This window comes from Eulemur rufifrons, chromosome 5 (genome assembly GCF_041146395.1).
Source record: "Eulemur rufifrons isolate Redbay chromosome 5, OSU_ERuf_1, whole genome shotgun sequence".
In the NCBI taxonomy this organism is placed as follows: domain Eukaryota; kingdom Metazoa; phylum Chordata; class Mammalia; order Primates; family Lemuridae; genus Eulemur; species Eulemur rufifrons.
This window is the reverse complement of record NC_090987.1, coordinates 34,093,541-34,154,488: the sequence shown is the minus strand read 5'-3', so window position 1 is coordinate 34,154,488 and position 60,948 is coordinate 34,093,541. Positions and strand designations below refer to the sequence as shown.

The following is a 60,948-nucleotide window of genomic DNA, read 5'->3' as shown; positions in this document are numbered from 1 at the left end:
AATTGGTCTCCCAGTGGCAGCTCTACAACTCCTCCAACGCAGCCTTTATTTATTTATTTATTTATTTTTTGAGACAGAGTCTCACTCTGTTGCCCAGGCTAGAGTACCATGGCTTCAGCGTAGCTCATAGCAACCTCAAACTCCTGGGCTTAAGCAATCTTCCTGCCTCAGCCTCCCGAGTAGCTGGGACTACAGGCATGTGCCACCATGCACAGCTAATTTTTTCTATATATATTTTTAGCTGTCCATATAACTTCTTTCTATTTTTAGTAGAGATGGGGTCTCGCTCTTGCTCAGGCTGGTCTCAAACTCCTGAGCTCAAACGATCCGCCTGCCTCCACCTCCCAGAGTGCTAGGATTACAGATGTGAGCCACTGTACCCTGCCCAATGCAGCCTTTATAATACTGATTTTCAAACAGTGTGTTTGGGAACTCTAGTGGTTCTTGTTTGTTTGCTTGTTTTGTTTTGCTTTTTTTTCCATGGGATTGAGAGTCCTTCTATTTCAACTAGAATGCCTCCTTCTGCCTTGCTTAGGGTGCTATACCTGATTTTTCCGTGTGCTTGTGAATTTCCCATGTGCACACAGTCTTTGATATGTGCTTCTGTTATTCCACCTGACCAAAGTGTTGTAATTATTTGATTTATAAATCTGTGTCTTCTAGAGTGCATTATTAATAATCTTTTCTTCTCCATATGCTCAAATAATTGCAGAATTCTGAAATGGATACGTGTTTGGACAATTGGTAGATGATATTGTTAGTAGCAGAGAAAGAGACAGCAGAAAATTTCTAGTTTGTGAGGTGGTTAAATAAATTGCTTTTGAGAATACTGAATTTGAGATTTCTGTGGGCAATCAAACTGGAAATAGTAAGCAATATGGGTATAGAATTCAAAGAGACATCCAGTCTGCACATATAATAATCAGGTTATTGATTATTATCAGTATACAGGGTAACTGCAAATGAAAGCAATTCATCTTTATTTATGGGGTATAATGTGATATTATAATACATGTATACATTGTGGAATGACTAAATCATGCAAATTAAAATATCCATCACCTCACATATTTATAATTTCTTTGTGGTGTTAACCCATTAATTATTTTGTCTTTTTGTTTGTTTATTGTATATATTTAAGGTGTGCAACATCATGTTTTGATACACATCTACACAGAAAAATGGTCACTATGGCCAAGTAAATTAACTTACTCATCACTTTCCATAGTTTTCTTTTTTTTATTTCAAAATACAAGTGTTTCTGTTACATGGATATACAGTATAATGCTAAAGTCAGGGCTTTCAGTGTGCCTGTCACCTGGACAGTGTTCATTGTACCTGATAGGTAAGATTTTATCCCTCACGCCCTCCCATTTCCCCCCCTTATCAGTTTCCAATGTCCTTTACAGCTGTTTGTGCCCACATGTGCCCAATGCTTAGTTCTCACTTATTAGTGAGAACAGGTGGTGTTTGTTTTTCCACTCCTGAGATACTTCACTCAAGATAATGGATTCTAGTTCCATTAAAGTTGCTGTAAAAAGACATTATTTCATTCCTGGTTATGGTTAAGTAGTACTCCATGGTGTATACATATATGCCAAATTTTCTTTATCCATTCATGAATTGATGGGCATTTAGTTTGATTCCATATCTTTGCAATGGTGAATTATGCTGCAATAATCATAATTATCTTTTCTTCTGTGTGTGGTAAGAGCATCTAAAATTTACTCTCTTTGCAAATTTTCTGTGTATAATACTGTATTATTAACTATGGTCACCGTGCTGTGCATCAGATCTCTAGACTTATTCATCCTAACTACAAATTTGTATCCTTTTGCCTGCTTCTCCCCAATTCCTCCTTCTCCCTGCCCCTGGTAACCATTGTTCTATTCCCTGTTTCTATGTGTTTGAATTTTTTTTAGATTCTACCTATAGGCGGGATCATGTGGTATTTTTCTTTCTGGGTCTGACTTACTTCACTTAGCATAATGTTCTCCAGATTCATACATGTGGCAAATGGCAGTATTTCTTCCTCTCTGAAGGCTGAATGATACTCCATTTTATGTGTATATGTGGGTGTATATATACCATATATTTGTGTATATATATGCCACAATCTCTTTATCCATTCATCCATCGATGGCTACTCATGTTGTTTCTACATCTTAGCTATTCTGAATTATGCTGCCATGAATGTGGGAGTGCAGATATCTCCAATAAAGTGCTGATTTAATTTCCTTTGTGTATATTTCCAGCATAGAAATTGCTGGGTTGCATAGTAGTTCTATTTTTAATTTCTTGAGGAACATCACATCGTTTTCCATAATGGCTATACCCAGCTACATTCTCAGGGAGAACTTTGAGAATGGAAGGAAGACTGTGTTGTATCTTCCTTCTTCCCGTAGAAATTTATCAGCTGAAGATCAAAATTTAGCCTGTAGAAGGATGTGAATATGTGAAATATTTAACACAAATTTATAAGAAGTATATTTTCTTTCATAATTAAGAGGCTATAAACATTTTCTTCCATTTTATTATGGATATGAGAAGATCATACAAAAGAAATGTTCAGATGGTAACTATTGGTTAGACTTGCTTTTAAATCCTGGCTCTTTGAAAACCTAGCAGTCTGATCTTGTTTAAGTCAGTTAATGTCTCTCAGCCTCAGTTTCCTTAATAGTAGTAGAAATAATAACACCTAAATTTGGAAATATGTTATTAATATTTTAAAAGAGATAACATTTGTGAAAGCATTCTATAAAGCTTGTACATGGTAGGTGCTCAGTAAATGACTTCAATAAGTATTTGTTGAGTTCCCTCCATGTGGCAGGCATTGTTCTAGGACAAAGATCCCTGCTGTCACAGAGCTGATACTCTAATGGGGAAAGGGAGAGGAAAAGATAAACAATGAACATAATAAAGAAGGAAATATCATATCCCAAATGGCAAGATACCCCATTTTACATTGAAAATCCAAGTGGACGTAGTCACAAACTTCAATACCCTCAGGGACCAGGAAAGTAATCAAATTCACATCAAGTTGGTTGAATAGAGCAGCCCTTTTTTATTATTCTACTTCTGAGAAAGATAGTAGCACTGAGAATACGTCTCTTTTTTCCCCCTTGAATCTACCTTCAGAAAACCATTGTACAAGTGTCACGATGCAATGACAACTGACAGCCTTCCTATCTGAGACATGAATGGCCAGCTGCAGATGGAATTGTCTAAAGGGAAAGCCTCTTGTCACCTCCAGACAATTGGTGGCCTTCAGGAACATGAACTCAATGTTACGAGACTTTCCAATTTTTCAGGAGAAGTCACAAATTTACATTTGGGGTGAAATGTCTTGATTTTTAATGTAGCAATTTAGTCATAATTTTTTTAACTGTAAAAGCTCCTCCACCTAAAAAAAAAAATAGGGTCTATATCTGGCCTGGTAATCAGGTTTTAATCTCTGAAAAAACCTGAGGTTTTATTTATGTGACTTTTTGAATAAGGTTTTGCTCTGCTATATTTACGAAAACTTAGCAATTGAAAATGCGTGTTTCTCCACTCTAAGTATGCAATCCCTTATAGGGAATAAATACCTTTCTACAAAGCGTATTGACCTGGACAGGGTTACATTGGTTAAGAATAGTTACATATTTGCCCACAGATACCTGACATCATTATTAAACATCTTCCATAATTACAATACCCTGATTTTGTTCAGCTGGTGTACTCAGATGAAAAACCATATTCCTCACCTTCCTTTGCAGATAGGGATGGACAAGTGACTAATTTTCCCAAAGGTAGACAGCAGGCAGAAGTTATTGAGGAGAACTTCTGAAAAAGCTCTCTAAAAACAAGGGCTTCCCCTTTCTCTCTCTCTCTCTGCTTTAGACACAGATCTGATGGCTAGAGTTGTGTTAGCCATCTTGTAACTATGAAGCAATTTGTACAAAAGATCATTGAGCAGAAAAAGAGAAGATTCCTGGGATTAGAGGCCATTATCCTAAGTGAAGTAACATAGGAATGGAAAATCAAATACCACGCATTCTCGCTGTTAAGCGAGAGCTGAGCTATGGGTGTGCATGGTCATACAGACTAGAATAATGGACATTAGTGTCCAAAACGGGGGACAGGGAGGAGAGGAGGAATAAAAAATTACGTATTGGGTACAATGTACACTATCTGGGTGATGGGTATGCTAAAAGCCCAGGCTACACCACTATACAATATATCTTTGTAACAAAACCTGACTTATACCCCCTAAATCTATTGAAATTAAAAAAAAGAGGGAGGAGCCTCAATTGAGTCCAGGGCTCTGAACTTGTTTTACATTAGAGAAAAATAAGATTTTATCATGTTTAAGCCACTGTTATTTCTGCCTAATGCAAGCCCTGCTGATTCATACAGCAGAATTCCAACTGAGTCAATTAGAATATGGCATCACCACTTGTCATACAGCAAAACCATAAAATTGTCTGCTTTGTCACATGCTGAAACCTCCATAATTTTGTGTGTGTTGCTAACCCATTCTGTATGTGTAATGTTTACCCATTCTGAAATCTATCCAAGTAGGCAAAAAAAAAAAAAAAAAAGTTTCAGATTGTGACAGAAATTCATTGGATTAATTAATAAGAAAAAAAATTTATTTGATTTTATTTACCTTTATATTGATTAGCTGATAAATGAGAACATGCCTCAGGTTATTAGAATGCAACCAAGTACTGAATCTCTCAAACTTCAAAAACACATCTAAAAGATCACACTTCCTAGGCACACAGGACAAATGTGGTTTACTCAATTTTAAAATATGGGTATTTAGAGAAGATTTTTCTAAAATATTTTAATTTAATACAACAATTAAATATTAAATGCCATGTATATAAACAAACAAAAGACTGTCAAGCACAGGTATGAAGAAGAATACATTGATGAATGCAACATCATATCATCCCTACATTAAATAACATCATAGTTTGGTTGATATCACCAACAAATAAAATGCTTTTTAGAGTTGAAGGATTGAAGTAAACAAGAGTCAATGACTTGATAAAGATCACATAGCAAGTTAGTAGAACAATCAGGTCTCCTCATTCCTAGAACAGTGGCTTCTTACAAAGTTGGACTCTGACTTTGGAGAAAATGGAAGAGAGCATTTTCAAGTTACCCATTATTATACCATTTTTAATTTCTATGGAAATTAAAATTGCTTTGAGGCTGCTCAAAGAACCCTGGAATATCTTCAAGGATCACCATATTTGAACTCTTAACATAAAGAAAATGAGTTCCCAAGGTAGATTAACTTCACTGAATTGTGACTTGGGTAAAACAATTATTTCCATTCAATCTCTGTTTTCTTCCTATACCAGATTAGATTCAGCTACATGTAACAGGAAACCAAAAATTTTATGGTTTAAACACACAAAGGTTAATTCACTCCTGTGAACAAGTTTAGAGGCAAGAAGTTCAGGGCAGACTGGAGGCCCCACGAAGTTACCAGGGATCCAGGCTCTGTCAATCTTTATGCTCCAGCATTTTCAGCACATGGCTTCCAAGCTGCAGCTCACAAAATGGCTGCCTGAGCACCAAGCATCACATTGATGTCCTAAATATCATGAAATAAAATTGGGAGTAGTAGAAAAGAAAAAAAAAAATACATCTTTCTGCTTAATCAGCATCCTTAGAGACACCTACCCAGAAGTCTCACGCATAGCATTCTCACTTGCTTCTTACTGGCCAAAATTTAGAACACATTTAGTTCAAGATGGTGTGAAATAATGATCTTGTAGCTAGGCATACAGACACTTTAAATGAAATCAGAGCTCCACCTCTAAGAGCGAACAAGGTTAGGGGATAGTTGGTAGAGCTAGAGGGGTCTCTGCCACAAGTTCCATAAAATACCAAGGGACATTGGCTTGTCAGTGGCAAGTGTCCTCTTAATGTTTAATTACAAATATATTTAATATTAAAACATTGATATTAAATGTATATTTAATACTTATTACTAATAAATGTATATTTAATAATTATTATTTTAAACAGTAATTCATATTAATGGTAATATTGCATTAAAATATTAAAATTAAAAGAACTCTAGGCTGGGCGCAGTCGCTCACGCCTGTAATCCTAGCACTCTGGGAGGCCGAGGCGGGTGGATCGCTTGAGCTCAGGAGTTCGAGACAAGCCTGAGCAAGAGTGAGACTCCGTCTCTACTAAAAATAGAAAGAAATTATCTAGCCAACTAAAATATATATAGAGAAAAAATTAGCTGGGCATGATGGCATATTCCTGTAGTCCCAGCTACTCAGGAGGCTGAGGCAGGAGGATTGCTTGAGCCCAGGAGTTTGAGGTTGCCGTGAGCTAGGCTGACGCCATGGCACTCTAGCCCGGGCAACAGAGTGAGACTCTGTAAAAAAAAAAGAAAACCCACAACCCTCTAAAATTTTGTCTTAATTTTCTTTTATATGAGTTCTGAGTCTAAAACAAACAAAAAAAACCAATAATGACAGAATATGGTTACAAACAAGTGATTCTGATAGCTTCTTAGCCACACCTATGGTATTTGAAGTCAACTATACCCACAAAAATAAAACTTTTAAAACATGCATGGTGATAAACTGACTCAGTAAGAAAAGGCTACATCTAGACACTTATTTGCCAAAATGATCTCAGGATATTTGCTTAAACTATCAGGTATATTCAAGTTGTCTTTCAAACATAATTTGGTATGTTTCTTGGATAGGCCTGACCAAAACTAATGTTATTTTATCAAAATGTGATTTTTCACAATTATCAGTTAGCAAGGTAAATTTAGTAAGTAGAGTGGCAATGAAAATGTCATTTATCTAAATTTGGTTACATTATATGTCATTGTTTACCCTCCAATATATGGTACTGCTAGGTACAGAGTTCATAGAGAGTCAATTTTCCAGGTCCCTAAAAATATTATAGAGTCAGGGATTGGTGCATTGTGGGTGGTGAGAGGCATAATTGAATTTGGGTCACCAGCTGGGCCGGGACAAAATTTCTTACCATATGGTGGCCATAGATGCGCTGCCTAAAGCTTCTTGTGTTGCTCACTCTACTTGACTAATTGTGTTGTTCACCGATGAGTTTTTGCTACCTTTCCTCTTGCCTGATCATTCATGTAATGCTAATCCAAGTTTCCTGTGCATACAGATCTTCTGGGGGGTGGGTCTCATTAAAACGTAGATTCTGATCGAATAAGTCTGAGGTGGAGCCCGAGCATCCACTGTCTTCACAAGCTCTCAGGTGATGCCAATGCTGCTGGCCTTCAGACAGCACTGAACATCAGAGAGCTAGTGCTGGGGTGGAGAATATAATAAGGACAGACATTCTCAAACTTGACAGTACATCAGAAACACCGGAAAGGCTTGTTTAAACAGCTCCATCACTGGCTCTCACCCTCAGAGTTTCTTATTCCATGGAACTGGGCTAGAGACCCAAGAATTTGCATTGCTGGCAAGTTTCTAGGTGACAAGATCCTGCTAGCGCAGGAATTACATGTGGAGAACCAGGGATTTAGAATATTGTACGGCTCTCGATGAGGTGAGAAATATGGCAGGTGTAGACAGAAGCACATTCCTCTTGCAGAATACCTACTATGGACGGAATGCCTTATGAACCTGGATTTTAAGGGAGTCTTTGAATTACGTAAATGTCATCTACCACTTAATTCCTAATTTTCTACAGGTTTTAGGAGAGGCAAAACTAAGTAAGTAAATCCTTCATTTCCACTTCGACTTAGAGGGTTCCTTTTAGTTTTTCTGGTAGAAAATAACACTACATGAAATTTCAGGCATGCATTCTAAGAAAAACCTCACACATCTCAAATAGAGCCTTGAAATTTCTTTTTAGTATTAATAATTCCATGTTATATCATTTAAGTCCCTAAACATGGGCAAATAAAACTCCACAGTTAAGAGATTAATTATTGCACAGTGAAAAAAAATTTTGAAATCCTATGTATTCTCAGGCAAAATGTAGACCAGAAGAAGGCCACACTTGTTTTTAGTTGTTTCTTTTTCCTCTAAAAATAATAAACAACTTCTAACTCTGTAGGTTAGTTTATCAAAGAATATTTTATTTTCATCAATCAAACTTGAAGATGTGAAGATTTTAAAATAACTCATTTATCTTCATAAAATGTATATTATAAATGTATCTTACACATTTGTTTGCATAATGCTTCTTATAGGCTTAAATTAGTCTGTTTAGATATTTTAAAATGGTTATTTTACTGTTGGTAGTAAGGATTTAAGGTAATATAAGTGTAGTTTTTATTTTTTTATGCAAACACTATCCTTTTGAAGAGTTTTTTAAAAATATGCTCACTTAATTTTATTGGGCTCTGCAAAATATGCAAGAGTCTATCACATGTTCTTAGTAATGCTTTCTCCTAGTATACTATTTTGTTTTTCCATACACAGTAGACAAATGCAGTGTCTGGCCAAATACAATGTTCCTTCAGATTTATTAGAAAAGGAGATAAAAGAGATTAGAAAAATGTAGCAGTATACACTGTTTCATTACCCTAATTGTATTTAGGATTTGCAACTCTTACAGGATTTTTATAACTAATATACTGTAAAAGAGGAGTTAGCTTTTCTGTGAAAATAAAATCCTCAACTCTAAAACATCTATTTTGAGCACTTTCCAAATAACATATCACATGACATTTTCTACAAGTTAAAATATGCATAGATATCAAATTTTATGAAATGCTTTTAATAAACTCAGGGAGAATTAGAAGTTCAGTAAAGTTATGAAGTGTTTAATGAAGCTCAGTTATAAAATTACATAGGTTTTCATCTATCTTGGTGTTCCCATAAAATTATTTTCACATGAAATACTAATATTTGAGATTTGAATTAAGAAAAGGTAAATTGAATTGTATATTTTTCTCACTATAAATTTAATTATAGAAAAATAATTCATAACTATTAACTTACTGACAATTAACTTAAATCCACAAAATATCCTTTATTAACAAACTAAATTTGTAAACAGTAGAGTTTCATAAATTTCATCAATCATACAATTAACATTTAATTGGGGTATAAATAGAGAATGACTTTAAATTGTCTAAATAAAATACAGTCAAAGTTTCTCTGTGAGATAAATTTGATACTTTAAAAACATTTTAAATAGCCCAAATTGCTTAACACAAATTCATTTCCCACACTTTCTAATAATTCTTCTAACACTTTGAGTGTCTTTTCTTGCTGATTGAGAAATCTACCTTTGGACATTAATTGTACTTTTATGTTCAGATATCAATTTTCTCTTCCATACCTAAACAAGTATAAGAGAAATATGAAGACAGACAAACACATATACATTAAAGTTTGGCTAATGATTTTTAATTGTTCCAGGAACACTCTGTACCTACATTCAAGAATATAACTTATGATATTTTAATATATTTCCAAATTTATAATGTTACATTTTAAAAATTTTAGAACTAGGATCATTGCCAGAGTAGCATGTACATCAGACGACAGAAACTGCATTATCCCCCCCAAATTATTTTATAATAGCTATACAAATCATACATTATGGACATCTTATAAAATAAAATCTGACTTATTAAAACTTTTTTCTTTTGTTCCAATATCCCACTTCATATCAAGAAGCACCTTTAATTAGAAAACATAACTGAGAATAAGACATCACAAAATTTAAAAGAAAGCACTCATTGTTTCCAAGTTAACTAGTTAATAGATTTTTTGAAAAAACAATTTTTATCTAGATGAAAAATTTCCATGTGACATATACTATTGTTCATATATTTATAGACTTTGCCACAAATGACTATTAAAATACTATTTAATTACATAGTTTCTTTTTAGAGTAGTAAAATATAATATCCTACTAAAACATTATACCTTCTAATAATTTATTCATCATTCAACAAATGTTTGGTCAGTGTTGGTTTAATAGGCTGTAATTTTATTCACATATACATTCCCGTCACTATTTCTGATTTCCCACTTTCTCAAAGTAATTGCAAATGTAGACTGAGTACTAAGTTCCAATATGGATGGTAACTCATTTTTTAGCATATTCAAAGTGCTAATCTCTATGTGTCAGGGTTGCAGCCTAACGCCTTCAGGGCTAGTTGTCCAAATGCTTGGAGATGCCAGGCAACGGCCGCAGAGAGAGTGGGCCTCTGTCAAACTGGAGAATGAATGTTCTCAGCAAGGTGTTTATATTTCAAAAACAATAGTACATCATGTTAAGCAAACAAAACATATCTGTGAGCCAAAGTCAGCCCATGGGCCTCAGGGTTGCAATTCTTTCATGGAAATACTCTCATATAATCTCTGCAGCTCAAGTTGCTGTGAGCTTGTTCTGGTCCTTGTCTTTCCAATAATCCTAGAAGCTGTAGAAACCTGATAACACACTCACATGGGTGAGAGCCAAGGACCAAGCTCTGAAGGCTCCTGAGAGAAAACAGTGGTGGGGGCCCTCCTTAGAGGAGTGAAAAGTGTAGTGAGAAATGAGCTTATTCACCAAAACCAAAGACTGCACCTAAGAATACTTAAAAATCCTTTTTAAGCCCACTCTGGTAGAGAGGATGCAATTCTCTGGCACCAAAGAAAATGTTTCTGAGAGCATAATTCTCCCCACAGTTTTGAAGAAAATATTTAATTTGTACATCTGAAATGCAAATTCATCTTTCATTAGCCTCCACAATACCCATCTCCCACATGCTTTTCCATAGCACAAAAAAAATTAGCTTTCAGTTAGAAGGTGCGAGAAAGCATACAGCACAGTCCTGGAAAGGGCAATGTACACATACATATGAAAGACAACAAACAAAACCTTTATTTCTAGAGAACATGGAAGTTATATCAGACAAGGAGAATTTAGGGGAGCCTCATAGTACCCTCATCTATACCTGCAATCAACAAAAACATTAGCAGATGCTGCTGTCATTGTACACGCCATAAACTTCTACGTATGCACTTGTAGATGTTACTCTATCAAAAGCCACATTTATTTCTTTACGCATGTCTTTGCCAATGTCCTAAATTTGGGTTCCAGATGATCTAGAAACTCCAGCCCCTCTTCCTCCTGCCGATCGCTGCAACAGCCCACCGAGCCGGCCGCGGACCCTTTGCCTTCGTAGTTATAGGAACGAACGTAGTCTTCAGAGTGTTTATGCTCCTCATCTTGTCCACACAGATACACCTTCTGTAGCAAAAGAGAGCACATTTTATTATTTTTTTAAAAACACCTAAACATATTAGCATAAAAATGATGTCTTTGATTTACCTTTTACTGTTTAATTTTTAACCAGAGTGTGTCCTCTAATGGATTCCTACATATAAAAAATGCACATGATTGGTCTGTATTATAGTCATTCTTAAAGTATAGCAAATAAACAAATGCTCCTAATGAATACATTTATGAAAATTAAGGCTACACATATAGCACAAAACTAACTTGTGGTTTCCCATTTGACCAGAAGGTATGTAGAGTTGAAATTTACTTCTGTAGCTTCCTCACATATTTGAGGAAAACCTCAAATATGACTCAAATCAGACTGTGATTCTTATATTTATTCATTATTGTATATTAATAACTATAATAGCATAATATATTAAACTGGTTAATATCAACCTATACTGATTCATCTGAACATAAAACAAAACTAGTAACTAAAATAAAAAATAAAAGCTTAACAATTGCTATCTAGTTAATTTTGGTAGCCAGGACTTCATAACCACACAGAGAACTCAAGTACACCAAAAAAATGTTTATAAGTTATGATCCATTCGTTCCTTTATACTAAATATTTCACTCCAGATGGTTTTCCTGATACTTTTTAGGGAAGAAGCTATCAGTCTTTTAACTTTTCTAAATACATCCACATATGCCACTCCTAGATAAAGTTTTGTAAACCATATTTTAAAAGTAAACTTTAAAAGCTCATTTTCCTCTTTGAATTTAGACCTGACATCCATATCTATGATAATTCAACGTTAAAAATATGATGAGTTCTAGGTGTATGAAGAGTAAAACTTTTGGGAAATCCTGATTTATAACTAGCATTTAACTTTCATGTAATGTGAGCTTGAAGACGGTGAACTTACTTCGCCAAGCCGAGGCTGAGTGAAACTCTGCCAGTCCGTGTATGTGAATCTGCCGGTGTCCGTTACTCCCTGCCCTGCTCCCTTGACGGACTCCAGGGTCTGATGTCCACCTCCTTTGACCATCTCAAAACTTTGCTGTGTTTTGATTCCCTGGCCACCAAGAGTCCCGACAGACATGCTTGTATCACAAATGTTAGACGTCTGCACGGGGAGTCTAATATTTGCTTCCTAAAAGTGAAGCGAGAATTACAAAATGAATAAATAAAATTGAAACTAACAATTTGCTTTCACTTTTTTTCCCCACCCTAGGCAAATCACTTATCTGCTGTGCCTCTCAGTTCTCTATATATAAAATCAGAATAATAGTATCATAGGTGTTATGGGTTCAATTGTGTCCCCTAAAAACTCCTATGTTGAAGTCCTGACCCCTAGGACCACAGAATGTGACCTTATTTGGAATTAGGGTCATTGTAGATGTAATTGGTTAAGATGAGGTCATACTGGATTGGGGGGGGTCTCTAATCTAATATAATCACTGTCCCTATAAAAAGGGAAATTTGGACACAGACGTGCACACAGGGAGAATGCATGTGATGGTCTGATTTATGCTGCCATAAGCCAAGGCACTGCCACAAGCTAGGAGAGAGTTCCGGAACAGATCCTACCCTAATTCCTTTAGAGGAAACATGGTTATGACTGCCCTAGCCCTACAATAGAATTGTGATGTTTAAATTATTTAAAACATCAGGGCTATTGGAAACTGTACTTAGCATAGTAAGTGCTCAGTAAACATTAGCTGTCATTATTATTGCTATGATTATGGAATAATTGAACTGTCATCATTGGTTCACCATACAATTGAAAGGGAAGTGAAATCTGACTTACCATCACTTCTTCTCCAGGTCCTTCAGTGTTTGATACAATTAAATTTTGCTGGGCTACATCTTCTGGAAAACATTTCTTTACTGTTCTCTTAGCAGTAACACAGAAACATGTAAACAGAATGCCTAAAAAATAAAAAAGGTTGAAGTAAATACAGCAGTATTTTTATGCTGATGTATATTACATTATTTTTAATGATATTTTTTAAGTTTCTTTGTAAAACTTTTTAAAATTTATTTCAAAAATTGAGAGGTCTTTGGGTCATGCAATTTAAAATAGAATGGTAAAAAAATGTATATAAACTATCTCTGTCTTAAAGAGATAAATAATAGCTCTAGCTCCACATCCAGAATTAACTTATATGTGTTTTTATTTCTTCTACATTGAAATGGTAACTTCATTTGACTGAAATTTAGGATAGCATTATTGGTATTTAAAATCATATGATATACATTTAAAGGGCTTAGAACAACAAACATTAGGCATAAATTCATGCAAGAAAGGCAATTACACAAAATTCATGTCTGGTTTTGAAAGTCTCCATTAAGTAATATAGTGCTAAGAGGAATATCCCGTTTAACCTGAAACTCAAATCAATGAATTAGGACACAGTAAAGATTATGGGAAAAGTTTATAAATGCAAATGTGATCTTTGCAATCAAGAAGTCTGAGAAAAGTTGAGAGAGAGAGAGAGAGGATGGGGGGATGGAAGGGGGAAGGAGGGAGAGAGAAAGAAAAGAAAAAGAAACAGTGAAAAAGGAAGGAAGGAACAAAGGAAGGAAGGAGACAGGCTTAAGTGTGGACAATAATGCCATTACTCTTGCAACTCCAAGTAACAGTTTGCAGAACGAAAAATCTTAGCATCCTTTGCATGGATTACTTTTCTTGGGTGGCTCATATGGCCATTTTCCACTCAGGGGAGCTTTTTTTACATTGTATGCTAAATCACTTTATTAATAATATGAAACACAAATATCTGAGCAAATTTTACAACAACCTATTTTCACTAATTCTTTTTATATTTATATATTCCATAAATAAACTTGGCTGGTTAAAAAACTATAGTATTTTATATAGGACGGAATCTTAATTTTATCTGACCTCTTCAATTTACATATGGAAAAATGAGTTCAAATAAGAGGAAATGATTTACCTAATGTCTGACAGCTAATTATTGAAGAACTCAGGCAACCACCTCGGAAACTTACTTTAATTTCCTGTTACTGATAAGTTTCTTCTATGATTCAAGACCCCAAATCATAAAGTAAATCCAAAATTTGTAAAAGCACACATTTGCCAAAGGCTATAAATATCACTGATTATAAATAACTGTCATTTAAAAATATTAGATAAAACTTCATCTAACACAGTCTAGATAATTATATTTAATATACTTACATAACAACAATGCAGAACCCAACACCATGGCAAGAATAGCCCATCTTCCTAGTATTACATTGGATAGTTTCACATCTCTCTCCCTTTTAGCAGTCATTCTACACTCAGATGGAGTCGTACAGTCACACACTCTCACTATTAACTCATGTTTTGCAGCTAAACCATGTCTGTCTTTTATTTGGATAGGCACATGATAATAGTCATAATCAAGATTTTGCCGTTGATGAAGAATGGCAGTTTTACCTAAGAGGAAAAAAGAGAGAATATATATTGATAGGACCTTTCAATAGCAATATTATTCCTACTTGGTATTCTTCTGGAAAAAATTAATTTAGAATACTCTAATGGTTCATATTTCTTTCTTAAAAATGATTTTGATTTCTCAGAAAACCTAGAAAAATAATTGATAATGTTTTATGCTCATATTAGATGTTACTCAAGGGTTAACTTAAAATGGACATACGTTTTCTTAAAAGATATTCAGAATAAGAGTCTAAGGTTTACATAACTATATTACTTTTTTTAAAAGCAAGTGATTATCTTTTTCTTAGGGTCAATAAAATAATTTCCTAAAATGAATATGTATTTATTATGATAAACTAAAGTGAAAGTTAAGATCATCACCCATCTTGAGTCCCTACTGATGACAAGATTTAGCATAATTACATACCATCCTTTTCTTGTAGAGTCCATAGTTTCCTGGCAGAATTATCCAGAAGGAATTGAAAAGGTGGGCCATTTTCAGGCCCATCTGGATCTACAGGTTCCAGAACAGCAAAATTCTTATCCTGCTGACAAATGGTCACTTCTTTTTCAATTTGTGGCGGGTGATCATTACTATCTTCCAAATGAACTACTAATGTTCCAGTGCAAGATCGGCCAACTAAGATAAATTACAAATAGGTTATTTCTTCACTTAAAAATGTGTTTATATTCAACAATTTATATAATACACAGTTGCCACCTGCTTTCTACTAGCTGTCTGAACTTGAATTTGCATATTGCATACATGCTTCCTGGATCTCAGACACCATTACTACAAAACAGTGACATGCCATTCTTCCTTGAAGATAGGGGGCGGGATCAGATGAGCTCTTCAGGTGCTTTCCAAAACAAAAAGGTATGAGATTATTGGGAATGTCACTACAGAATAACTTGTTGAAAATAAAATTGGTTTTTTCATCTTTCTTTATGAAGAGCATATATCACCCTTAGAATACAAAGCCTTTACATTTGGCCATCAACCACCCTCTCAGCTTCTCCTTTTCCTCATGTACTTTTTGCTCAAACCTTACAAAACTTCTCATTAAACCCACTAGGTGCACTCCTGCCCATCTGCGTTGGTTTATTGTGTTGCTGCTGCCAGGAATACTTTCCTCCTCTTCTTTGTCAGATAAACTCCTATTATCTTCAAGAATCCACTCAAATACCACCTCCTCATGAAACTTGTGACTTTTACAGACAACGGTAGCATGTTCTGCTGTTTCCTCAGAACGTTTTGCTCATACCTTGGCTCACACACTGAACTATGAACACAATAGTAACATAGTAACACAGTAAGTATTCCTCTTGACAGCCTAGTGATCTGCCAAGTGTTTCTTGGCTGACTACAAATTAATATTAACACCTTGAACATAATACAGTTACTATTTGTATACTTGAAAAAATTTAATTGACTAGGCTAGAAAAAAAGTTTGCACCGCCACCTTAATGCAATTAATATGTTGTTGTTTTTTTTTTTTAAGAGACAGGGTCTTGCTCTGTTACCCAGGCTGGAGTGCAGTGGCATGATCTTAGCCCACTGTAACCTTGAACTCCTGGACTCAAGGGATTCTCCTGGGTAACTGGGACTGCAAGTACACGCCATCATGCCTGGTTAATTTATTTATTATTTTTTATTTTTTTATTTTTTAAAAATGGGGTCTCACTTTGTTGCCTGGCTGGTCTTGAACTCCTGACCCCAAGAGATCCTCCTGTCTCAGCCTCCCAAAGCACTGGGATTACAAGCATGAGCCACCACGCCCAGCAATATGTTCTTGACAATAAGAACTGTCTCTTATTCATGTGTTCATTGCCACTATTATTGGCCTAAGGTTTCACAAGTAACTCTCAATAAATATTTTTAATTAAAATAGTGCCCATTGTTTGTGTTTAAGAGATAATAAAGTTTAGAAACATGTTCAAATTCTACCATTTGTAAAAGGATAATAAACTATAGTAAATGGTAAGATAATGAAAAAGAAAGAAACAAAAAAGTAATTGATGCAGTTTCTCATATTTTTTTTTTTGTTTTTGCTTTGGATTCTGGTCTAAATTTTGAAACATATGTTGAATTTATCCCAAAGACTACTATAAATTCTATGCAAATATGATCCCTTTTTTTTTTTTCAGTTTGAGATAAGCCATACCATGCACTGTATTTCGGGAAAAGTTTTTTTGTTGTTGAATAATTACAAAATTAATTTATTCAAAGTGACTTTTAAACTAATTATTTATATAAAGTAACTTCTGTAGATACCTATTTTAAAACTATATCTGAACAAGTTTTAAAATATCTAGAAATAAAAAAATAGCTACTAGGAGAAGAAATGTGCAATAGCATATAAATATTTTGAGACTGCCAGAAAATAGTAAATAAATTTGAATAGAAATAACAACTTTAAAATCAGCAGACTAACAAAGAAATGGGTAATGTAGAAAAATGTAAAGTAAAGTAAAAGTAAATATGTGTACTATGATTTCACCTTTTACAATTTCAGCAGTCTTTCTCTTTATGGAAAAATAGAAAGAAATCACACTTTAAAAATCTAATAAAATATGGCAACTATAGGAATACAAATCAAGATTCCTTTAATCCTATATTTAACCAACATTTATCACATAACTTACTATTTTGTATTACAGTCTCTGTTTTCATGTTGGTAAAAACAGAATGAAAGATGCTTGAAATTATTTCAATGGATGGCAATCAAAGCCAGAGCTGAAAATAAAGTCTTAGAAGATTTCTAAAACTACAAGAGGCTGCTGGTAAGTTTTCACCTTACCTCTGAGAAATAGAGCCCCAAATAAGTAATTTTTGATAATAACTGAACATTGTGAAAAGGTCACTGGGTATGTTTGCCTACTTCTAAACCCTACTTTAAGCACATAAGCAAATGTAAAGGATCGATGAGTAAGGAATATCAGAATCACAGAGCTGGAAAGGACACCTTGGGTTAACTAAAATCCTCATAACACTGCAACAATGGGTACTCTGAAAAGCTATACACGTCCTAGATTATAGAATGGTGGCAAATTAACTACATTTCTCAGATAATTTATTTCTCTACTTCCCAGTTTTCAGTAATTGGAAACTCACTGCATTATAAACCAGCCCACTCCATATATGCGGTTTTCAAATTAATTGTTAGAACGTTTTTAGATTCTTTCTTATTAAGCTACTATATGCCTCCTAATAATTTCTGACAATTTTTTTAATGTTCTTTGTGGGCTATACACACAAAATGTTTACCACTTCCACCTGGCAACCCTTACGTATTTGTTATTTAAGACAATTCTTTTTACAGAAGTCAAAAATAAAGAAGCACTTAGTAGACTTTTAACCTCAATTTTCCATATTAAAACCAATTGTTTCAAGGGTCAATTATGCCCCTGGAATAGTGAAGGTCTTTGTAGGGAAATTTACAACATAGATCTAGAGATTCATGGAACTGAAACATCAGAGGAGTGACAAATATCAGGATCTGCAAGAAGCACACATATGCCAAATTCTCTGCCAAGTGCTTTATAAAGGGTCCTCATACAAAATTGATCTCACATGCAATCTAGTTAGGGGAACAGAATATATATGCGAAAGAATGAAAGCATCCTTTTAAAGAGAAGACACATCAAATGTGACAATTAACATATTATTCCCAGTGCAGGAATACTTAAAAAGTATCGAGAGAAGAACTGAACAGTGGAAACAATCACAGAAGTTGTCATTGCCATGCATTTGAAGAAGTCAAGGGACCTGAATTTCAGATGGGGCAATGCTACTCTAGGCGGAAGGTATATAAAGCAGTGCTTTCTAGGTTGACAGCGGAAAGCCAGCCTTACCGACAAAGAGGATTGACACAAGAAACATAAAACAGTAAGTTGGATTCTAGGAAAGATAGATAGAATACCTAGATCATCATCCCCCAAAATACTTATGGGCATCAAAACAAAATGTTCATATATATATATATATATATATATATATATGGATTAAAGTTCAAAGAAACAAAATGCTTCATATCACCATGTGGCTTTCCATTAAGATTTGTAAGATCCTTATTTTTATTTTTTCTTGAGTACATGTAGGTTATCTATAACCCTGGGACATAGATTTGTACAGTCAAACTTTGTTTATTTCTTTGTAGTATGATCACTGTGCTTACAGACATCGTCTCTTAGCACCAAAAGGCAAAGCTAATTTTTTATGTTGTGTTCTCCATAATTTCCTCCTCTCCAAACAGTATCTCATTTTCCTTTCATCAAGTCTCTGCATTTCTGTGAACTCTCCTCTTTTCATCCTTTAATCTGGGCAAATCTAAACTGATCTCCACTTCTGACAATATCCACACAACCTTTTATGAGGAAGATTTTCATACCATTGAATTTCTTATGAAGATATAATAATTCTTTAATTCATATCATGTGAGGACTTAACCTTATCTTATGATTCCCAGTTTCCATGGCAACTTGTGTAGTACTTGGAATTTAACAGACAATCAACATTTGAGGAATAAGCTAGTAATGTAAATGGCATGTTTGCCATCACGGCTGTGTTCTTCAATCATTTAGATTTCATTTTTACTCATAAAAGAACAGCAAATCACCCCAGATTATAGAATGGTTGCAAGTTTTAACTGCATTTCTCGGCTAATGTTTTCCCCCATTGTTTAGCAGGTTTTTTTTTTTTCTCATATCTATTGAAAGAACTACGTTAAAAGTATGTGTGAGAGGTATCAAGAGAAAAGAAAGATCACGTGCAGGTGATTAACTACCAATATTCACATGTAGGTTTTCTTTTGGAGGAAGTTTCAGATTTTCAAAATCCAAATGTTTTGGGCTCACGGGAACAATTCCTAAAACTGGTCACCTCACTAATTAGGATGTGCAACACATTATTTTCATTCCAAAGGCAAGAGGAAGGGGTAAAGGCTGAGAGAGAAGGTAAGAAAAAACCTAAATGGGGTAGATTCATGTATGAATCAGCTTGCGCTTCCCATATAAATAGTAAGCAAGTGGCACCTTAACCCTTTTTGTCTCTCTTTTAGCATATGTGGCTTCTGTTTTAAAACATAGAAAAATGTAGAAGTATAATATCTGAGAAAACATCTGTATTTTATTATAAAATCTCAAGGGACAAAATGAATAAACATGAAAATTATCACTACTTATTTTCAACTTGTGTTAATTTCCATGGAATTTGGTATGTATTTATTCATACCCTTACTCATTCCTTCTAAAGAAATTCAATGATTCTATAGAAGAAAACTATGGTATTGCTGTGTCAACGAGTTTGTTCTGAACATTCAGCAAATGTAGATAAAAACAGTGGAAACCTTCTTGGATTAGACAGAAGTCAAAAGAATAGGTTGTGTTATAAGAGCCCAAGTTCATTTATCATTATTATTTTTGGCAATTTGTCTCAAATGGGTAACTATGTAATTGATATGACAAAATGAAATAGCGTAAATTTCATTTTTTATCACCCTCTTTTAATATCTATTTTGTGTACTTTTATGATGCATACAATATATTAGCATAGCAGTACGTGTATATAAACATACTAGCAAATGTTTTTAAGCATACTGATAAGTACATATTTAAATACGTATTAAAATGGTTTTCTGATAGGAGTATATGTTTAAAAGGGTTTCAAGATCATGACTTTACTATATTTGGAAGACATTCTTCACAGAATAAGGTCTAGTATTAACATTGGAGAGAAACTGCAAACCACAGCAAAAGACTTGAGTCATTATTAGATCATTTCTTTAAGAAGTAGGATAAATGATTCGTTCTTCATTAAGAGGAGCTGAGAACAAACCTATCTTAAACCCAACTCCTTTAGGTAGGTTGAACCCTTTCAGCAGGTTCAAATCATAATAATCTAAACCTGTAATTCTGAAAAACATGGAGATCCCTGAGTACACCACCTTTTCCTCAGCAGAAATTAAATAACATATAAGGTCTTCGAAACCTTAGACTTTAGCTATTCACCACCTCATAGCTTTGCATTACTGATGCACCGGAGCCTAAATTGGGTGGTGTCCAAGAAAAAGAGCAATAATAATGCAAATATTGTTTGAATTAAATATTGATCTGAAAATAAACAGATTTCACCCCAAGGTTTCTTAAAAACATATCATATAGTTATATTTTATTTCTAGAAAATGGCACTCACCTGCATCCATTGCAACGACTGAAACATTGTATTGGTTGTTTTTTACAAATTTTGATTCTCTGTCTAATATTTTTAGAGTCCTCAAGTCGCCAGTGTGTTCGTTAATTTCAAACCAGTTATCCACATCATTGAACTTCTGATACCTAATTTTTAGAAATCAGATGTAAATGATCAAACCAAAGAGGGAACATAATCTTAAAATTTGTCATTTTGAAAAATACATAGAAACTTTCCTAAATTTAAAATCAACTTACATCACAATTAAAATTAAGGAGTTTTTGGAAAAGTAAGTTACCTTAAGCCTTCCCCACTGCGTGATTCTGGGTCCAGGGCTTTGTATCCAAGGAGTTGTTGGCCAGCCGGGATGCCATCTCTACTCTGAATAACTTTCACTGGTGGATTGCATTCAGGGCCTTCGTCACTGTCTTTAACTTTAACAGTGACAGTTGTAGTGCACATTGTAGGGGTTTGTGAGTTTGCTGCTTTAGAGAACTGTGCTTCGTTAAGTACACCAACTTGTAAAACAACTTGGCGATTGACTTCATAGTTCAGTGGCTGTTCAAAAGCATAATTTAATCAGTCAATATATTACATATAGAAGACTTATGATTTCAAGTTTTCATACAAAGGGAATATAATTTTTGTGTTAAAAATGTAACCAAAAGTTGGATCTAATATAGTTAAAGACTATTAATTAGCTTCTTAAAATGACAACACTGTCAAATGCAAAATTGTTGATTTTAAAACTCAACCAATTTTTCTTCTCACTTTACCTTCAGAAGACCCTAACTTCATTTTTTTCATTACAAGTTTAAATATTAGTAGAGATACAGGGTAAGTGTTTGAAAAAAATTCAAATTATTTTATTAGTTATCATAAGGGGTAACAGCGTTAACTAAAGTTCTTCCAAGTATATAAAATACTTAGATACAGATGTGGCTATAACAGAGCAGTTACTCTATGTATCTGAGTCAAAATATATAATGATATTATTTAGCATCATCTTTTGAAAGCATGTTAGATTAGGGTCTGTTTAGTTCCTGATCAAACTGCTTAGTCCTAAACTGTGTAATTAGAAAGATCCTAAAACAACAGTTAAATGCTGAAAGAAAATCATGGGAAAGAAATTGGGAAAGCAAGGAGGGGGAAGAGGGGAGAAAGAGGGAAGGGAAGGGAAGGGAAGGGAAGGGAAGGGAAGGGAAGGGAAGGGAAGGGAGGGGAAGGGGGAAGGGGAAGGGGAAGGGAGGAGATAGGTATGGGACCGAGATTCCACCTGTTGACAGGAGGTGTGTCAAACATCTGCCAAGGGACCACAGTCCCTTAAGTTCTGGGCTTAGAAATGGGCTCAACATTACTGTCACTATAATGTAACTGGGATTACAAATGGACTCAACATTACTTCCAAAACATACTGCTCTGACCAATAGAATATAGTGGAAGGAATCTACCCCCAAGATCCAAATGTAGGAGACAGAGATAATTATGGTGGAAATAATTCCCCCAGATCCAAAGGTAGGGGACAGAGGTACCACTTCTTGACAGGAGGTATGTAAAAGAACAGCCAAGGGACTGAGCATAGAAGGGAAGGGAAGGGAAGAGATGAGAAGAGAAGCGAAGGGAAGGGAACAGATGGGAAGAAAAGGGAAGGGAAGGGAAGGAAGAGAAGGCAAAGGAAGGAAGCAAAGGGAAGGTCAGTGCAGCTCTGACCAATAGAATACAGTTCTATTCCGTATTGTTTTACCAAAGCTTCTGTGACCAGTGGAATATAGTGGAAGTAATCCCCTGGCCTCTGCAAATGTAGGGGACAGAGAATCCACCTCTTGACAGGAGGTGTGTTAAAGAACAGCCAAGGGACTGAGCAGAGAAAGCAAGGGAAGGGAAGAGAAGAGAAGCAAAGGGAGGGGAAGGGAAAGGAAAGGAAGGGAAGAGGGAAAGGAAGAGAAGAGAAGCGAAGGGAGGGGAAGGGAAAGGAAAGGAAGGGAAGAGGGAAGGGAAGAGAAGGGAAGGGTAGTGCAATAAACAAAGGACATTTTCTAAAAATCTTATCATGAAAACAATTTCTGCATAAAACTTCTAAGATCATATATTGTCTCTAGGAATTTAGCAGGGGAAGATATGCAAGAAGCCAGTGACAACTATGGATAGATGGTCTCAAAAGGAATAAGGTCCAGTTAATCATCCTTGGCGCTAGTAATTGCAATTAAATTTTAAAAATCCAAAAGTACCAGCCACCTGAAGTACAGGGGGATTAATACGAATAGCTGCTGAATATTTAGTAGAACGATCTCCCTTATAAAATACATTATAGAGAGATAAAAGTAAAATATAATATGAATATGAAAGGAGTTGAAAAGTCAAGGTTTGATTTCAAATAGTGATTCTTCCATTTCTCTCTATTGTGTGTTCTTATAAAATAGGGATTTGGACAAGTGAGTGTCTAAAACTCTGTTTAAAGCTAAAATATGATTTATTAGTCAATAGTCTGTATTTCTCTGCCTTGGTTTTCCTTATATATATAGAACAATGAGTTTTGTATCTGACATGACTTTCCTCTAAGAGAGAAAGTGAGCATAGAATAATAGGAAACAAAAAGTTTACATAAACCAATCAAATCATTTCAACTTTGCATTGCATTATTCTAGTCATATACATACGGGAATTATTTTTTTAATTCAATGCATAAGTTAAAATGCTTTAAAACACGGCTTGATTGCTTTGTTTACCTTGACAACACACAACACTGCTTCATTTGTATTTGGATCTGTGCTAATTTTGAAGTTTCCATTTTCATTTCCCTGTAGGATCTTGTACACAGCCTTTGAGTAAGGAGTGTTTGGCAAGTCGTGGTCATGGACCTTCATTCGTAAAATCTCAACATCAATTCTGTTTTCTTCTACCTCTGTAACATACTGAAAAAAAATTGCCTCTTATTATTATAAATTTACAGCTTTCACAAGGTGGGTTTTTTACTCTAAAACTTGTATTTAAAGAAAAAGAAAATAAAGTGGTGTGGAAATGGGCACTAATTGGGACAGATTTTACAAATTTAATGCATCGCTTCTTCTTTCCTAAGCTGCTTCTTCATATCTTTTCCATCCTTCAAAGGCTATCTTATATCTTAACTCCTGTACTTCTCTGAGGTGATTTCTCTAATCATTCCAGTTCTTAGATGTGTCTCTTCTCTGAACCTGTACAATATTTATACTTCATTTCCAATTTTTAGACATAGTAAGCACTTAACAAATGCTTTGCATTAATATATTAAACACTCAGTATTTGTAGATAATTATAGCATACATTGAATTCTTACTTCTGGATGACTGGTTTTCATACCAATGGTTTGAAATTTACTTCTGATTCATGGGCAAACTCTTAAAGGGAAAAGTTGTCCCTTTTTTGAGAAATTAAATCACATTCCCCCCTCCAAAAAAGAAAGATGGTTATAAAAGCATAAGATATTAAAAGACTAAAAAGTGGTAAATCAGAATTTGCTAGAGATGTAAGGTGAATTCCTAGAAAGATGATAGACACTGGAACCTAATGGATCTAGATTCAAATCCTGGTTATTCCTTGTACATGGTCTATATGTGTGAGATCTTGGGCAAGTTACTTAACAGAACTTCCATTAACTCATAGGAAAAAATGGGATAAAATACATCCTCACACATTGTAAGGATTAATGCAGAAAATTACGTGAATGTGCCTATCACTATACTTGTAGGTTTTTCCTTTGTTGATTTGTACTCTGGTGTCAATTAATCAAAAAATGGAAGGTTATTCATCAAAAGTTCAGGAAAGGCGAACCATCTCCTGGAGGTATCATCATAAATACGTATATTGTTTACTGCCTAGGGGAAAGTGTTCCCATGTATGATACAAGAAGGGCTTGCATGGGGTAGTGGTGGGCTAGTCTGTACTATTGACCCCACAGTAGGACAGTTGAGCAGAGGATATTAAGCTAGTCCCTTTTTCCTGTTAAGAAGTAGAAACATAAAGGACACCAGGGGGAAGGCCTCTTCTCCTTCACCCCATAAAACAAATTTAAATCCAAGGAATAGAGCTTAACAACCAAGAAACCACTGGACACATGAACTATGTCAAGGGCTAAGGAGCCCTTCAGTAACCAAGAGCATGGTTATTTTCCTAGCATCCAGAAATAACCGACATTTCAAGTATTTTTACAGAAGGCATATTTTTCTCCCTATGTTATTTGTAGCTATTTAAATCAAAATGTGTGATCTCACAGAACTATCAAATTCTACATTTGACTTTTGAAAAGGTAAATGAATCTAGATGAATGAATACAGACATATACTCACAGAAGTTTCTGTGAAATATGGTGCATTGTCATTTTCATCCGCAAGTGAAATAGTAATTGTTCCTGTATTAAATAAACCAAAAGGTTGGCCTCCCATGTCTCGCACTTCCATTATTAGCTGGTAGGTATCACATTTCTGAAAAAAAAGGGAAAAGGTATATTTGAGGAACACTTCTATTTCCTATAACTTACAATTCTCATAGCCACTGTTTAGGCTATGATTATTTGACAAATACTCTTTTATATATATATATATATATATATGTATATATATTTAAAAAACCATAAATACAAGTACAGAACAAGAGATTGACCAATCAGTACTGTGAGAAGCTGATATGTCCAATACAACATTTCACAATTTAAAGCCGCTTTAGTTATGACTGCCCAAACATGAAAGCAACCAAGATGTCCTTCAGTAGGCAAATGGATAAATAAACTGGTAAATCCAGACAACGAAATATTATTCAGTGCTAAAAAGAAATGAGCTATCAAGCCATGGAAAGACATGGAAGGAATTTAAATGCATATTGCTAAGTGAAAGAAACCAACCTGAAAAAGCTACATACTGTATGATTCCAACTATATGACATTCTGGCAAAGGCAAAACTATGGAGATAGGAAAAAGATCAGCAGTTTCCAAGAGTTAGGGAGGAGGAAGGGATGACTAAGTAGAGTACACAGGATTTTTAGGGCAGTGAAAATACTCTGTATGATACTATAATGGTGGATACATGTCATTACACATTTGTTCAAACCCATAGAATGTACAGCACCAAGAGTGAACCCTAACATAAAATACATAAATTATGGACTTTGGGTGATAATGAAGTGTCAATGTCAGTTCATCAATTGTAACAAATGTACCACTGTGGTGCAGGATGTTGGTAGTAAGAGAGGCTGTGAGTGTTGGGGGACAGGGGGAATATGGGAACTGTCAGTACTTTCCACTCAATTTTGCCATGAACCCCAAACTGCTCCAACAAAATTTATTAATTTTTTAAAAATTACACATATTGGAGTCGGATAAATGCATCTTTATAAAACAAAAATAAAATAAATATAAAGCAATTTTAGCATCAACAGATCAAATCAGGTCATTGATCTCAAGTGTGACCTTGTCTAATACCTTGTACTTTCCCAACATCTCTATAGGGACAAAGAAGTCTCCAGAGAAGCCCTAACCATGGCATACAGAAGCATACTTAGAGACAAGGCCACAGTGGCCGTATTGTAACTTATCTTGGGAGTTCATTCTCAGTTTAAATATAGTTTAAAGACTGGAAAATAAATTAATGAATTTATTACTTCTCTATCCAGGAAAGGTGTAGTTGTAGTGATGACACCTGTATCTGGATGTACGGAGAAATGCTTTGGATGATCTGGGATTTGCTGCAAGATTTTATATTTCAGACGAGTATGTAGAGTGTCAGGTTCATCGAGGTCTATGGCAGTCACTTGTCCAACTGAAGTTCCTGTTTAGATAAATCCAATATTGTCAAAAATTTTAAATTTATAAAGTAATTATAAACAAAAATAAAATCAAGGCATTGCTGTAGCAAATCCTCTTAAAAAGCACAAGTAGTTTTATAGATAAGTTGAGGAAATTGTAAATGCTCTCCCAAACTTCTCCAAGGCCTCCTTACTTGGGAACTTAAATTAGATCACTACTGTGAGTTTCCACCCTACCATTGGGAATAGTAGTTTTCAAATTCTTTCCCCAACCCACCATCCCAGTTCATGCACTATTTTTGGTTGGGACCTTTTTTGTGTGCCATGTTTCTTTTGTAGCCCACTTGATAGCGTTGATCAGACAAATAGCACATCTTTGCATATGACAACAAAAATTTTACATTTTTACAGTTTAATAAATGTGCTGGATTATTAATATATGCAAGTCATTATTAGTATATGCAAGACACACAAACATTATGCATAGTCTGAGTATCACTTGGACAAGTTTTAGGGCCCAGCCATGAGAGTATTAGAAATGTTGCTTTAGCAATCCACTTATTGTGAGAGAGTAATATTATATGTATGTACGTACATGGCAACGGAATGGAGGAGGCCATAAAAACTAACAACATTTCTTGAAAATTTTAAAAATAAACTTGACAGTGCTGTTATGCCCCTTGGTAAACCTAGGTCACAATCTTGGCTGCACATAGCATTAAATCGGTTTAATTTTTTTCTCAATTTGTTTGGAAGATATGCCAAGAAAAGTATATGTTGTCATAAATCAGTGTTTCTATGCCATGATATATTTCTGGGTCCTTGAAAGTGTATTGAAACTTTATAAAGATTCAAATTATATGTTGTTTTATAAATGCACCTGTGACACATCCTTACATGGTAAAAATAGAGAATATAAACAGCATTTGTTGGTTGAATATTCATATTCATTGTGGATTAATCTAACTAGTTAGTAACTTTATGTATCAGTTAGCTACCTTCTATATGTGGATAGCAAGATGAGCACTAAAAGGTTTGCCTTTGAAAACTGTAATATCTTATGGAACTAGAAAGTTCTATATAGTATATCCTTGAAAATCAAACATTTTACAATGTTCTACATGATTGTTTTTAAGACATTACTGAGGAATTCAATTGAAGCAAAAAAATCTAGTGTTTTCCTAAAATTGCCATCATACTAGATAACTGATTACAAGCTTAGGCTAAAATGAAATTAATATCCAACAGTCATGTAATTAAGAGAATTCAGAAAAGCAACACTGATATGAGATTTCAATAAAAACTAGTACTTCACATATATAGCCTAGAAAAGTAAAACCCTTTGAATTTGAAATGTTTGTTAGAAAAATATCCCTTGACATCATAAAATGGACATTCCCACATTTTTTGTTATATCAGTCTCCTTTGGAGTATTTTCCTTGCTTAGAAGAGAAAGTTGAAGTTTTGCTACATGTAGCATTTCTCATATCCTTAGATAAATAATTTTAAAAACAATGAATAAATTAATGAAAAAATAATCTCTCATTTTGCTGGAAGATAAAATGGTTTTTGGCCCACTTATAACTCCCTTGTTATATTCTGTACAAATTCCTGGCTAGTCCCTTCTGTACTGGACAACTGGACAACAATTCTCCCAATGGAAAACCTGGGCAACTCTCCCTCCACTACAGACTTTCTAAGCATGCACATGTAAACCAAACACAAACTTCAACAACAACCTCAAATAACTATTGCCAGAATTATAAAGTCATGATATAAAAGGTAAACTGTGGGAAATTTCATCTTTTGAATATGCTTCAAGTTAAGCAAATTTGCTCAGGGTAATTTAAGACCCTTCATAATGATGTCATATAAAATGGGAAAAAATGTATATGTTATCAGAAATACCAAAGAAAACCATGAAATGCAATGATAAAATTAAACTTTCTTAATTATAATACTTATTATCAAATAATCTTAGCTATCATACCATTATAGAATGTGAACTTACCAGATCGGCAATTTTCAGGCACATCAAAAATGGTCAGTTTGTTTTCAAAATATGGGGCATTATCATTATCATCTTCGACTTTGATTAAAAAAGGGAGTGGATACTCCGGTGCATAACCATCTGCGGTTGTTGCATAGCCGTATAGCTGAAAGGAAGAAAAACACCATCAACTTGTTCCCAAATGACAAACTATGCACAAAAGGAAGCCTAGCAGTGGGGGAAAATGTAACATTTAGAAAGTCATCCAGAAAGGTATCTGTAACCAAGAAATGATGCAATAGAGCGATAACACACAGGCACAATCTACACCCGCCATGTGGCTTTGATCCCCTCTCAGCGTTCTCATTCTTCTCCCAGCAAGTCCCAGCACTCCAAGCACCACGCACTCCAGGCATTCTCTGGATTAACAGCATGCTGTTCGACTTGTTAGAATGCATGTAGTCTTTCCTAGTTACGTTAATAACAAGCATTTGTAACAGTTTATAAAAAATACGATACTATTTATTTATAGACTTATATATGTATAAATATGCACCACAATTATTTCTGGGTGATTCAACTATGGGTTATTTTCTCTATTTATCCGAATGTTCTCATTTTTCTTTCATAAGCATGTATTTCTTTGTAATAAAAGTGCTAATAAAAGCATATGCATTTCACAAGCTCCAATGCAAAATGATATCTCTCATTCCCAACTGCCAGGATTTAATATCTTTTCCCTTTAAACTGCATCAAATTATTTCTGCAATCTCCTTATGTGGTTTGTGCATAGTAAATGTTCAATAAATGGGTGTTGAACAGATTTTGTTCACTGACAGAACCAATTAAACATGCCCAAAGTGAACTCTGTATTGACTCAGTTCTTTGCCATAACTAGCTCTTCTTCTTTTCCTACTGTAACCATTTCTAAAAATGAACTAGGATTAAAATCTCAGGTATCAAACTCCTCCTCTCTCTTTAGCCTTATTAGTCAGTTACCATGTTCTAGAGATTTCGGTATTTTTGTGTTTCTATCATCCAATTCTCTCTTCTATTCCCATTGCCACTATACTCACAACTCCAAATGTATCCTACATGTTGTTTTACCAACTTTCCTGCACTTGTTCTAACTGACCTTCTCTTCTCCAATCTATGTTGTACTCAAAAGACAGATTTTATTTTCATAAAGCACATTGTAATCCTGATACTTCCTAATCAAACTCTTCATTTATCTATTTATTGTCTGCTAAAGTAACCACAAAATCCTCACTATTGTGTTAAAAGGCAACATTTCATCCTTACTATTCATGCTAACCTGGACAGGAAGGAATTTCCACTCCAATATTTGGGAGGAAAAGTATTAAAATAGCCATCCATGTTCTCTCTGCCCTCTTATTCACTTTTCCCCACATAACTACCAGGTGGAGTTAGGATCTACTAATTCCCAGGGGAATAAACCATTCAATATTTTTTTAAAAAGTGAAACTAGATTTGATAGAAAATTATTAAGGTATATTATATTAAAGACATATTGTTTTAATTTTAGCCCCTCCACTGACAGAGTAGTCTTCTAGCTTATCTCACCTCAAGTGATTTTATAACTGGGCTTCATGTTTACATCCTCTTGTTGTACTTCACTTAATGAATTTTACTAATTTGCAAATGATGTTTCTTAATGCCAGTTCCATCTTAACCATGAATGGTAACTAAAGACATAGGGGTAATTCTGAAGGGAAAATTGTGCAAAGGCCTCACTTTTAGCATACATTCCAAATGATTTTACTCATTTTCCTTTAAAAATCTGTTTAAAAAATAGCAATGTAACTTATTTTTAATTTGAGACTCTTCTCTCTCCTTGCCTCTGGCAATGATCACAGTAAGAAGCAAAGATAGACAACAGGTTGACAAACAGGACTCTCAAATGATCCCTCAGCAGAACAGAAAATCAAGTGCGTATTGCAACATATAGAGTAGGCAGCTTTTTATTTCTCCATGAAAGTAGCTTCTAGTATTAGATCTTTTCTTCCTGTGAAGAAGTTGTAAAAACAGCAAAGAAGTTATATACTCTCTATCAATTATTTATTTTGTTTATGGATATAAAGATCCAAATTATTGCAACAGTGCTGAGTTTGCGTCTCCTATAAGAGCTTGTGTAAACTATCTTTTAAGTAACAATTTTATATTATTAGGAGTAAAATATGTTTAGAGAATTTGTGAGGGAATATGAAATTACAAAAAGCATATGTCACTATAATCCCATCATTTGTTTTGTATTTAATTATGGAATGTCTAAAGTAGAAAATTTGTGTTGTTTCAAAAATTTCACTACCTTATAGAGTGCTTTGGTGAACACCCTTAGGATAGAGTCCAGTCTCCTTAGTATGAATTTTAAGGTCTTTCATATGTTGGTCTTTACCTACCTCTCTAGCTTCGAATTTCACACTCTTCCTTAGCATCAAGCTACACCCTAGCCAGGATTTGTTGTTGCTGCTGTTGTTGTTGTTGATTTCTTTTTACCAAGTAAATCTTTCTGTTGTGGATGCCCCTGCCTGGAACACTTAGCTACCCATCATTCCATACTCCAATTTTTAACTTCTTGCACAGCTGCCTTTATGTGGACACCAACTCCTACTCATCTTTTATGTCTGCTAAGATATTACTCTCTGTATTGCCCAAGTATGAGACAAATTTTTCTTTTATACACTCCTTTGGCAGAGAACTTTACTCTCTTATAATTCAAGACAATTAGCGCTTAACTGGTTTCATTCACCATCATCCCCAAAACCCATCGTGAATTTCTTTTTCATATCAGATTAGATATCAGAACACCAAAGAGATGTGTAAAATTTGAAACAAATAAACAAAAATGGACTTGCTTTACAGAAGCGTTACAATTGCTATTGGGTAGGATAAGATAGAATAAGATAAATTGGTAAATTTGTTCTGGATTACTAAAGAAATAAAATGGTACCCAGGGATCTCATTGCTGAAGAACAGAAAGAGAAAGAAAAGAAACACAGTGCTATCAAGGGTCTAAAGCAGTGGATCCAACCCTTATATACTTAGACCTTGGATGACTGGGCCCCATCCCAGAACAATTAAATTAGAATTTCTGGGCATGAGCCCAAGTATCAGTACTTTTTTTAAGTTCTCATGTGATTAATAATATACAATTGAGATATTTTATTATAAAGAACTTAAAACTTAATAAAACTCTTTGTTGTATCCCCAGGATTCCACAGATCAAAATCTGTCCTTTAAAATTATGTCCTAGTAATATTTTCTACACTTTCAGTTCACCTTTACATCCCTTATTTTATATACTGTCTTTGTCTATTGATGGCACCAATCAAAATTAGAAATTTATATTGCACACAATATTTTAAATATTATATCAAATATTTGATTCTTATAATATGCAAACAAGCAGAATTGAAAATATTAATAAACCAGTATAAAGATATAATTCGGAATTAATATTTCAGTAATCCTACCGAAAAGTGATCATATTGCTCACGGTCCACACTTCGTGTACAAAAGATATCCCCAGTGTCTTTCTCTATGAAGAACAAATTGAAGGGCTCTTTGTCCACGCCGGGTCCACTTAAGGAGTAAAAGATGGTGTAGTTTTGTGCAGCATCAGATTGAATCTACAGTGACAATTTAGGGATAAAACAAATACGTCATGATAAATATCTTCAATTTAACCTCTTGTGATAGTTTATTTTTTATCACTTGCGTTCTTTCCCACTTACCTATTCTTTCTTTCTTCTACTTATCTACCCTCCATCTCCCATGTTTCCAAATACTTATTTATATTTTGCAATGTGGAAAGCCACACATTCTGTCATTTATTTCATCCCAACTTTTTTTGTTATTTGCATATTTATAAAATTTGTGGATTAATATACCTTACAATTCCTATTTTGTTAGTCTCACTTTTACATAAGTATAGTAACAGTTTCAGTGATTTAGAATTATTTGGAATTGAAAATCATGTGATTAAAAATAATAGAAGTAATACAACTTTCCTTCCACAATTAATTTTTCAAGAACTGCATAATTTCAAAACTGACTTATGTTTGCATTCCAGCAATGTGGCAGTAAGACAATCTTGCCTGGTAAACAGAAATATTGGCTATTTTTTAATTTATTTTTATTTTAAATGTTAATTTAAGTGAGAGTTGAATTATGCAAAATCTGTAGGCTACCTTCTGTATATGAGTGCTAAAATATCTAGCACGGTAGTCAGGTGAATTTGGACATAGACCTAAGGGCATCAGAAACTCAAAATATAAAACTTGTTTCTAAACGCCTAAATATGATTTCTTGAAGAAAATGATAAAATATGCTGGATCACTTCTATGTGACTCTAGCTCTGGTGAACAGATGATCCTTACAAGTACCAATAGTTTAAAGCCCTGATTCAATATACTGTGCAATTCAAATGGAAAGTTGTAGCAACAGAAAAATCTCTAACACGTATAAAATCAAATGAGATGAAATGTACCTGCTGAATGTGTTGTGGAAATGGCCCCAGTGAGTTTTCCATCAGTGAACATGGAATAGGAGCCCATCGCCTCTTGCTGCGCTTAAGTGCTGTGTCTTTGGTATGTCTCTTCTTAAGGGCCTATATTTGATGAGAAATAAAAAATATATAGTATAGCTTATCATTCTTGGAACTGGAATTTTTCACACATACATCGACACCGAGAGAATAAGTAAGGCTTATACATAACATCATGGATAATCCCCAAAGCATTTCTATTTATAACACACACACACACACATACACACACTAAAACCTCAGACTGCACTGCATCTCCCAGTTCCACCTAATTCCTGCTTTAATTAGTTAACCAACAAGAAATTTATAGGGCATTGGGAAACATGCCACCTTCAGAAGGTATAGACCCCCCTAAAAATAGATAACCCATTAATAAATATTTAAGAATTGATTTTATTTCACTAGGAATGGTGTAACCAAAATCTGTTAAAACACTCGCTACAATACAACCATTTATATACCTATATAAAGACACAGGTCAGCATTTGTTCAAATATACTTTATTTTATATAATGTAGAGACTCTTTACAATTTAGATATCAAATATTTTGTAAGCCTTAAGCATATTCTAAATTCAGTAAAGAGGAGTTCTCGTAATCAAAATGAATTTAGCTGTCAAATCCTCTTATAAATTGAATCGCTTATTAATACATTATTTTATAAGACCGAATCATTGGGCTGAGTTTGATTAGAGTGAGATGTGAATTTCAGCAACCTTTTCTCTTCTGCCCCCTGAACCAATCACCACCACTCACTGCAAGAAAATGAGCCTAAACTCAAACAATCCTGTGGACTGGCTGCACCTCCACTCTTTGAAGAGAGGGACTCAGTAGGATTTTAGATTAAGATAGGAGTAAGCTTTGGATGATCTCTTCTGCTTTTTAAAGAGACACTCAAACCCACAGTCAGTTGGGAGGGAGCCACACACAGGGTGGTGTGCCATTTCTCCAGCTGCAATCACTCTTCTCTGAGTTTTAGACCCGCCCCTGTCCTGTCCCGGTTCCTGGGGTTGGTTGTTTCTATTGCCACACCTAAAAACACCCTCTGAAGCCTTTGATATTCTTACTTTGCTCCTTGGCTGCAGAATTGTTCATTTTATACAATTAAGTTAATAGCTCTACCACTCCCTAACGCTGTAGTCTTTATTTGTATCAATTACAAGTGGAAAAGACAAACAAATGATCATTGAAGAACAATGATTTTGACCTGAAAGGAAATATATGAAATGAAAGACTCTTTGTAAGCAGATTAGGCAATTTAAGTCCTTGCCTATTATACCTTGTTGTCTCTTGCTGACAGTACAACTTCTATCTCTTTTTGTTCCTGCCTCTGACTGTCTGAGAGAAAAATGGAAAACCTCTTCCTTTCAGAAGACAAAATGAGGTCACGTGTTGTGTAAATTGAGCCATCTTCTAGAATTCGGAAGGCAGGGTCGCTGGACAGGATTAGGCTGGCCGACTTGAGACACTCCTCCAGATTCACTGCAGGGGAGAAAAGGCACAGCAATTTGTCAGATGAAACAGGAATAGAACAAGTTTTACAGGAATGACAACCTCAAGTCAGTGGGTGAGAAACAGAAGAGGGAAGTTACACTCTGAATGTGATGCTATTCTAAAACTTAGAAAACGTATGAAAATTACATAAATTAATAGAATCACATTTTCCACCACTTTTATCATAAATTTATTTAAGAAATTAAATATTTTCCTAGTGCCACTGGATTTATTCTCATTACTTTTAACTCTGATTTATGGGTTTGTGTGTGCATTTAAGTAGTATAACTATCTGATGTCGGTAGATTTTGAACTTGTTTGCAATAATTTTTGATAGTTAAAATGATCTTGCCACAAATAAAACTAGTCTATTCTTAAGTAATATTTCTCAATAATATTGCAAATAATCCTTCTGTAATACCTTTTGGAGGTTTAATAAAAGCCAATGATTAACATGCATTGTGGTTGTCAAAATATTTACTTTATAGGTTCATATTTAACATATTTAGTGTATTTATTATGTGTGTTTAGAGTGTGGACTGTTTATATTAATTTAAAACCTTAGAGTATGGGGCAAAATAGTGTCTGTCTTAGAAAAGATACTACTTCTTTATTCAAGGTGCATTCTTCTAAATGTGAACTCAAAGCCAATGAAAAGCTTTGATGAAAACAATGTTACCTTTGGACTCAGAACAACCAACCTATACTTCAGGGATGGCCGTGGTAAGTAAGATCCACTGAAATTTTGATTGCTTTCACAAGCTATTCTGTGAAATATATCACATCCATTCTTGGTAGATAATTGTTCATTGTAATCAACCTCAAGTACAAATTTTATTTGGGATATTTAACTTTTGATACATCCATTTTACGTTTAATCAATTAAAGAATCTTGGCTTTGGAATTTTGGCAGCAGATTAGTTTATAGTAATTAAAATATGCTTCTGGTGTTGGTGTCTTGCTTTGTTTGAACTAAACTAAGATAATTTAGCCCTCTGATGTTCGCTAATTTTTCTGGCAAGAAAAGTATACAACTAACTTTGGAATTTTAATTATTTTTAACCACTACCAAAAAACAAGTAGCCTATCTTTTGTTGTATGTCCAATTTTAATGCCAAGTAGCTACTATGTGGCTTTTATCCCAAACTTTATAAGAGCAGCCTAAAGCTAAATGTAACAAGTTACAACTAAAAATTCTTAAGGTAGTTTCTTACCTCTGCCTACAAGTGTTTCAGCCTGAAGACGAGAAGGAACTCGAAGAGAAATTTTCTGACAAGCATTGCAAAATAGTATTAGAACCTCAAAAGAAAGAAAAAAAATTCAGGAATTACATTGGATCATAAATTCTCAAAATACAGTTTTGTCTTAGACAAAAATGTTGTCAATTTTGAAAACAAATTAATCTTTTAATCTCTTATTTTTTTCATATTCATTTTCAAAGGAACCAGCAAAGACAATGGCATAAGGGACATCACTACCATTTAGTATGTATGAAAAAATTAAGTGAACAGTAGTTCTTAGGACCTAAATCATTGTATCATTGTAAGGAAATGTGTTACAAACCATTGGCTTTATATGTAGGTTATATATCTCTAAGACCATTAATAAATGTCATTCTGATTTTTTAGCATGAAGAAAGTACTTAACTCCAGAATACAATAATCACATATCTGTAATAATTCTCAAATCATCATTTTCACTATTTGAGGGTATAGTTGATGAAATCTAAAAAATATTTGAGCCTTTTTTAAATTCATAAAGAATAATGCCTATAAATAGTCATGATTTTCAAATCACTTTTTCAGACTGACTTGGCAAAATCATCAAAGTTGAAATGATCTCAAATTACATAACTAGTCTAACAAGAAATATATTTCAAAATATAGACAGTAGTTTTCAAATGGGTGAAGATTTTTAATTAACGATGTAACTATTGTTTTTAAAGGCTAGGTAGTTCAAGGAAGAAAGATACTATCAAAAAATAAAAGAAAAGCTAGCATTTCAAAGGTATCTATAAGTGAAAAACATATCTTACTTCTTTTTCTTGGCATTTTCTGTTAATTTGCTTTTTATTCTCTTTATCAAAATTACTGTTTTTAATTATTTAAATATAAAGTAGAGCAGAGCTAGATTTCCCAGAAACACATCAGCCAGTTTTATGATCAATTTCTCTCTGAAGACATTTCTAGAATTATTGGACCCATATTATTTGTGAGCAGGAAAGAGAAGGATATGCACTTCTTTTCCAACTCAAGTCTATTGAATATATTGTAATAGCCTTTTTAAATAGTTTGTAATTTCATAAATTTCTGTCTAGTAGACAATATGAAAAGCTGAAATTTTAAAAGTCAGACTTGTGTTCAGTTTTAATTTAAATAACCACCTTTTAAAACGTGAGACATTCTCATTTATTTGACTTTTTAAAATGTGTTCTTCCCTAATGCCAGGAAATGCACTAAATTATATATAAAGAACTTTCTGAGCATAAAGCATTCCATTAGTAGTGGTCTAAATATGTAATGTGGAAATAGTATTTTGTAATTAGGAATATATTTATACACATACATACATATATACCTATATATGCATATACCTGTACATACACCTATATATGTATATATGTATGTATTTATACAGCCATGTGTCACTTAACAATGGGGATATGTTCTGAGAACTGCCTTGTTAGGCGATTTCTCATCGTGTGAACATCATAGAGTGCACTTACACAAACCTAGATGGTAGAGCCTACACACACCTAGGCTATATGGTATAGCCTATTGCTCCTAGGCTACAAACCTGCACAGCATGTTACTGTACTGAATACTGCAGGCAATTGTAACACAATTAGTAGTATAAATAAATAGTTACAATGTGTGTATCTAAACATATTTAAACATAGAAAAGGTAGAATAAAAATACAGTCATAAAAATAAAAAATGGTACACTTATATAGGGTAGCTCCATTATGATCTTATGTGACCACTGTTGTATACGCAGTCCATAATTGACTGAAAAGTAGTTATGCAGTGCATGACTACACACACACATACACACACACACACACACACACACACGCACGAGACATTCTTGACATTCTCACAGGATATACATCCACACTCCCACTCCCACGCTCATCTTCTTTTCTCCCTGTCCTGGACCCCACCTGGATGGTCCTCCCTGTGCAGGCAGAGCCACTGGAGGTTTCCACTCATTAAGCACTTACTATTCCAGTCTTGAGAGGAAATCAGCAGCTAAGTGACTTGGAGGGAATTGGGGTCAGACACCCTTTTAGCCAGTATGGGGGGCAGTAATGAATGGGCAGGGCAAGATGGATCAAGGGATGCTGGACAGGGCAGGAATCAAAAGCAAGATAAATCTGGCTGAAATCCCTTGGAAAATTTGTACCACATTTGACCTAAGTAATTACCAACTCAAGATGGTCTGACTTCTCTCCTCCTCAAACAGTTACGGGATGAGAAGTTGACTTGCATCATATACATGGAAAAAATGTTCATTCCCCATACAGTAAAACCTTCACATTCTGAACATACAATTTGAAGCTAAAATATTTTGCTAAACAAAAAAAAAGGAAATTCACAGCTCAGAAATGCCAGATGGACATGTGAGACAATTCCCCTCTTTTCCTCTCTCCACCAAAGAGAATATAAAATCTTATACACAGTTCTAAAGTTATTAAAAACCCAAGCGGAAGCCAAGTTAATGGTATTTTCAATGACTGTCACACTTCTATTATTTTTCTTAAGTTAAAACACTTGCTTAACTAAGAGTTTTGTCCTTTCTCTTGGCCCTTCCTGGTAAAATTTAAAAAGTCCTGGATAATTTGCAAACTCACCAAGAATCCTTTTCCTCTTTTTGCAGCTCGGGGGAACTATGTTAAATAACATACACATGCGCTTATGTAATGACTAGTAGCAAAAGCAAACCTCAGAACCTTCTGGACTGAATGCCTAAGGAATGAATTCATTTCACCACTCCTTAGAAAAACACCACAGTAGCATCCAACAGGGGATCCCCTTCCAAAACTTTAACATCCTGGCGGTGGGTGCTTGAGAAGTAAGCCAAACACTTCCCATCCTGGATCCCAGATCTCTCAACTCTTCCCTGAACTGTCCTTGGATCTGTTTTGGTTTTCCCAGTCTGTCTACTCTGCCTCCCATCCCCACCCCGAGTCTCTTTTGAACCCAAGCTGCAAGGAGGAAGCAGGTAGTAACACGCTTGAATTCCCTAATCCTTTGGTTGTTACTCACCAGGAGAGAGAAAAGGAGCTGCTTACAGAAGATGCTCCCTGGGGCAGCGGAGGCCACAGCCATCAGAAGCAGTCCCAGTGGCCAGGGACGGTGACCAGAGAATAGGGCAGCCTGGGACGCACAGAGCGGCTAAGCAGATGCTGGCACTTGGGCAGGATATGCTGCTGACACCTTGGCGCAGCTGCGCTTGGTTTGGAAGAGAGTCGGGAGGCAAGAGATAAACGATGGGAGGAGGAGCAGCAGAAGAATTGCTTTCCCCCCTATTCCCTGGCCCGTATCCTCCTTCCAGTTCAATTACCTCTGAATGCAAAGAGGTTTTCCTACAAGTGAGGAGGGTGGGGTACAAGACACCCCAAAACCCAGTCACTAGCTCCTCCTCACAGCAGCTTTCAAAATTTCTCCTGCCACTTAACACATAGGCAGAAGCAGGAGGGAACACCCTCCATCCTCAGCCCTCCTCCCTTCCCCCCCCCCGGGTTGATGCTGTGAAGTCCTCCCTGGTTATTACCCACCCCCACAGCCTCCCCTCCTTCTTGGCCTTATTAACCTGTCTTGCCCCCGGGTACAAACATGAACTGTGCACAAACTCCATGCAAGGAAGTAATGCCTCCTCAGCTACCATTGGCAAATCAGGAGACATAAGCGTGTGTAATCACACCGATCAGGAGTTATCTCCCCATCTGAGCATTTAGGTGTAGTCTGTCCCACACGGCATGGCAGTTCTGCCAGAGAGCTGGCATTCCAGTTTAAAGCAGCAAGTTGGTAGAAGCGTTACATCTGCTCCCTATCATGGTCTGTCCACTGTTGTTTGGGCCTCTAGATGTTACGAGGAGCTTACCCGAGTGTGTAGACCTTGTAAAAGTAAGAAAATAAAGAAATAGCTAGGATATAATTTTCTTTTTGTTATACGTGAAGCCATTGTTTTTTAGCCTCATCTTTTTTCAAGGACGACTATCATCTGTGAGAACAAGTCCCTTTAAAATCACTCCATTCACTCTAATTGTACATGACATGCAGGATATCCTAGCCTGATGCTACAATAATGCCAACAAGTTTAGGTTTTTTAAAACACTAATAACTCTTGCAAAGAGAACTTTTAGCATCACGTTTCCTGTGCAAACTTAGTGAGCTCTAGGATACCAACCGCACTCAATGGCAGTGGTGGAAGTTAGGGGGAGGAAGATAAATATTTTCAAATTTTAATTGCACAATTTTGGTTATAGAGAGAGAACTAAAATTTATATTTACTGAGACACTGATATAAATCAGGATCCATGACAGTCCTTTGAGTGAATCCTGCCAACAGCTCAACGAAGGCTCCTTTTAGGAGACGATGAAATCACAAGAGAGTAAGTAACTGCCCTTTGCCTGTGGACCCACAACAAGTGATGAAGTGGACATTTGAACTCCCTCTGCCACTAAGTGCTACTCTTTTCACTGTCGTGCTAGTCTATGACAAATATATACCAATGTATTGAAAAGGAGAAGAAAATGATGATCAGGCATATGAGTATCTTGGATAGTTGAACAACAAGCCAGTTTGAGACTAATAAAATGTATTTGGAAGCAGTTATAACCTACAACTGTTAATAATAGCCAGTCATCCGGCAATACTGTGACTTTTTCCGGTCTCTTTTGTGAGAGTCATTATATAGTCAAATAAAATGGCGGTTAAGCTATTTACTTCATAAATTTTTATACATGAAACTACTCTTGCTGCTCTTGCTGCTTTCGTTTCCACCTCATGTTCAACTAAAAAGTAAAGATACAGCCCAACAGCCATGCTGCTGAGAAAGGAAGGATGAAAGATTTTCTTCTGCTTATCTGACAGTGGGACCAACTCCTTCTTGGACGTAGAGGTGGAAATAATAATATAACTGCTTCTTTGGAGTTAGAGGCTGGGATGATTTGGAAAATAAATGACCTTGAAGAAAAAACAAAAAGATATTTTGTAGTATTTTACTGCCAAAGGTATAGCCAACTAATAAATATATTTTGTACCTGCGCTGGAATTTGATTCAATTGGGAAATATAGTCACTTTAATTAAATATTTTTATATTTGATATTTTGAGAGAAAAAAGACTGGGAATATAGAAATAGGAAAAATAACCTAGATGAATATGTATAGGTCCAAGTGTAATTCTGTGTATGTTTAAACATAATTATCTAAGTGTTAAATATATATCTAATTAGATAGACAGAAAGATGGATAGATAGATAGATAAATACTCTTGTAGCTTACAGGATTCAAAGACCCAAGTTGTTTATCCCTGAATGGGGTAGTGGAGGTACATTTCTCAGCTAATGAAATTATCATTACCTCTTTTTATAACATGATATTCTCCACTGAAATGGGAAAGGATGAATGACAAAAATTAAATTGATGATACTGGGAAAAATTCCCATGTATTGATTGTTTGAAGAGATGCCCAGCACTGCTAAGTTCAAGTGAATACAGAATAAGTGATTCTGGAAAATTGACATTCACTCTTCTCTCTTTTTTTTCTTTTCTAAGAGACAAGCTCTCACTCTGCTGTCAGGCTAGCGTGCACTGTTGCAGTCACAGCTCCCTGCAGCCTTGAACGCGTGGGCTCAAGGGATCCTCCTGCCTCAGCCTCCCGAGTAACTGGGACTACAGGTGTGAGCCACTGCTCCTGGCTCCTTGATTCTACTTCTTTTAGCCTATCTTCTGCATGCTCTCTTCTCCCATTATCTTTCTCTCACAAAAGTAATAGAAAAAGTTGTACAAGCTAACCTCAAATCATTGGTTTGCAAATTTTTTACATCAATAATGTTTATCCTGTATTTGCTACTTACACACACAGTTTTCCTTAAAAAGCTAAACACTTTATAGGAAAAGAAATTATAATTATAAATTGATGACTCTCCCTTAAAATTGGCTCTGTCTTAAAATTAAGATGAATGACAACAAAATTTCTCTCTTCCAATTTCGTGCCATCAGATTATTCGGTAAGAGTTCTGTCCTGGTCTATTTTCTGTTGCTATAACAAAATACCACAGACTGTGTAATTTATAACCAACAGAAGTTTATTTGGCTCATGGTTTTGGAAGCTGGGAAGTCCAAGAGCATGGTGCCAGCATGTGGCGAGGATCATCTCCTGGTAAAAGGCAGAAGGCAAAAGTGAGTGCATGAGACAGGACAGAGAAGTGGGCTGAACTTATCCTATTACCAGGAACCCACTCTCATGTTAACTAACCCACTCCTGGGATAACAGCATTAATCCATTAGTGAGGGTGGAGCCCTCATGGCCTAATCACCTTTTAAAAGTCCCACGTCTCAACACCGTTACAATGGCAACCAAATTTCAACATGAGTTTTGGTGAAGACATTCAAACTATTGCCAGCTCTACCTTTATTTATTTTTTATTTGGCGAGGACATTCAAACTGTTGCAAGCTCTGTTTTTATTTTATCTGTATGTTTGTTTGTTTTAACCTGTGTCTAAATTAATAGGCTTAATTAAAAGATTCATAGTGTAGTTCGGTGGTTAAGATATTGGACTTGGGAGCTAGACTGCCTGGGTTCAAATCCTGACTTTACTACTTATTAGCAATATAACCATAGGCAAGTTACTTAACTCTTCTCTGCGTGAGTCTCTTTATCTATAAAATGGAGACAATAATAGCTGCTAATTGATAGGTTATTATGAAGATTAAATGTGCTATTACAAAGAAAACACTTCCAACAGTGTCTGGTCAGAGCAAGCACTAGTGTTTTATACCATATAATTGCCTAGGAATGCAATAAAAAGTTAGAGACTGAACTTCAAGTAAAACAAACACTAAATTACTGCAAACCTAGGATTTCTTATGTAGAAGCTACCTAAAGATATACAAACAAGTTTATTCACTGAACAGTTAAGAGTCCATATACTGGGCTCTGGCCTCTTCTAGGAGAAGAGAACCATATAGGAAGAAAAAAGAAGACAGAAATCTTATGATGTTTAAATAAAAGACACACTTTATGGTGGAGAACACAAACATGGTTCTCTTTCCAGTTCAAAAAATAGAATAAAAGGAGGCACTGTAGCAAACATTAAATACTTTAGAAATTTAGAGATAAATTAAGAACAGACAATGATTAAATTCTTAGTGGAAAGATTCCTATAAAACAAAAGAATTTATTTTAAATATATAAATATTGCATAACCTGTTTTCCACCACAGATTTATTGTCATACAGGGAAGGATTTAAATATAAAGATCCACATGGCTCTTGCATTTCTTTATTTTTTTAGTTCAAGGTACATCAAGAAAATATGCTTTTCTAATGAATTTAAAGAATGTATTTTATGGAAATACATGGACAAATTTCATAAGTGATGTTTATGCATGCCCAACTTGAAAAAAGGGCTCATTATGAATAAATTCAAGGCCTCAAAACAGCAATTTACGGATAGAGCTATTATCTCTGTCAGGTGACTCAATTCATTCAGACTCTAAACTGATAAGAACACTGTACACATTGATGAAGCCATACAAGGCACTTTCTGTTAAATATGAATGACTGAAGATAACAGAAACTACAGGAGTAAAAACAGGGTGTGTGATCTTGGTATGGAAGAAGTACAGGAACAAAGAAAAAAGAGGTATTAGCTATAAAATACCAACATCTTGGGTCCCACAACTTCAACGTACTGTGGTCAATTTCACTTGACTCAGACACTTTTATCTGGGTAAAGGGCTATTAAAAATTAGGAGTAACTCATGTGCACTACTAATTATTAGCAATAATTTCTTAAGGCTGTTTGCATAGAATAATGATTAACTTTACATCAAATGACCACTCCCCATCATTATCAAAACTATTGGCAGACCTATGACTAGAAATGTCAGCATACATCTCTGAGTAATTTAGAACTCTCTCTATTCAGCACACACATCTAATGCAAAGTGGCTTAAGAGTAACAAAACAAAACAAAACAAAATTATTCAGGGTAAAGGGATTTGTCAGGTTATGTAACTGGGAAGACTAGGAATAATCCTAGATTCAGGCATAAATTCTCTCCATCTCTTAGCTCTGCTTTTCTTTGTCTTGGTTTCACTATTGTTTGGTTTTCCCAATGTAGAGGCAAAGATGGCCACCAGAAACTCCAAGATTGCATTCTCTTTATTTTAGCAATTCACTGTTGAAAGAGCATGTCTTGTTCCCAACAGTTTTAGCAAAACACAATCCCTCTGGCCTGAATCTTATAGGTAAGTATATGTAAGCCTAAAGTCAGGGGTGGACCAGACCACATGGGCAAAACGTGGTAGAGAAGTCACAGCCCAAGGATAACTCTTACCTACAGACAGAAAAAGGAGGAATAATAACTAGACAGGAAAATCAACAGATGTCCACTAAACTCCACTAAACTGACTTTTCTTTATTGTCATTTCCGTCATACCAGTTATCCATCAATTACTTATTAACACTTTCTATATGCTAAGTACCATCCATGCTGAAGAAGACATGATCTCTGCCCTCATGGAGCTTACAATCTGTTATATGTTTTGAAAATCAGCTAATATAGTTTCTATGATGATCAGGATTAAAAATTCTGGTGAAATGAATGCAATAAATATTTTAGATTTTTTATTTGTTTTCTGCTATTTCCTTCAATTATTCTTTTCTTTTCTTTTTTCTTTTCTTTTCTTTTCTTTTTTTTTTTTTGAGACAGAGTCTCACTCTGTTGCCCAGGCTAGAGTGCCATGGCATCAAGCTCACAGCAACCTCAAACTCCTGGGCTTAAGCAATCCTTCTGCCTCAGCCTCCTGAGTAGCTGGGACTACAGGCATGCGCCACCATGACCGGCTAATTTTTTTCTATATATGTAATTTTAGCTGTCCAGATAATTTCTTTCTATTTTTAGTAGAGACGGGGTCTTGCTCTTGCTCAGGCTGATCTGGAACTCCTGACCTCGAGCGATCCTCCTGCCTCGGCCTCCCAGAGTGCTAGGATTACAGGCGTGAGCCACCTTGCCCGGCCTCAATTATTATTTTCTTTGGTGACTTTCAGAGTTAAATATTTGCAAAGTATTTTTGTGTTTTTTAAATGTGGATGGAATCTTACTATCAATTATTTGTCCTACATATTAAGAATCACATTATTAAATGTTGATTTTTAAACATGAGAATATATACACACACTACCTAAATTTTGCTAAGATAAAAAATTAAGAAAAAAATGTCACCCATGATCTAAAGGGAATTTTTCAGTATATATCATTCCAATCTACTTTTTGCATGTAGAATTTTTACCTTGTTATCTTGCACTATGAGTGTAAATTTGTAGCATGCTTTTTCCCTGTAATAACATGAAATCTGTCATATGTCATGTATTTGTCCTATATCATAACAAGCCCTATATCAATACCATGTTAGTGACTATAATAAATTCCTTCAAATAAATACATCACAATAATTTTATCATTTCCTAATATTGAGCATTTAAGTTGTTCCCGAGTTTTCATTATTATGATCATCCTGATACATAAACCTTTTCCTGAATTCAGGACTATATGTTGAAGTAGAGTTCCATAAGTAGAAGTTCTAGATCAAAATATAAGGGATTTAATGGCTTTTATTACGTAAGGCTAACTTGTGTCATCAAGAGCAGAGTACCAATGTACATTCTTACTGATAATGAATGTGACAATAAATATCCTAGCAAGGATTGAATATTATCATATTATTTTAAATATTCTATTTTTATAAGCAAGAAATTATAGGTATAATTTGAGTTACTTCGTCATGATGTCGAGCACTTTTCCATGACTGCCAAACCACTGCGTTTCCTCTTCTACTATATATGCATTTTTACTATATTGGCACATATTTGGAACTATGAGGAAATTAGTACATATAAAATTAATGTTTAAAATAAACAAGTTAATAATTAAAACTCCTGGGCCGGGCACGGTGGCTCACGCCTGTAGTCCTAGCACTTTGGGAAGCCGAGGCGGGTGGATCACTCGAGGTCAGGAGTTTGAGACCAGCCTGAGCAAGAGTGAGACCCCGTCTCTACTAAAAATAGAAAGAAATGATCTGACCAACTAAAAATATATATAGAAAAAAAAAATTAGCCGGGCATGGTGGCACATGCCTGTAGTCCCAGCTACTCAGGAGGCTGAGGCAGAAGGATCGCTTGAGCCCAGGAGTTTGAGGTTGCTGTGAGCTAGGCTGATGCCACGGCACTCACTCTAGCCTGGGCAACAGAGTGAGATTCTGTCTCAAAAAAAAAAAAAAAAAAATATATATATATATATATATAATTAAAACTCCTTCAATGGAGCTTATTTTTGAGATGAGAAAATTATTCTTCCTTTTAATTTCTAGCCGCATATTATATCTTTGTGATTGAATTTGATGACAGTGAAATAGTATTTTTGTGTTATATTTTTGTCCATTGAAACATCAATCTTCCCAGAGAACCTAGTGGTATTTTCTGAAGAAAGAACCACAAAACTCACCCAGAGCTTTAAAAATTGATTTGTTGGCTAGAATGAAATGCAAGTGGTGTTATTGCTATAGAAAATATGATGCATACTTAAATGAATCATTTCCAATTTCTTTGCTAAGAACTAAAAATAAAACCCATTTCTCAAGGTTTCTGCATCTTTTTTTGGATGTAACAAAAATAAATGTTTATTGATCAATTTCTGAATGGTGCTCCTTGAAATACCCATAAGAATTTGATCTTACCCAGGCTAATAAAGCAAGCAAACTGTAATCTCAAGGCTTGGGTGCTACTTTTCAGACCTAAGGGTGAAGATGAAGGGTTAGGTTGCTAGTCTTTCCAATGGTCTTTATTTTCTATGTACTGAAAAGTAATTAGAAAGATGAAAATGCAAAAAACTTTCGCACAATCAAATAAAACATTTTCTTCTGTGTGGATGTGGATAGATAAGACGGCAGATTGTGTTGTCTTTTGCTAATTTCCTTTCCTCTATATAAATTTGAAATAGAATGAGAATGAGAATAGAATGAGAATTTTTGCCTGTACTTTAGAGATGTTTGTGACGCTTGTCTTCCTCCTAAGACAGATCAAAGGTCTTAGGTAAACGAAAAAGTTGAGCTTTACCTCAGCTTAGCCTAGACTGCTAAACTGACTTCCTGGCTATTTTGAGGCCATTCTGGAAGGTACATTATAGTACGTTTTGCTAAAGCCCTGGTGGTGTTATCTTATATGAAATAATTTGAATTTTAGGGAATGTGTTGCTATTTCACTCTGTCCTGTAGATTGCTCTAGGGGAATGGACAAAAGTGGGTACTGGGTTGTCCTCAATCATTGTGATTAGGAAATAAAGTTTTCCTAATGAGGAAGAAGAGAGTAGATTCACACTATGAACAACTGAAGATGGTATATTAGGCTAAGCTAGGAAGTAGAAAGGATCTATAAGGGACTTCTTACGACTTTTTATTTTATGTTATGCTTGGGCTTGAGAGCAATTTTCATGCTTTGAATTGTTTTTAATTTCTCTATGTTGTAGAAAGAAAGAGTATGTGTGTACGTGTGTGTGTGTGTGTGTGTGTGTGTGTGAAGAGAGGGAGGAAAAAAGAGAGAGAGAGAGAGAGAGAGGAGATAGCCAACCCAAGGCTAGAGAGAGAGTGACGGAGGGACCCAGGTCACAGAAAAAAAGCAGCCCGTGACTTACATCGGTTCTAGAAAATGGAGATGTTTGAATATAGTTTGAAGGAATAGTTGAGTTGCACTACTAAAAAAATGTAAAGCATTTTACAATTCTCTTCTAGTCTTTTTGAAATGAAACAATTATATACATCTCAATAAACTAAAACAGTTAAACCCACAACATACAAGATTTTTGACTCTGTGGCAAAAAATTAGCAGTGATGGTAAACAAATTAATGGAAAATACTCAAGGTTGTAAATTTTAAATAATATACTTGGCTAAAATATTAAAAATGAATAAAAGGGAAGAAAAGACTGGGGTGAGAAAAAAGAGAGAAGCCACGAGAAAAAGTGGAGGAGAAGAGGATGGAAGAAGAATGATTTAATTCAACTGGTTTTATTGAGTGCTTACTATGTGCTATGCACTGCATCAGGATCTGCTCAAATATTAATAAAGGAGAAAAGTGAGATTATTACAGTAAGCCAGGGCATGATGGGGGCAAAGTAGGGTGACAACTCAACAGCTCAGAGCAGAAGGGATAGCAAGATCTTTCCAGAAATCTTACATTTGAAGTGATGTACAGGAATTTGTCAAGCAAGAAGAAAAGAGAAAGAGGCATTCTGTGTTGACAGAGCAACAAACAATGGCACAAAGCAGACAGAGAGTAAAATTCACAATGTGATTAAAACAGCTCCACATGGCTAGAAAAAATGGGAAACACAATAAAACTGAAAAGTTAATTTCATAGCTAATTAGGGAAAATATCATAAATCAAATTTAAGTAATTGGTCTGAGCTACGCAAGTTAACAGATGTCCTGACCTACATGTTATCTAAACAAACATAAAATTTTCTTTAACTAAAAAGTCTGGAAACTGTGTTAAATTGATTTTCTAAGTCCCTGAAGCTAAAGATCCTAAACAATGATACTACTAAGGTTATTATTTATTCAGGTATTACTCCCTTTTCTTCAAATTTTATAACTTAGAACAAATATGATCTTAAAAACATTAAAATACCATGTTACAGTTTATAGAATGCTTTCATATTTATTATCTCATTAATATTCCATTTTCCAAATGAGAAAACTCCGAGAGAAAAAGGATTTGCCCAAGGTTACACCATTAATCTTGAATATGGCCTGGATTTAGGTCTTTGCCTGCAAGTTTGTGGATCTGGCTTACTGGTTTGAGAAAATAAATTGGTGAAAATTTTTTTAAAAATCAAAGGTATAAGATAAGCATTTTTAGAATTGGATGCTGGAGTGCTTTATGGTCTCAGCATATTATTCAGATTTCTAAATTATGCAAACCTTAAGAGTGAATTCAGTTAAAAGAAATGAAAAACCCTGGGAAAATCTTTAATATTATTAATTGTATCACACAACAAATAGACAAAACAAACATTAGAAAGAAATATTTGCTTAGACATCTATATTTCTACATTCATTAATAAATTATGTAAGAACTTTTAACTTTCAGGTATTGTGTATGATCTAGAATGGATATGGGGTGAAGAAAGAAAGGGAAGATTATAACCCATGAATTTTTTTAGGCTAAACTACATTAATATACACCTCTCCACTTTACATTGTGTTTACTGTGGTTTTCTTTCTGTAAGTGGATTAAGAGTGATTAATGTTAAACAAAAGAAACTACACCCTTTAAAGGATACTCCCTTTATTAAGTAGCCTCAATTAGCCACTGGGCTCAAATTATCATTGCGTTATAGTGATTCTGCAATCAATTGGTAACAGACAATTTCCCTGCAGTGAGATAATTCAGGGAAAATGAGTCTAGAAAATGCTGAGTTTAGGAACTCCCTGATTGTATTCTCCAAGTCTAGATTCAGATTGGGATGGGCCCAATATTTTGCCAGACCTTCAGATAGTGCTAGTCTAGAATAAGTCCAGTATTTATTAATAAATAATCTGTTGTGTCTAGCATACTGGTGGGATATGTGAGAGAAACAAAATGAATAAGGAGAACAATTGTACCCTAAAAATGCATACAATGTTGTTCAGCACACAAAATTATTAATATATGTGTCAAAAAGAGAACAGAACAAGAAATATATTGCATGTTAAATATCAGTATAGAATTTAGGTTTTCCAGGCATTCAGACAAGGGGAATTCTGGGATACTGAGAAAACTGAACAATCAGCACTGTTATTGAGCCAATATTAGGTGACCTGTGGCGAATACAGCATAAGATAGGAGTCCTGAGCTCAAACAAACTAAAAGTACATTAAAACAAGGATAGATGTATCAATGGCGTCCTTCTGGCTGTACATAGAGAGGTTCAGAAAAAGACGAGTACGTCCTGTAAACGAAGACTTGAAATGTAGATAGAAATTAGATACGCAGAAAGGAGGATGAAAAACACCTAAAATAGGGGAGGCACAGGAATATACATGAACAGGGGAAAGAACAAAACGGATTGGGGGGAAAAGCTAATCCACGTAGGACCAACTTTACTCAACTGATATTTAGCATGCCCCTTCTATGTTCCTGGGCACGTGTCTGGGCTTTCAGGATATAGACATGGCCTCTACTCACAGAGTAATAGAAGAAAGAGATGAGAAAAAAATTATAACACAGCATGATGAAATAACAGGTATGTACAAATGCCATGAGAGTACAGAGAAGAGAGAATATAACTAAACACGGTAGATAAGGAAAGCAATGTTAGTATTAGGTTATGAAGTATGAAATGTCCGAATTCCTTAAGTACTAGGTTTGATAGTTGATATCTCTGACATTTCACTTTGACATTTCTTGTTTTATTTTTATTGTAAAGGTACATTCTCATTCTTTCAAATGCATGGTTGGCTTGTGATTATCTTTAAAAAAATTTTTTAGAGCAATTTTTGTGAAACCACGGATAAGTCAAAAATTTGTGTTATTCTCGAATATGAGTTCTGTCATGGAACCAGTGCTGCACAGACAGCTCGAAATGTCAAAGAAGTGTTTGGGAAGGATGTGGCTAATGAACGCTCAGTATGTCGATGGTTTGAGAAGTTCTGTTCTGGTGGTTTTAATCTTGAAAATGAGCCACGTGGGCAACCTGAGACCAAGGTGGACAATAATGAGCTGAAAGCTGTAGTGGAAGCGAATCCATCTCAACCTACGCGGGAATTAGCAGCAAGATTGGACGTTACTATTCCAACAATATTGGACCATTGGAAATAAACGGGCAAGGTAATGAAGCTGGATAGATGAGTCCCGCAAGAATTAAATGAGTATCAGAAGAGAAATTGTCTCAAAGCTTGCCTTTCTTTGTTGTAATGACATAAAGGCAAACTATTTCTACACTGTATTGTTACAAGTGATGAAAAATGGATTCTTTTTGACAATCACAAGACTTCGGCACAATGTTTGGATAAAGATGAAGTGCCGAAACACAGTCCAAAAGCAAATATTCATCAAAAAAAGCTAATGGTGTCTGTTTGGTGGCCCAGCACTGGTATTATCCACTACAGCTTCATGAAACCTGGTCAATCGATTACAACGGATGTCTACTGCAACCAACTGGATGACATGATGAGGATGCTTGCAATTAAGCAGCCAAAATTGGCCAACAGAGACAGGCCAATCCTCTTGCAAGATAACGCTGAACCACATGTCACACAAACAACACTGCTCAAACTACAGAGGCTGGACTTGGAAACTCTCTGTCATCCACTGTATTCACCAGCACCAACTGACCACTACTTCTTCAAGGCTTTGGACCACTTCTTGCAAGGAAAAACACTCAATTCTCAAAAAGTTATGGAAAAGGCCTTTCGCAATTTCATGGCCACTCGCTCTCCAAGCATCTTCACTGCTGGCATGAACAAGCTACCATTAAGATGGCAAAACTGTATCAATAGTTTAGGTGCATAGTTTGCTCAATTGTACTGCTTCTTGTTTGAGATATAATAAACTTTTGATTCAAAATCAGACATTTCATATTTAATGACCTAATACATTTTGTTTGTCATGAAGCAGGAGGTGATATTATAGTGGTTCTTGAAAGACAAGTAGAAGTTAATCAGGTAAAGGTGTCCAAAGGAAAGATAATCTTCAGAGGAGCGTATAATCAGTGCCATTAACATCAATAAAGCATGTAAGGGTAATGCTTATTCAGGAAATTACTTGAAACTGTATCATTCAAGCAATGGTTAAATAAATTATTAGAAATTTTTGTCCTAGAGAAGATTAAATGGCAACATTATACAATAGTTGTTTTCAAATATTTATCACATGGGGAAAGCTTATACTTACTTTTTTGTTCTTGTTTTTATGTTTTAGAATAGTTTTAAGTTTACATAAAAATCGCAAAGATAGTACAGGGAGTTGCCATACATTTTGTACCCACTTTCTTCTGTTATTAATGTCTTACATAATTAGTATGATCCATGTATTAGAATTAATGAACCAATATTTATACAGTATTATTAACTGAGGCTGGGCACGGTGGCTCGCGCCTGTAATCCCAGCACTTTGGGAGGCTGAGGCAGGAAGATTCCCTGAGGCCAGGAGTTGGAGACCACCCTGGGCAACATAATGAGACTCTGGTCTCTACAAAAAATAAAAAAAAAATTTAGCACACCTGTAGTTCATCTGTTCGACAGTCTGAGGCCGGAGGATCTCTTGAGCCCAGGAGTTCGAGGCTGCAGTGAAGCATGATCAGGCCACTGCACCGCACTCCAGCCTGAGTGACAGAGCAAGACCCTATCTCAAAAAAAAAAAAAAAAAAAAACCAAGGTGTAAGTATATTAACTAAAGGCCATAGGATTTTTTTTTCCAGATTTCCTTAGTTTTTACCTAACATTTCTTTTTTTGTTTCAGCATCCTATCTAAGATACCATATTACATTTAGTTATCATGTTTCCCCAGGTTCCTTTTACTGTAGCAGTCTCGCAAACTGCCCTTGTTTTAGATGATCTCAACAGTTTTAAAGAGTACTGGTCAGGTATTGTATATCTCACTGGGATTTGTCTGATATTTTTCTCATGCTTAGACTGGAGAAAGGTGCTTTTTTTTATCATATCATATCAAGGGTACTATGAACATGACATCTTACACTTGTTTTGAAACATACTAAGAAGTAGAAAAACATGTTTGTACCCCTATAACATCCTGAAATTTTTTTTAAAAAAAGGAAGGTAAAAGAAAAATTTAAGTACATTTGTATAAAAGACTCAGGATCAGAGGAATGAAGTTATTTGCCTGAGTTCACATGGCCAGTAAGTAGACTAGGCCAAGACTCAAACCCAATTTTTCTGATTTCAAATTTATTGGGTTTCTTTGCACTTCATTGGATTATAGTGGATACTAAATGAACTAATATCTATAAAGTGCCCTCCAGTGATGTACTGAAGCTGCTTGTCCTGGTTTACTAGAGCCACTGTGCATATCTTTTAATCTATAGCTTGAAATCAACTATGGTGGTAGTACTTATACCACAGAAATCAACATCCTGAATCAGGATTTTTCTCTAATTTTTATTTTTTTTCTGGAAAGTTGGTTGTTAAACATTGATCAACATTGATTGTCTTCTCTGTTTGTTTTGTTTGGTTTTTAAACTTGAATAGTCTTATTTTATCTCCACTTGTGAGCTTAAATACATACATACACACACACACATACCTATGTATGTTTCACTTTTTTATAGAATTAAAACAAACTAAACATGTTGAGCCTAAGTAAAAAACCTATCTGCAGAAGATTTGGAAATCTAAGTAAAAACTACCCACAGGTAAAAAGGGAAGACTATAGTGAAGAAGGAAAATAAAGAATGTCAACTCCAGGGGTTAGTGTCCCCAAATAGATTATTTTGTTATTGTTGTGTTGATGATGATGTTTTATTCATTTTTGTTTGTTTTGTTTGTTTGCTACATGTGGAAAAACTACTATGTCTGGAGCAGTGACTAGATATTTACCTTCTTAATATAAATTGCAAACAAATGTGCATTTCTAGAATTCCATGCTGTTTGAGAAGTACAAATGTAACAGATACTATGAATTAGAGTGCCACATGTGATATTTAAACTATGAAAATATAAAAGGAATTTCTTCCTCCCTATCCTACCCGTCTGGACTTGGTAGTTGCAATTTGATCCCTAGTTGAAAGACACCTGTCTTTAAAAAAGCAGTTTTGCATGGCATCTCACTGGATGGATTCACTTGAAAAGGCCAGATGGGATGAAACTCCCTTCCCATCCCAATTAATTTCTAAATGAGGATGAGGATAATGTGTTCAGGCTGGGAAGACATGAAAAAAAAAATATGCTTGATTACCTGGCATTCTATACCCAGTGCTGTCAGACTCTAAGAATGTCAATTAAGAATCCCAAATTCATTTGCATAGAAGATGGTGATTCAGATTTTGTGAGAAAAATATGCTTCCCCAAAGAAAAATACCATTTGAAAGGTTGTTTTAGTGTTTAGAGTAATTAAATATACACAGATATTTTACCACTATTTATTTTTATATCTTGTGTAACTGTATATTTATGTATATGTATATATATCAAATTGGTTCTTGAATGCTCTGAAAGGGATTAATGGATAAACCAAACACACACACACACACACACACACACACACACACACAAACACCCACACATGGAAAAAGTAGAAAATTTTAAAGGAAAAATTTGTTTTCGATAACAGGTAGCACTAACGTGAGTTTGAGAAAATTTTGTCATTAAGCACAAAACAGACCAGTCTAGCTTGTTTTGGGTTTTTATTGAATGTCCTAGATCAGTGTTTCCCAACCTTGGCTAATTGTCAGAAGCACCTGGGGTGCTTGTTAAAAGTACTGTTCCCTTGGTCCGCCACAGACTTACTGAGTCAGATTCTTGAGGGAGTGGTCTAGGAATCTGTGTATTTAACAAGTACCAGAGGTGATCCTGATGAGTAGCCAAGGCCGAGAAACACTGGGTCAGGGGTTCTTGATTTTGGCAAGCTTTAATCAGTTGTAGAGTAAAAAAACAAAAAAACCACTGATATCAGGGCCAATTAGGACCAATTAGGTTAGAAGCTTTGGGCTTGGCGCTCAGGCACACGTATTTAAAAACTATTCCAGGTGATGTCAATATGCTACCAAGATTGAAAGGCACTGGTTTAGCTAAATAGTATTCTAATAGAATACTTCTCTAAAACAGGATCCAATTAAGTCATAATGAATGCATGCCTACTGCCTAATCTGTGAATAACTATAGAAATTGAGAAGAAAAAGCAAATTTGGGGCATTTCTAGATGTTTCCATGACTAAAAATGGGTGAATCTATTCCTTCTGCTCGCCATTCCAGGTATTCATTTTGGGATAGAAAAGTAGAAGGAATGGAGCAGGTAAAGTGGAAGAGGTTGCATGCGTAATCTAAGTATTTAAAATCTCTAAGGACATCTTACCCATTCCCCTAACAATTAAATTTAAGCTTACCCTATGTATACATATACTTGTTATTTAAGAATTTCCTTTTTAAAATTTAAAATTTTTTATTGAAACATAACAATTGCATGTGTTTATGGGGTACATATGATATTTTGATACATGCATATAATGTGTAATAATCAAATCAGGTAATTGGGATACTCACCACTTCAAATATGGATCATTTCTCTGTGTTGAGAACATTCCAAATCTCCTTTTAAAGAATTTTTAAATTTTCATTATCCAGCCCGGTAAAGTAAATGCATTCCTTTAATTTGAATACATTAAAATAAATAAATAAATAAATAAATAAAAGGAGATGGCTAGGATTAATATTGTTTTAGAAAACATTACTGTTTAAAAAATTTTATTTTCAGTTTAGATTGATTAGAAATACTATTATCATTCAAGAAAATATAGAATTAATATAACTATCAAATACAATTTACAAAGCTGTCATATTTACTTGTAATTCTTTTTTTTTTTCTTCATAGACAGGAGAAATGCTGTACTTTATACTTGGATTAGAAGGACTTATTTTGCCTTCACACATTCTGTGGTATATTCTAATTACAGGCCCTCTGAAACAAGTGTAGGATTTTTGCTTGTTTTTTCTTGTTTTTAGGGTGCATTGCCAAGTTACAGGCAAATGTACACATTTGTGTATGTTCATTTCATTTACTACAATATTGTAGGTATTTCTGAGTGTATGTTTGTATTAGTTTGCTAGGTTTCCTGTAACAAAATACCACTAGCTGGGTCACTTAAACAACAGAAATTTAGTGTCTTATAATTCTGGAGGCCGGTGTCTAAATTCAGGGTGCTTGCAGGGTTAGTTCCTTCTGAGGACTGTGAGGGGACTGTTCCAGTCCTCTCACCTGGACTTGCACATGGCCATCTTCTCCCTGTGTCTCTTCACATCACCTTCCCTCTCTGTGTGTCTGTCTCTGCGTGCAAATTTCCCCTTTTTATTAGGACACCAATCATATGAGATTAGGGCCCACCCTAATGACATCATCTTAACTAATTACCTCTGCAACCACCACTTATTCTCCTCCTCTTTTTAGGAAAAATTTAATCAACTTTTGTATTCTGAGTTTGGAAATCCTTGCCTAGGAATCTGTTTCAGAATTTTTAATTTTTTTAGAAACAAGATCAAATGTTGAGGTACTAAGGGTTAGGACTTCAACATATGAACTTGATTGGGAACACAGTGTAACTCATAATTTTGAAATCATTTATTCAACTCTTTCTACCCAATGCAAAAAGACAATGGCAAGCCCTGTATTTTCTTGTTCTATGAATTACATCTGCTTAGACACCATCTGTTTGAGCAAACCTTCCTGGCTCTGTTTCTCTCACCTGGATTGGGGTTTGGAGCTCTTCTCACTGAAAACCTTTTCACTTTCATCTGTTATCTCCAGTTGACTTGTGAGTTTTCTTTCCTGGACCATAAACTCTTTGTATTCAGATACTGTATGTTCCCAGGGGCTGGAATTATGCCTCCTACAGAGAAGGAACCAAGTAAATATTTGAAAATTAAAAATAATGGGATTAGGTATTGGAAGGTATTTGTCCACACCGGAGTAGACACTTTGGTAGTCCTTCCTGTCTTCATAGGCCCAACTCACACCCCTCTGTCTGAAGTGCTCCCTCCCAAGATGGCATTGGGCTAGCTCATTCTCATCCACCATGAATCATCTTAAATCTAAGAGATGTTCTCCTGGTCATGCAATTTAAAGTAGTTCCCATGGTCCTCATCATTTTCTCTGCCAGTCCCTTAGTTATGTCCTTCTTAGCAGCCTAATGATTTTTGTTTCATTGTCTCTTTGTCTGTCTTCCCCATTGGAGTGTGCCCTCCATTAGGGCAGAGCCATGCCAGCCTTGTTCCTTGCTGCACCCCCAGAATCCAGCAGTGCCCAGCACACAGAGTTTGTTCCTTTTGCTGCTGCTGTGCTTTCACTGGGGGAAAAAATAATAATAGTGAATAGATTACTTCTCTCCTCCTCTTTTTAGGAAAGATTTTAAAACTTTTGTATTCTGAGTCTGGAAATCCTTGCTTAGGAATCTCTTACAGAGTTTTTTATTTTTATTTTTTAGAAAAAAGAGAAATAAAGATAAAGAGAACAAAAAGGAGAAGGAGGAGAGAACATTACCAAGCTTCTGGAATAATGCTCCCACTTGGCATAATGGCTAAAATCAAACAGAACTGAGTTTAAATGCTGGTTCTGCCTCTTACCCTTATGTATTATACTTTGAGTACATTAAAAAACTTCTCTGTAAATCAGTTACTTAATCTGTCAAATTTGCTGTCAACTTTATTAACTATGGAAATACATTTTTTTTTTGACTGGGACACATAATATTTTTGTGAACTTGAAAATATTTGAAATTGAATTTGTATTGACTTCACACAAAGTAGACAATTTTTAGGGTATAATATTATTGAGTCATAGATTTTATTTATTTTTCCTCAAAATCATTTTGCTTTAGTTTGTTTTAATATTTATATTGCTGCCTGAACTCTTTTAAGATTTTTTTTTCATCCTGGAGTGGAAAAATTCTGCTAGTATATCTCTAGGTGTGAGTCTTTTTGTATTTGTATTTATTTTGTCTGAAAGAGAGGCAGCTCCATCAGTCCTGAACTATTGTAACTTTAATGGCTGCATTCTTTTTCCATTCTTAAATTTAAGTTTTATCTATAATCAAAATAATATGTATCAAATATAATGATTTAAAAAAATACATAGCAGTTTGTTGCCTCACTCCTCCCAAGTCCCAATTCTCACTTCTTAAAAGTGACTACATTCAACTCTTTTGACTATTTCTTCTGCTATTATACTTGCTACCATATTACTAAATAATGTTCTTATACATGAATTGTTATTTTGAAAACTTAAACAATTATTTATTGACTTGATACTATAGAAAATCAGTGTCTAACTCTCTTACAATCAATCTCTTCCCAATCCATAATTCTCCATTTGCCACCCAACTTCCTTCACAAATTTTGGTTAAATCAGTATTCCATTTCTACATTATTATAGCTATCAATGAAGTTGGACATATCAAAGAATTGTTCAGTTCCATTTATATCTTTCAGGCATTCTTCATGTTCTCCTTCCTTCTTCCCAAGCTGGATTTGAGGAGCTCTAGGCCTTCAGCACAACTGATACCGTGAGATTTTTCTTTAATATCATTATGCAAATTTTTCTTTGTTACTTTTATCTCTTTTGTATGTCTCATTTTTCTATAACCAAGCAAGAAGCACACCTAGTACCCAGATCTTTTCTTAGATACTATTCTCCAATCAAAGAATCCAGAAGGCCTCGGGAAATGATTGATTGTAGGTCTGGGACACGAAAAAATAAAAGATAAGCCTAGATTATCTCATAATATTAGAAAGTAAGGAAATGCTCAAAAAAGAAAAAGAGATAGCATAGCAAAAGGGCACAAAAGCCAACCTAAAAGAGCTCCTAGTGGCCAAAGTTAAAGTAACATGAGCAACAAAATAATTACATGTTATTGGACTATAACCCAAAGAACAAAATAACTATTACAGGTCCATACTGATATAAATAACTAGGTAAGTAAATAAATGGGAGTAAATAAAAAATTCTTCTTAACAGATGAACTCCAATTCATAAATACAGAGAGAAAGAGGAAAATAGAAAATTAACTTTAGAATACTACAATAGTAATTGCCACAGGCAAGATCCACTAATGGGTGATAAAATGTATATACAAAAGTTTAAGCATAAACAGTATAATTGCATAGTCGTTAAGTATCTCCTCCAAAATATTAATTATAAAAGGAAAAACTATGACTATAATGGAGAATTTCTTTCAGAGACCATCTTAATCACATAATCAAGGTGATCAATAATAATCACATCATCAATAATGTACATCAACATCAGGTACCCTTTGATATGATGCACTGAGAAGAAAATATCACCTCTGTGCTATCTTTTCTAAAAACGCAGAACCTAAATCTAATCATGAAAAAACATCAGACAAACCCAAATTGAGGAGCATTCCACAAAATAATTGACTGGTAGTCTTCAAAATGCAAAAGCAATGAAAGAGAAAAAAAAGACTAAGAAATGTACAGTTTGGAGGAGACAGGTGACAGGGCAATTAAATGCAACATAGTATCTTCAATTGGATCCTGGACCAGAAAAATTAGTGGAAAAATTGGTGAAATTCCCCAAAATTCAGTAGTTTAGCTAATATTATATGAAGATAAATTTCTTAGTTTTGATAATAGTCCTATAGTTATGTAAGGTGTAAATATAAGGGGAAGTTGGATGCAGGATATATGAGAGCTCACTGTACTATTTGCACAATTCTAAGTCAAGATTTATTTCATAATAAAAAATTTCAAAAATCAAAAACAAAGCCAATAAATATAGACACGAATGTGCTGCATTTTTTAATTGTTAGTACACAAGCCAAATAGTCAAGAAATTTTGATGTCTTCAGCAAATATTCATAGATGATCCTAAAAAGGTAAATATATTTCACAGCAAATGCTTTCCTGATGTAAGATCAGAAGGGTTTGTTTTGTTTTGGTTTGGTTTTACATCTTCATTTGTAAGAGAAAGAGAACATTTTATTAAAAATTAATTTGCCCTTTCTTTATTTTATTAAGAGTATTAAATGTTAAATTTTAGCTTGAATTTAATGACTTAGTGGAATCACAAATAAATAGAGTTTAAACAACATTCTTGGAATGCTTATCTATTTTATGTATCAATCTAATAAAGTACCTTCTGGGTTTGTTGGGAGAATTTTCTTTAAAAAGTCTCCTCCCACTGTTATAATGTAGAAGTCTATTAAAGACTATCTAAGCAACGTAAGATATAAATCCTATTATCCTCCAATGCATGGCATGGAGTTGTTCTCATTGAGGTTCTGCTTACAATTGATGCTGGTATGTTTTATAATAAATACTGTAATATTAAAATTGCATTTTCCGAACAATAATTTATTGAGGACATGTTGCCACTCCAGTCCAATCCTGTGTGGTGAATGGCGTATGGAAGGGAAGTGGCAAGAGATTTCCTGTGCGAGGCAAGATGCACTCTCTGTGCCCATGTGAAGTGTGTCAGGAAACATGCAGATCTGGGACAGAGAGGAAAGAAAGCAAGGCTGACAGACCCAAGGTGGAACATGAGGTGTGTCTGATGCACTATGATTTTCTTTCCCAGGAGATTTTGAGCTCTCTAAGTGTAAGGAATCATTTGTATGTATCTTTGCATTTCTAATACATCATACCTCAAAGTAAGACCTCCAAAAATGTCTTTCAGTTGATTTGTTTCGAATTGAAATAATTTGACTAGAATTACTTTGTGTGACACAAGGAAAATATAGAAATATCTGAAATTATTAAACAGGAGATCAAGATCAGATTTGCATTTTTAAAAGTTTAGAAGGTCTTGCAGGGGTTCAGTTTAGAAGTTTAGAAGGTTTTGAAGTTGCTTGGTCTAAAGAAGAAGGATCACAAATAAAGGAGAAGCAACAGGCAAAGAGAACAGGAGGAAAGGGAAGAGTCAAGCATGAGTGTTGCATGATTCTGGCTTATGTATTACTTCCTGAGAGAGGACAGCGATGTGAGCTGATTCAGTTGTGCAAGAAGAACATCAGTTCATCCAAGTTATACAGCATGTAAGAAGTCAAAACTTGCACCTGGAATTTAGGACCGAAGCTTAAATAGAAATAGAGATATGGGAACCATTTACATTAAAGTGAAGGAATTGGAGACATTGACATGGATGAGCTCAATCCAAGGGAGTGTTTAGAATGAGAGGAGAAGAAGTCTAAGAAGGGAACAGAGAAAGAATATAGAGATTAAAGCATCTAACAGAGAAACTGGAGAAATCTGAATTTGAAGAGCATTTGGGCAGGAATAAAGGAACAATGTCCCCCAAGAGAAGAAAGAGTTTAAAGAAGCAGTATTAGCTACTGTAGTCATTAGG

At 34.9% G+C, this 60,948-nt stretch overlaps 1 protein-coding gene across 2 annotated transcripts; it reads right to left on the bottom strand.

Annotated features, from left to right (window-relative positions):
* Positions 1-11,010: 11,010 nt before the first annotated feature.
* Positions 11,011-38,977, bottom strand: DSC1 (desmocollin 1). 2 transcript variants are annotated; one of them, XM_069468147.1, is made up of 16 exons: positions 38,915-38,977; positions 35,861-35,945; positions 34,432-34,634; positions 33,097-33,216; positions 32,081-32,236; positions 28,608-28,752; positions 26,453-26,619; positions 25,146-25,280; positions 23,550-23,735; positions 21,122-21,381; positions 20,827-20,969; positions 15,061-15,273; positions 14,391-14,633; positions 12,996-13,117; positions 12,111-12,338; positions 11,011-11,208 (listed from the first exon to the last, which is right to left on the bottom strand). In XM_069468147.1, the coding sequence occupies exons 1-16, from the start codon at positions 38,975-38,977 to the stop codon at positions 11,011-11,013; spliced, it is 2,667 nt and encodes an 888-aa protein (XP_069324248.1). The 2 variants fall into 2 exon arrangements, with proteins under 2 accessions (XP_069324248.1, XP_069324249.1); XM_069468148.1 differs by lacking the exon at positions 11,011-11,208 and adding an exon at positions 11,300-11,335.
* Positions 38,978-60,948: the final 21,971 nt, after the last annotated feature.

Excerpts from the sequence above, each read along its gene's own strand:
- DSC1 (XM_069468147.1), bottom strand. The coding sequence starts at position 38,977 with ATGGCTGTGGCCTCCGCTGCCCCAGGGAGCATCTTCTGTAAGCAGCTC. Across the intron at positions 35,946-38,914 it reads AGCTCCTTTTCTCTCTCCTG|GTTCTAATACTATTTTGCAA; the intron begins GTGAGTAACAAC and ends CTTTCTTTTGAG. Across the intron at positions 32,237-33,096 it reads TTCCACAACACATTCAGCAG|ATTCAATCTGATGCTGCACA; the intron begins GTACATTTCATC and ends TTGTCACTGTAG.